General features: G+C 38.3%; 5 protein-coding genes across 8 annotated transcripts in view; 4 read left to right on the forward strand and 1 right to left on the reverse strand.

The window, feature by feature from the left end:
* The first annotated feature begins 5762 nt into the window (after positions 1–5762).
* On the forward strand, positions 5763–6917 carry LOC112173410 (glycine-rich RNA-binding protein). Its single transcript, XM_024311027.2, has 2 exons — positions 5763–5968; positions 6255–6917. The coding sequence occupies exons 1-2, from the start codon at positions 5855–5857 to the stop codon at positions 6669–6671; spliced, it is 531 nt and encodes a 176-aa protein (XP_024166795.1). The 5' UTR covers positions 5763–5854; the 3' UTR covers positions 6672–6917.
* An 11900-nt stretch (positions 6918–18817) lies between these two features.
* Positions 18818–23300, forward strand: LOC112173386 (serine carboxypeptidase-like 18). 3 transcript variants are annotated; one of them, XM_024310997.2, is made up of 14 exons: positions 18818–19078; positions 19190–19335; positions 19868–19944; positions 20050–20172; positions 20378–20480; positions 20749–20786; positions 20875–20976; positions 21310–21396; positions 21752–21901; positions 22082–22153; positions 22244–22362; positions 22664–22777; positions 22880–22937; positions 23037–23300. In XM_024310997.2, exons 1-14 carry the CDS (start codon positions 18930–18932, stop codon positions 23118–23120), a joined length of 1422 nt encoding a protein of 473 aa, XP_024166765.1. In that variant the 5' UTR covers positions 18818–18929; the 3' UTR covers positions 23121–23300. The 3 variants fall into 3 exon arrangements, with proteins under 3 accessions (XP_024166765.1, XP_024166766.1, XP_040363474.1); XM_024310998.2 differs by having other exon boundaries at positions 20749–20783; positions 20872–20976; XM_040507540.1 differs by lacking the exon at positions 21752–21901.
* Positions 23301–23918: 618 nt separating this feature from the next.
* LOC121050208 lies at positions 23919–37056 on the forward strand. The gene is made up of 3 exons (XM_040509650.1): positions 23919–24170; positions 24322–25292; positions 36909–37056. Exons 2-3 carry the CDS (start codon positions 24330–24332, stop codon positions 37011–37013), a joined length of 1068 nt encoding a protein of 355 aa, XP_040365584.1. The 5' UTR covers positions 23919–24170; positions 24322–24329; the 3' UTR covers positions 37014–37056.
* Positions 37057–67314: 30258 nt separating this feature from the next.
* On the forward strand, positions 67315–68598 carry LOC112174446 (protein RADIALIS-like 2). Its single transcript, XM_024312219.2, has 2 exons — positions 67315–67722; positions 68247–68598. The coding sequence occupies exons 1-2, from the start codon at positions 67427–67429 to the stop codon at positions 68269–68271; spliced, it is 321 nt and encodes a 106-aa protein (XP_024167987.1). The 5' UTR covers positions 67315–67426; the 3' UTR covers positions 68272–68598.
* Positions 68599–70630: 2032 nt separating this feature from the next.
* The window catches only part of LOC112173367, a 1722-nt gene continuing 263 nt past the window's right edge, over positions 70631–72089 (reverse strand). Inside the window, exons 2-3 of one of the 2 annotated variants that reach the window (XM_024310978.2) lie at positions 71102–71317; positions 70631–70991 (exon numbers count right to left, since the gene is read on the reverse strand). In XM_024310978.2, the coding sequence (XP_024166746.1) occupies positions 70896–70991; positions 71102–71305 (300 nt within the window). In that variant the 5' untranslated portion in view covers positions 71306–71317 and the 3' untranslated portion in view covers positions 70631–70895. Of the gene's footprint in view, positions 70992–71101; positions 71324–72089 lie in introns of both variants that reach the window. The other variant, XM_040509106.1, reaches the window with a different exon arrangement.

The following is a 72089-nucleotide window of genomic DNA, read 5'->3' on the forward strand; positions in this document are numbered from 1 at the left end:
AAAATGCCTCTCATTCTAAATCCAATGTTTTGAATAAAACTTGACATTTGAATATTCCTCCTAAAATTAAGATTTTTGCTTGGACTCTTTTGAGAAATAGACTGAAGACAAGAGATAAGCTCTCTCTTTATAATCCTAATATTCATTCTTGTTGTCCTCTGTGCCAAAATGACATTGAAATTTAGACCATCTTTTATGCATTGTAACTTTGCTCAGGTTGTTTGGAGATTTTCAAATAACATATCTATTCCTAATAATTGGCTTGGTTCTTTTATTTCTTGGACAGAATCTTTGTTTCATAATCTCATATTAATGCAGATACTATATCACAAGTCCTTATTTCTTGGTCAATTTGGCATACGAGAAATCAGGTAGTTTTTAAACAGTTAGTTCCCTCCCCTTCTCAAACCTTTTTTGGGGCTGTTATTCTGGGAGCTAACTATTGCAAAGCTAATCTTACAGTGTGTAATAATAAGGTTTCTAAGTACTTTCATATTAAATGGAATCCTCCAGACCATGATCAAATTAAAATAAATTTTGATGGTTCTGTGGGGCAGGGTAATGCTTCTCTTGGCTTTGTTTTTAGGAATGTTGATGGTCAACCTAATTTTGCTGCTTCTAAGAATCTGGGACCTGCTTCAGTTCTCATTGCAGAAGCTACAGCTCTCAAGGATGTATTACATGTTGCTCAACATTATAACTTTTCCAGAGTTGTAGTTGAAGGAGACTCTAAAGTGCTTATGGATTGTATTCTCAAGAAGATAACTACTCCTTGGCAGATTAAGACTTTGGTGGAAGATATTTGGAAGCTTCCTTCTTCTTTCTCTTTCATTCTATTCAAACATATTTTCAAGGAGGCTAATTTTGTGGTAGACAAATTAACAAACTTTGATCATCAGAATCGTTTTGCAGCAGTTTGGCACCACTGTCTCCCCCTTTCTGTTAGGGGTGGGTTCGGGTCAAATTGGGTCGGTTTTGCACCTAAACCGAGAACTGAACCGAACTTGGACTTTGGTTCGGTTCGGTTCTGTTTTGTGTTTTTCAGAAGTTGAAATCGAAAACCGAACCGACCGGTTCGGTTCGGTCCAGTTCGGTTTTTTTTTTTTTTTTTTTGTAAAACAAATTTTTACCACTTTTGATTCTACCTCTTCGGTATTTTAAGTCGGGAAGTTTTTTGTTTCTTTGAACCTATACATTCAATAGGCAATAATCTATACTCCATAGTCCATATCCATATTCCATAGTTCACAATTCAAACTTCAAAATAATAAATTTAGTTCAAAATTTATAAAGTCCATCAACAATATAGTCCATCAACATATGAAATGGTAAAAAAATAGAGTCCAAAGTTTATAATGTCCATCAAGTCATCAACACTAACCTCACAAATTGAAAAAGTTTAAGTTCACTAAAAGATTAAAGATCACAAAGAGAATGAACAAACATCAACATATGAAGGAAGACATGATCTCAAGCTCGGAAAGATGAAGTGTTCAACTTTGGAGGTAACATACCACTCCGACTACTCCCCACTACAGCTCCACATGGCATTTTAAGCAATTCTATATTGGCATAAGAGAATAATAAAAAGAAAGACATTAGACATTGAAATACATACAATCATATATAACATAAAAATTGCAACTTCATTAATCCAAAAAACATTAAATAAGAAAATAGAAACAATTACCTCTTTCCGCTTCTTCACATAACTCCATCTCCTCAATGGTAGGCACATGATGTAAATACACATTTTCACTCATAAGCCAATTTTGTGTACATATCAAGGCCTCCACCATTCTAGGACTTAGGGAGCTACGATATAGATCAATAATCCTCCCACTCGTGCTAAAGGAAGATTCCGAAGCTATGGTCGACACTGGAATAGGTAGAATCTCCTTCGCAAAGCAGGCCAATATGAGATATTTACAAACTCCATTCACCCTCCACCAACTCAATAAGTCAAAGTCTTCACCACCACCTTCAATAGGATCTCCAAGATATCTATCCACATCATTATTGATGATCTCGGCTTTCTTTGCTCTTCTCCTTTGCTCTTTCTCTTTCAACCTTCTTTCTAACAAGGTACAACCCTTACTTGAAGAAGATACCCCCTCACTTGATGTTTGAGTGCCAATAAGCTCACTAACACCACTTCCTCTTCCCTCTTCTTCATACACCTTGTAAAGCTCATACAAGAGATCTTTCACTTTCTTTGTATTTGCTTCCACCTTTTCATCCATGTCCTCATCAATAATCTCAAAATAATCAACAATCTTTTCAAGCTTATGACGTGGATCAAGAACAATACCAATGAACACATAGGGATTCAACTTTTCAAAACTACCCAAATACTTGTTATACTTGGCTTGCATGGGTGATATAGTCTCCAATAATATCGGGTTAGATTGTTCTTGCAAGACACCATAAATATGAAGTAAATCACCAAAAGTGTTATGAATAGTAGGAGAATTAGAACAACACACCTTTACAGTGACTTCATAAAATGGTCTTAAGAAATCAGCAAACTGCTCTCCATACTCTCAATCAACACTTGCCGGTGGCCCTTCTTTTAGCTTGTCATTCGTGTCACCTTGAAGCCATGCCCAAAAATTAGCGGCATCATCTTCTGTCATCCTATCAAAGGCTTTTTGAAGTTTCAAAGCCCGTTCCAACATCAAAAATGTGGAATTCCATATAGTAGGGACATCTAAAATCACAAGCCCTTTGCACTCTACTTTCACCCTTTCAACACATTCTTTGAAAAAATCAAGTCTTTGTGGGGAGGACCTAACATACCTCACTGCATTACGAATTGCCTCAATTGTCATCCTCATTACACCCAACCCATCATTCACAATCAAGTTTAAAATATGGGCTACACACCTAACATGCAAATGCTTCCCTCCATGCAAAAGTGCATTAGGGACCCGCCAATCACCTATCCTCCTAATCAACTCCCTCAATGCAACATCATTTGATGAAGCATTATCTACTGTAATTGTGAGAATCTTCTCTATACCCCACTCCAACAAACAATCCTCCAAAAGCTTAGCTATAGACTCTCCCTTATGATTTGGGATCACACAAAAATTAAGAATTCTCTTATGCAACACCCAATCATCATCAATAAAATGTGCAATGAGAACCATGTAATTAATGTTTTGAATAGAAGTCCATGTATCGGTTGTAAGACACAACCTATATTTACTCAATTGATCCATCAATTTTTTCTTTTCTCCCAAATAAAGCTTAAGCACATCCTTTGCTATTGTCTTACGAGAAGGAATTCTCCAAAAAGGAAGAGCTCTACCCATAAAATGCCTAAAACTTTCTCCCTCCACATGATAAAATGGTAACTCATCTAGAATGATGTACTCCACACATAACAAATTAAGCTCTTATTGAGTGCATTCTACACTACACACCTCACTAGTTGGTTTTTTAAAAGACAAAATCTTTTGCCTTTTAGCTTTCAACATCTCAATACTAGGAGGATACTTTGAACACTTTTCCACATGATTTATAAGGTTGGTGGTACCATTCTTCCTAGAATCAGCAAAAAAGCCTTTTCCGCAATACTTGCATTCACCCTTAACTCTACCCTCCTTCATTTTCCTAATATAATGACCCCAAATATCTGACCTTTCTTTCCGTTTCAAAGCCTCAAGAATGCTTTCCTCACTTTCATCATCTTCAAGCACTATTGGTTGACTTCCTTCTACTTCCGGAGTTGCAGCAGAACTTCCTTCGTGAACCGGTACGGGTGTTACAAATTCACCAATACTAGTGTTGATCTGCAAAATAGAATTTACAGCAAAACAGTTTCAGCAAAAATGCCCCAGCAAAACAGAAACAGCAAAATAGAAACAGAACAGCAGCAACACAGTTTCAGAAAAAAGAAACAGCTGCAAGATTAACCACAAAAGAATGATTGCTCAAAGTCACCTTCTCTAATATGTGCAACCAACAAACCAGCAAAATAGCAAAACAACAACAAAACAGATGCAGTAAACCACCAAGCAAGTGGAGCAACAAGTCTCTACACATCCAAATATCCAAATTCCAGAAAATCCAAAAGTAATAAAACTAAAGTTAAACAAAAATGCTACCTGAGATGATGAAGTTAATTTAATCTTCGGATCAACACCAGAAGTAGTACCAGTTGATTTAGATTGCCTCTTCATTTTCTACATATGCATATTAGACATAAAAATAAAAAATTAGCCAAAATAAAAGCTAAATAATGAAATCTCTTAAACAAAAGAACAAATCAGTAAACCTTATCAACTCATTAATTACCTTTCAATCGGAAAACACTCAAAACAGATTACCCAACTTCGAACTATTGAAGTACTGTCTGAAGCTTTGCCTCTTGATGACTTCGATTGGAGGAGACTAAGAGGTTTTGCTGAAGGAGAAAGAAGGAGAAAACCAAATTAGGGACTGAAGATGTTCCAAAAGCTTGATGAGGTCGATGTAAACTTTACCTGGATCGATGAGTGATATTACCTAGATCGAATAATATTTGGGCTGGCGGTTGATGGGCGGACCTCCGGCAAGCCACCGATGTGATGATTTTGATGATGATTCACGTCTTCACGAAGCGCCTAATGTCGAATTGCTCGAGAGGACGAGAGAGACAAAAACTCAGGAAAGGATTAGAGGGAAGGGAAATGTCGGGGCATCGAACTGGCAAAGATAAATTAGGGTTGGAGACACTAGCATAAAACGACGTCGTTTTCCTTGAATTCGGTTCTCGGTTCGGTTCGGTTCTTGGAGGACCGAAATCGAAAACCGAACCGACCAGAATCTGTTCAGTTCGATTTTTCCTTTTTCGGTTCGGTTTTTTTTTTTGCTCCGGTTCGGGTTTTCGGCTCGGTTTTTTTCGGTTATCGGTTTCGCGAGCCCACCCCTACTTTCTGTGTCTCATGCGCTCCATTTGGATCAGCTGGGTGGGGGAGAGTGCTTAGAGATTTATCTCTGTAATCTATTTTCTTGTTTTATTTATGTAATAAAAAAAAATAATTAGAATACTTGTGTTTCCCCATCAAGCTTCATTTTCTCGTTGATTCTTCATGCATCGTGTTTTCTCATTTCTCTGAAGCTTAACAAAGAAAAAAAAAAGTTTAATTTTCTACAATTTTCAGTCGATTTTCATGACTATTGATTTATCAAAAAAAAAAGAAAAAAGAACAGAAAATGAAAATGAAATTCGTAACATGATTACCATGAGTCCCATCCTACCTCTGCTTGTTTACTAGGCCACGTGGCGACCATTCATTGTTCTAAACCTATCACCGAATATCTTTAAACTTTCTAGTCGTACAATAATGTCACCATCCTTTAAAATATCGTTTCGGTGTTATCCCACTACAAACAAATCAACCTCCCCGTGAGGGCCACGCAGGGAATTCTCTGAAACCATCCGGGGCAAAACCGTCCTTCCGACGCGTAGATATTTTCGAGGTTCTAAATATCCCAAGCACAATCACGTGATCATTGGGCCCCACCTATCCCCCATCCCACTCATTTCCTTTTTCCCCTCTCTCTGCCCCCACAAACTTTAACCAGAGTTCAATCAGCACCGCACCGAAACTCGTCGCCACAACGCAAGCTTGCTGACGTGTCATCAAAACCCTAAAACAAAACGAAGGCCCATCGGATATTTTAAACCCTGGTTAGCTCACAGCGCAGAAGGGCCCAAACTAACCCTAGTTGAGCGGGGTGATGGCTCAGCCCCCTATATAAGCAGGGTTTGGGGATCCCAGTCCTTCGTGCTCTCTCAGTTTCTCACTCTCTTCCTCAAAGTTTGAGTCTTTATTCTTTCTCTAGGGTTTTCGTTTTTCTCGCTATGGCCTCTGCCGAGATCGAGTTCCGTTGCTTCGTCGGAGGGCTCGCCTGGGCCACCGACAACGAGGCCCTCGAAAGGGCCTTTGCTCCTTTTGGCGAGATCATCGAATCGAAGGTCCGTTTGTCGCAGAGAGATCGGGATGGATCGGATCTGTTCTCTCATCTCTGTGATCTGTGTTTCTATGTTACTTGATCTATGATACTACTCTCTCTGTTACTATATGTCACTATGATTCTTGTGTTTTACTATCTCAAAATCGGGTACGTTCATCTTCATCTTGCTAGATTGAAGATCGATCGGTTCCTTTTATTATTATTATTATTTTTTTTTGATCTCCTTTTGTTATTCTGATTTGTGTTTATGCTCAGATCTGATTCGATTTTGGTCTGTTTGTTTTCAGATCATCAACGACCGCGAGACCGGAAGGTCTAGGGGATTCGGATTCGTCACCTTCAGCAACGAGAAGGCCATGAGGGACGCGATCGAAGGCATGAACGGCCAGGACCTTGACGGCCGTAACATCACCGTCAACGAGGCTCAGTCCCGCGGAAGCGGTGGCGGAGGCGGCGGTGGTGGATACGGTGGCAGCCGGGGAGGCGGTGGCTACGGTTCTGGCGGCGGCGGTTACGGTGGCCGTCGTGAAGGCGGAGGCGGTGGCTACGGAAGTGGCGGTGGAGGTTATGGCGGTGGTGGCCGTCGTGAGGGTGGAGGCGGTGGATACAGCCGTGGAGGTGGAAGCTATGGAAGCGGTGGTGGAGGTGGCTACGGAGGTGGCGGCCGGGACCGTGGATCTGATGGCGGCAGCTGGAGGAGTTAGATCTGTTAGGGTTTGTTAGTTGCTCTGGGACTGGTTTAGTTGTTCTCTGCGTTATGTTTAGGGTTAGTGGGGTCTGGATCTCGTTGGTTATGGTGGTGATGGTGTGTGTGTGTTCTCTTGGTTTGGTTCGGTTCTGTTCTCTAATTTTGATCTATGAAAATGGTCACTCTATGTTACTTTTCATGTACTCAGTCCTGAGAAAAATTGGTGTTTGAGAAATGAAGTATAGACTCTTCGTTTGCAAAATTTGTGTTGTTTACTTTGTTTTGTTTGTTGCCTTTAATTATTCAATGTTAAGACTTTAAATCCAATACAATATCAAATCCAATCCAACCCTAATGTCCAACCTCATCTTTACTCCATGTCCATAAAGTCACAGCACAAAATGCTGTAGACTGTAAATTAGAGTTACAAAGGATGAATGAGGAGATCAGGATTAGTCGCTTCGGATCTCCATTCTCTAGCTCCATATTCGTTTGGCTATTTTCGGAGATCGACTAGTGTAATTCCGGAGACATTACTTCTCCGGGCTACACAATCTCCGATATGCCATAAGTCCCTCGTAAGCTACTACAATGGCAAATCTTGGATTGAATATCAATTCTTTGATGGATTTTTCATTTTTCCATTATGAACCGTGCTATTAGGTTCTGGTCGCATAAATATTAGAAAATATCTTTTGGCAATACTGGCCGAATCTCATTTGGGTTGGATCTTCCTTTGTATTTTTGGATGGGGATGGAAATCGGGAGTTGATTATAATATTTGGCTTGGTTGTTGGATCCTAATATAATACAAGATCTGTATTATTGGGCAGAGGACTTGGAGTTCTAATTGAATACAAAGATATGATATTGAAATTTGAATTCCCAAGGTTTTTATTGTATTGTACAGACATCTGCTGGGGAATCTGAGCCAAGTGCCCTAGTTGTGCTTCAATTCTGTTGTGTAGCGAACAACTAGTGGTAGTATTTTTTCACCAACTGATGTGTGTGATTTTATTTTATGTGATCATTTTGTAGTAACCAGCCTTAAAAGTACTAAGATGGTATAAGGTATTTAACATCTAGGATTAAAAAAAAAGATGGACATTCATATTTACGCTTGTTTGTGCTCTTGAATTTCACTTGGATGCCGCCCGTTAAAGAGGTCTTATGGTTTACATAACAATTTCGCTTAGAAATGCGGACAGGACATGGCAATGGGCATTACCCAAATTTGCTTACAAACGTATGCTTTCTTCACTTGTGCAATTATTGTAAAAGTATGGTTCCAGACTCGGAACATACCACATATGTTTACAACATGCTCTAACACTCTCAAGGAAAAACTGTCCTCGTTCCTGATTGGCTGGTCCAAATACAACGTCACCTCCACTAACTCAACTACAAATCAACTTTTATTCTTTTCAATCGAAAAAACTACAAGTTAACTGTCAAATCGCTAAGGTGAAACAATAATGACGAAGCCAGTTGTGACCTAGTCTCCTTGAGCGCAATGACAAGTATTCGATGTTGAGCTCTAATCCTAGTTAGGACTCGTTTGGTTCGCGGAATTGAGGACTTAGAAAATGAAAGTCATTAATTTCCTTTGTTTGGTAACTACAAACTCCGGAAATACTTTCCTGACATAGGGGAAAGTAGGGGGAAAATCATTCCACTCAGACCCCATATGATTGATTTTCCCTTCCCATTTCCCAGCATTTATTACAAAAGTTTTGGACAACAATACATTCTCTTGTATGAAAAATTGGTGTACTTTTGAATTTTTATGATGTTTTTATTTTAAAATATAAGGGTATTATTGAAACATTAATATATTTTCACTTTCCTTTCCTGCACCAACCAAACACTGAAAGGGAAATCAAATGGTCTTCCTGAATACTTTCCCTGCTTTACCAAACAGAGGAAAGGAAACCTGACAGGAACTTTAGTTTTCCTTCCCCATGGAGAAGACAAGGGAATTAATTTCCCTTCAGTGAACCAAACGAGGCCCTATGTCCTCAATACTGTGTAGCAACTTATTGTTGTAGTTTTTTTATATTTATTTTTACCTTAAAGACAAGTTCCTGGTTCCCGACGTTGTGAGTTATCAGACGATGCACAAGTGCATATGTAAAAATAACCAGAACACAAGTAGATGCAAGATCTCATTAGAACAATACACTCTGGCTCTGGTGGTGTTGGGACTGTTGGCTACATTATTGCAGTGGTCTCGGTAAAGTCACAACTTGAAGTGAGTGACTAATTTGCTAACGACCCACCATAAACGAGTAAGGGATGGGGATGTGTAGCTCTTTAAACCGAATGATGCTAAAACAAACATTAGAAATGTCAGTGAGCCGTAGACTATTAGTTAGCTAGCTTAACTAACATCGTGGAGGTCATGAGTTCAAATCTCACTGACATCAAGGTAGAGTGAGGGTGGGGAGTTACATTGTAGTCCAGAATTAGAAAAAAAGAACATTAGAATTAGCCCAATTTACATTGTGTCACTGTGATTAATCATTACCGCATTTATTGTTGGGCCATCTTTCATAACTGTAGGTCCAAAAGTTGTTGACCACCCCCACATAGTTTAATAAGTCTTTATTAGGATTTATCAGGTTTAATACTTATCATCTATGTATAAAAGTCCTTTAAGTTGAAATGAATAAAATACTGAAAAATCAATTCTCTCATATTACAGTTGTCCTCATTTTATTTAACTTGGCATTAGAGCAAAAAATCATTTGGGACTTTGACCCTCTGTTCTCTGATAATTATAACCTCATTTTGAGGTTTGATTCATTATGCCTTATCACACAGAGGATTGATCACTGACTCAAACCCAAAATTAAGGTTTGAGATCGTTTGCTATTACCTAATACAATTATCGCCACATGTCAAACTACTACTTGGAATTCATCAAACAACCAGTCGCTATCAATCAAACAAGCTGTTCGTCCCTTTCAAAAAAAACAAGCTGTTCGTAGTCCAAAAATTGATACGCTCAAAGCAAGCATATAATTTAACCCTAAAAATATCATTATTAGCATAAGCAAGTAGGGATCGATCTAATCTGGGGATTGAGGGTACACCTGTCAATGTAGGACAATTAAACAATTAAAATTAAAACAAAGTATAATATTTACAAAGATATTTACAAGTATAAACAAATTTACAAAATTAAGGGGGGTATTTAGAATTGGATTTCGAAAATAAACTAAGTAAAGAAAACAAAGAAAACTATACAAACACAAATACAAGGATGAAATGAGAGAAACAAAGATCAAAACCAAAATTATAATCAAATTCAATTCAACCCTAATATTGTTCATCTAAGTCATGAGAAGGGAGTTGATCATGTGAAATATTCAAAGCAAATAATTTCCCATATTTTACTTTTCAATGCTAATTAACCTAAGTGAAAGCACAAAGACTAATCCTATCAAACATGCATTCAAGCTCTAGAAAGCTAGACAATCATAACATGTTTAACGCATGAAACACATAGAAAGGCTATCAACTCAAGTGTGCAACTTAGTATGAAAAAGTCCACCTAATTGCAATCCTCTTCAATTAAATTCGGTTTTTGCCCAAAACCTTTACTACCTTTCAATTCAAGTTACACAAAACAAAAAGTTGATTCATGTTCTTAAATCTAGCATCATTCATATAAAAACCCTAAGTGTTTCGAACCACATAAGATTAAAATACAAAAGATATCAATTAAGCAAATTTAATCAAACAATTCTCACAAAAGCAACTAAGAATTACAATATAGGAGTCAAAATTCTCATTCAATTTTATAAATTTCAGAATTAAAAACCTTGTTCAAACATCAATGTCAACTAAAACAAAACCAACGAAATTCAAACAAAGGTTACAAAGTAGAGGTCGAATTACACCGTGGATGGAAGATGAGAATGGATGATTTTCGTTGGGATCCTTGAAGCTTGAAAGCAAGTCTTCAATGGTGGATGGTGGAGGAATAGGTCACGGCTCCTTCTTCTCCCTTCGGCCTTGCTTGAATCCCGTGGCTTGCTCTGCTGCAATTGAGGTTTGATACCTATCTCAATGGGAAAAAATGATGATACCTGCTCATATGGTGATTCCAACAAGGATAAACTTACGTTGTGGATGCATCCGATATCTAAAAGGCTAAGTTTTTTCTTAACCATGATTCATTTGGTGGTACCAAATTTAATGGTGGGAAATTTAAATGGCACCAATTACCTTGATGGGCTATGTGAACAGTACTATTTTAGCTCCAGAAGAAGAAGATGATAAATATTTGAAGTAGAAGAATGCTAATGGTGTTGTTATGTCCATCCTCTACAGGTCAATGACTGATGATGTTGTCTAGTTAATCATCGTTGAGTTCAATTTTTCCCAAATACATGAGTTGCACGCAAAGGCGTTTAGATGACACAAAGTGGACAACATATGTCTGGTGGTAGAAGATTGGTCAAAGGCGCCTAAACAATGAAGAATGCTGATGATATTTTGTAGGGATGGGCATTGTCCGGGTTGTTGCCGGAAATAAGTGGGATAGGGACAAGACCGGAGAAGTTTTCTTCGAATCGAGTTGGCGATTTTCAGATTGTGAGACCGACAGAAACAGAACTGAGATGTGATTCATGTCAGTTTCAATTTGGGACTGAGATGTGATTATTGGGAAACAAATCCAATTTCGATTGATTCAAAATAGTTCTACTAGATTTACCACCATCTATCACAACTCTAACTCATAAACATCGATTCATCACCTATGATATGTGAAATATATGCTCGGTTCATCATTACATTGTTTTTATTTGATCATAGTTTGAAGAAAGAATGAAAAAAGTTGTATAGTTGATGCTCGTAAGAGACCAGAAATGTCAACCTATTGTATATACATTTGGGGAGAGAAGCTCCTTCAATTATTATTGATAAAATGATCTTATGCTTGGCAAGATGATACTGATGACCAAGATTAGTGCAAGAGTACTAACAACTGGAGATTAAGGAGTCATTTTATATTTTACACAATCATTAAATTATATGTATGACATTTGCTCTGCTGAGCTTTGAGCTCACCCCTTTTATGAAATTGTGTAGATGGTACTCTTAAGGGTTAGAACTTAAATTATGGAATTTTTTTTTGAACTAATGATAATTTCATTGATATAGAAAACACATGCCAAGAAGGCCATTACATACCCATCCGCTATCACATAACAATGGACAGAACAAGACTTCGTGGAGGAGCCACAGTGGTACATAGGATAGACCAACTATATTTGAACTTATCGCTCACTTATTTAAAAGCGAGCCTATTACTTTTGAAAAGGTAAGACATAGTTTATAGGCAAAGTAAATAAAACTTAAATAAAACCTAGCCCAAAAAGGCTGACTCACTTCTTCTGAGACCCAAAGAGACGGCCCAAAGACCTCATCCCAGCCCCAAAAGGAGTAAGTAAGCCCAAAAGGCCCATGCAAGCTTGACACCCTTAGCAACCAAAAAGTGTCGTGCAATCTTGCTACTGGACTATGCCACCACCAAGCACTGCTGCACCGCCACCATAAGCTGCTAAGGCTACCGCATTGAGATTCAGTGCACCATCACCATAGCTTCCTGCTACGACTGCAGAATCAATGGCACCGTTGAATCTGGTCGGATCCAGATTGATGAAAGCTATCAAGTCTGGCTCCATCAAACTCATCCACCAGAGCAGGAACCCTCTTCCTAGATCTTGGATCCAATTCCGCCATGGTCGAAGCCCAAGATCAAGCCAACCTACACTAGTTGCCAAGCAATGCGCAGTGCAATCGTCATCGCAACGAGGAATGGTTTGATCTGCAGCCTGACATGATTGTTGAGACAAAGAGAAATCTGGAGGCGATGAAGGTCTACTTTGAAGCAACCCCAAGGAGGCGCCGCAATAGTGTCGAGAGAGAAGGCTCTCGACTTTCATGTTTTCAAACAGTTGTTAACTTTAACACCCCTTGTTACTTAAATTCTGGAAATTTGGATCTAGGAGCAGGAGAAATAAACTATTAGCTTGCTATTCTAGCTTATCTTTGTACAATAAAACTTATTTCATTAGCTTGCTTTCTTTTATTTTGTAAGAACAGACTTGTGTAATAAAATGTTCCATAACCAAGTCACCTATGATTCCTATTTCTATATAGTTATTATTTGCTAAAGTGTTTCTTATCATTGACAACTAAGAGCTATTCACATCCTTGCTCAAAAAAAAAAAAAAATTATGGATAGGGTGTGACATCACCAATCTATCTCAGCAACATCAGTCTATCAACCTTAAAGACTAAAAACCATCTATCGATCTAGAATAGATCGATTTATTCTCAAAGAATCATAGACGAGCACGAGCAAGAGAACAATAAAGTGAGAAAACCAAATAATTATTGTCTGGAAGAGAGACAATATAATTTGAAAGAAGTTGTCTTGGAGTTGTGGAAGAAGATGAGGAAGAAGAAAGAACTGCAGAAGAAAAGGTGGAAAGGCTTATCATAAGAATATGGACTCCTGCCCGAACTTGAGATTTTGAGGCTTGAGGCGAAAAATAAAAATGGACCTACATTGTTTATAGAAATGAAGAAAAAAATGTTTACAAAAAAAATTGAAAAGAAAAATAAATACACAACTGAAATGAGATTCGTATTTAGGCTGGGGTAATATAAAAGAAAGGACTGCAACTTGCCAACTAAACCACTATTATTGTTTAGTAAAAAAACATACATTTTATTTACTTAATAATTTTTTTAAATACCTCCAAAAAAAAAATTAGGCCCGACGAGACAATGGACCTGAGACGACCGACTCACGAGCCTCATGTCAGGTCCGGCTATAGGACTTCACCATTAACAAATGACCATATAGCCAAAAAAAAAACATTAATTGATTCAGGTTAATCAAGTATTTTGGTATTTGAAAACTAGAAATCGAGACCGTATTAAACTGGCAAGTAATTCTTTTTTAAAGAAAACCCATACTGGTTCTGGTTGATTTTTCTTTTTTTTCTGGTCGTTTTTACCGACCCCTAATATTTTTGTTTATCAGGAGGAAAATAGTTGTTGAAGGTTCACATTTTCTTATTTGGTCTTGATGCCAAGTAAGAGAATGCTAAGGATGAGTTGTTACGCCAGAGCGCTCCTCCGACCCTGACTCAAGCGTTTGCCTATATCCGCAAATATGAAATACAAATGGCTAGATAATTCTTTCCCTTCAAATATCTTCTCCAATAGTTAATACCTAATAAAATCTCGCAAAAATAAAATTTTATTAAGATACCAACAATAAAAGCATTATATTTTCCTTATCTATTACCCAAGAGTTTACAGGCCGATTTTTCAAAAATAGGTACAGTCATAGTCCCCCCAATTCTTTGAGCCTTGGCTAAAGCCGAGTGGTTAATGAAATAGTGAACAAGGTCAGCCTCATTGTTGAGTGAATTTGTGGCCAAGAGAAGAATATTATTTTTGGCCTAATGTCAAAGAATTTTTGGACTGTGATCATAGAAAAATTTCGGCTTTGTAATAATAACTTTTTATGGCTATTGAGTAATTAAATGCTTACCAACAACATAACCATTTTTTTTTTGTTACTTTCATTTCCCAGAAAGCAAAGTAAGAAAACAAAATGTAAAAATTCTAGTAGCCGTTATGGAAATTGGTAACGATACTTTATTGCAAACTTGGAAATTTCTTTGTTTTCGGCTTTTGGTTCAAGATTTTGGAGGCCATGAATGGTCGAATTTGGATGCTTATTAAAAGAAAATTATTCTTCGGCCAATAAGTAAGCCAAATTGATAAGCTTCCCTAGCATATTTGAATCACTAACTTGAACCTTTATGTTAAAATTAGCTGATAGAGACTCTTTTAAATCAGCTTTATCTCCAACAATCATGTCAAAGTGTGGAAGTTCTTCAGTAGAAAATTCTTGATAGTCGTCTAGATTTCCAAACATGTGAAAGTCATAAATTGACTCGTCATCTTCATACCTATCATAATTAGGCACAATGTTGAAATCAAATTTAGGTTCACTATCTAGAGGAAAATCAATCTCTTTGATAAAGATTGGTGAGTTAACAACTTCTTTTTCAAGAGTCGATTGCACTTCAAATTTTTATTCATAAATTATAGGCGCGTCGTTTTTAAAATTGCCTACATGTTCATGGTCAACCATATTTTCTTCACTGTCACTTCTAGAATTTTCTTCTTCCTCAAGGATTGGGGTTGAAGGTGGCCTTGTTTCCTCCACTAGAGACGTGGATAAACAAGCATTCCAATTAGCTTCGTGTTCTTGACACCTTTCAATTGATTTTATCCCATCTTGTTGATATCCCCAAATTGGACCATCATAAGCACAATCTCTTGCATGTTGGCTTATAAAGCCATTAAAATTGTATTCTTCATCGGTTATTTCTCTTAAGCTATTTTTGTCCAAATTGTGGGATTTATCATAAGATAACTACACGAGATGTAGACGATGAGTCTTCTTTTTTGCTTGGCTTTCAGGTTGTGGAGACCAGGTTGAAGCCGTTTGGTAATTCCATAAATATCGGCTATTATAACCATTATAATTATTGTATGCTCCACTGAGACCATTAAAGTCATAATTGTAATGACTATAATTGTGCTAGCCACCATAATAAATTCCACATCCATATTGAAGTTGTGTTGCTAAGTTTGTGAATTCCATGCGGCATGGCTATTAAAATTAACAAAGCTTTTGTACACTGCATAGCTGTATCTACCGTTGACACCATGTATTGAACTTGAGCCGTTTCAATTTGGCTCGAAGAAAACTAGAAATTCATTTGTGAAGACACCTAATACATTAGGGTCCCATTGGGCATGCCAAAAGATACTTGGCTCAAAATTGTCTTAGTCGAAATGGGAGGCTAAGGGACTTGCGGTCTAATCGTCCTTCTGGATTGCGTGGGCGGACCAACTCATGGTCGAATGGCTAGGCGAGGTTTTGATATGAATGCGCTTGATTTGACCTCTTTAAGGTGATTGTGGGCCGAGTAATGAACATTTTTGGCCACTGGGTTATCTTGTCTTTGTTGCAAGGACCTTCAGAGTTTTCACAGTTTATATTTCTTTTTAATTTTTGATATAAGTTTGCAAGAAATAAAAAATGTTCGTAAGTAAAAGAGCAAGAATCTAAATGCTGGGAGTTTAAATTGGATGAAACTTAAAGGGGTTGAAGACTAAAGTGTAGAAAGTAAATTGCGGAAGGTAAAGAAATGATAAATTGATAAATTATGATGAATCAAGAATGAAAAGACATTGTAGAGAATTTGATGTATTGAAATTGAGTTGCGTTGTGTTGGTTACTCTATGTCAAAGCAAATAGAGTAGCCAGTAGTGCACTTTTTGCTAGTCGGTGCCTAATTTATTTGGTAGAAACTTCTAATATCATTTTAAGATGTTCTCTAGATGCTTATTGTAATAAGAGGTTTTGGCTTAATGTCCCTTCCCCACCCCTTGTGTTCAACAGATTCATTTTTTTTTGAATCAAATCAAAACGATTTCATTAACTCATGCTAGAACGGTACATTATATACCTTTCCACTGCCTTGATACAGAGGGCAGATAAGAAACAGTGGTATACAGGATAGCACCATTCACCATGCTCACTTATTAAAGTAAGCCTATCAACTATGAAACAAGCATAGTAAATAGGCAAGTTCTAAACAAAGGACTAAACTTTCTCCTTGCCCTTCAAACTAGGGCTTGGAGGCTTGGTAAGATAGGCAAAGCAGAGTGCTTGTGCTTCTTCAACTTTCTTTGCTATGGACGGCTTCTTGTTTTTGGAGCCAAGAGGCCTTCCTCTTTTCTTCTTAGGTTCAGATTTCACCTCCTGCTTTGCTTCCTTAGGGAACAAAATACTACCTGGAGCCTCAACCATCCCAAGCGATTTGGCAGAGAACTTGGTAGTAAACTCCGGCATTTTCAGCTTCTTGGTAGGCATGTCCAAACATGTTGGAGTTGTAAACAAATCAGGTAGAAGTACCTTCAGTTTCTTCGGGGATGAGTACTGGGAGGCCGACCTATCCCTTTTGGTGAGCACTAACTTCTCAACTGACCCATTCTCCACAGGAACCAAAGCAAGAGCGTTATCCCCACTAGACGAAGACCTGGTGTCCTGAGCACGCAACAGAATTGGTTTGCGTCCAATAGATATGTCTTTAGAGCCAAAGAGAGCTCTACTTACAAGAGGCAGAACTGGGGTTTGGAGGCCCTGGAATTTGAAAGTTCCATTTGTGAATCTGCAGGTAGTAAAACCCAAGGAAGGGCTAGGGATTTCAGGCCTTTTTTCCTGACCGCCATGTTCGACCCATGGCACTACCTGACCATCAGCTGCAGGGCAGCAACCATTCTCATGGAAAATTAGGTCACACGCTTTGTATTTGCCCACAAGATTTTCAAAGAAAAAGGAAATTTCAGCTTCCACACCAATATCCAATTTCAAAGTCTTTTTCAGGAAAAAGGGTTTGTCTATGCCATGCAAAAGCCGAACCCTAACCTTCCTTGAATTATCAAAGAGTTTCTCATCCAGTTCAATATATTTCCCGACCACAGAGGCAATGTTCTTGATAGTATGACGTACCTCGTATAATGGTGGGATGTCCGTGATACGAACCCATAAATAGAGAGAATTCAGGTTCACTGTTCGGATTGGCTTGAGGGTAGCAACACCAGCCCTTTATTAAAAAAAATAAAATAAATTGAGTTAACATGTGTTTGCTAGGGACCTGTTACAATGAGCTAGATGGTCATATTAATGCAATTATAAACATAAGGTTTAAGAAAGAAATAACAATGGGGGTAGGAGTGAAACCCTTTCATCCTCTTTTTTTATTTTATTTTAAAAAAATCAATTAAATTAAATGAATTTAATGCCTAAGCCAACCACTTCCGATTCCAAAACCAGCAAGCGGAAGCGAAGAAGGAGAAAGCCAGGACCCACGATGCTGTCACCATAGAACCCACCATCCCATGCAATGATCTGCTAGGGAGGAACAAAACCACCTTCGCGGTACACAATCCTACCAGTAGACCAGGCCTAAGCCGGATGCTTCACCCATTCCAGCCTATCAGACCAGATCTGCGACCGCCTAGACCCTGGCCTCTCATGCATGCAGTCGACCACCACCAAAACCTCCGAGTTAGCACTATCGAGACCCACTGCCGTATCACCATCGAGCCTGGTAACAATACCACCAGACAGAGAACCCTCGACACCAATGACCCAGCACAAAACAGATCCATCACCAACTAGATTAGTGAGGATGAGGACGAGCATACCAAAGTCTACCATAGTCTCCATTGGATGGAGAAGATTTTGAGAAATGGGCAGCTGTGAGGGAGTGTTCACAAACCCTAGCAGAGGTTAGAGTCTGGCTATACTAATTTTTTTTGCCATTTTTATTAGCTAAATTGGCTAAAACTGAATTATAGTTAGCTAGTTTTTGAGCTCTAATTTTTGGAAAATTCTTCATTAGCCTTAATTTTCAAAATTTAATACAAATTTATCATAATTAGTCTTAATTTTCCTTTGAACTTTAATGGAATGAAATAAAAGTTTAAACTATTAATACACTACATATATCCAATTAATATAAATATTTTTAAGGTTTTCTTACCTTATTGATCGATATATGCTCATAATGGAATTATGCGCATATTTACGATTCTTTGTTAATATGCTAAATGGAAGTAACACATTTTATTTATCGTTCATCTCTCAAATCTCAAAATTTATTTAACATGATTTAAGAGCCTTTCAATTTCCGCATTAGCCAAGAAATACTACACACAAATTTTTGTATACTAATACTAATATATTTTGAAAGATGTGTTATTCTTTTTTTTTTGGGTAAATTTTTTTTATTGTATGAGAATGATTGATTATGAGTTTAATTTGTTAGCTAATAAAATCGACCGTGAGTTTTTTGACTTTGCTACTGCTTGTGGATGCGTCCGTGGACCACTCAAACAATCTAAAGCTTAGATATCTTTGTCTGTACGTAGTACCTTGGTTTATTTATCATTATCACTTCCTGTTTATTTTATTGTGGTTTAGCTTATTTTGGACTGTTGCAAGCTAATTAGTATTGCAATATGAATTATTGTCATGTCGTGTGACTCGTGTCGTGTATTCGTTACTCTCTTATCTCTCGTATTCATAATTGGGGAATGAGAAACCAATTCACAGAACGCAAAATCAAAAGGCAAAAGAGGAAAGGGAAAAGTAACGATGCGATCCAACATGATCATTTACGTTAGATTCTGGCTGTGGCATGCTTTTATTCTACTGCTGCTTACTTCCAACTTTGCTCTTGCACAGTCGATCATCAAGAACTTACCAGCCTTCCAGGGTGACCTCCCTTTCAAGCTTGAAACTGGGTAAGCAGCACTACTCATCATCTTGATCCCCAATACATATTTAGTTTCTGTTTTAGTGAAGTGAGGGGATTCATACCAATGTTCTGGCCGTGTATATATAATGATTCCAAGGTATGTGGGCGTGGGAGATTCAGAAGAGGTGCAACTGTTCTACTACTTTGTTGAGTCAGAAAGGAGTCCAGAAAATGATCCTCTGCTGATTTGGTTGACAGGAGGTCCTCGATGCTCTTCGTTTTATGGCCTCATCTACGAAATTGGTAAACTTTTTAATTCTCATGATCAGAAGGTATATAGAGTTTAAGCATGTCAGTGATCATCTATGTACTTGAGCTTGAGTTCTCTGTAACTTTAGATTGTGGGAGGGTGGTAACTTTAGTGATCCTTACTAATTTTCAGTGTGCCAGTTTCATGGAACTTCAAGATAATGGAACAGATAACATCAATAAATAATGGATGGGATTTCACCAAATCAATTTTACTGTGTATTAGTGTTCCACCATCATTTTCCATATAAAACTTTTACTTCATTGCTTACAGGAAACTCTAGTAATAAGGTCAAATAGAAAGTAGGACTTGGGAATATTTGCACATGGAAACTGAATCTCAATGACTCAATAGATAAGTCTGACTGTCTGAGAGCATATGACTATGGAATTAAAGAGAGATTAACCCTTAACTGAAAAATGGTTTTAGTTTGATGATTAGGTAAGGATGGAATTACCCTGACTTCAGGATGCTTGGTCTAATATGAAAAATGGCACTGATAACTTCTGTAATCAATCATTCCAGGTCCATTATCTTTCAAACTTACAAATTTGACTACAGATCCCTTAACACTTGTTCTGAATCCAAACTCGTGGAACAAGGTGGACTTCTATTTCTGGATCTTTACTTTCCTATTAATGACCATGTAACTGATTAGTTGATGCCTGTTCTTGTACTAGTATTAAAAGTGTTCCTTTGGTTCGTAGGTAGCAAACATCATATTCTTAGATGCTCCTGCTGGTACTGGTTACTCCTACTCCACCACTTCCCACGGGTTAATCTCTAGTGACACCTTACATTCAACCCGTATTTGTGAGTTTCTCCAGAAGGTGATTGATGATTTGCGCAAGACTATATGTTTTGTTCAAGAATAAGGAAGTAGTTACTTCAGATTCTTTTCCCAACTCTTTCAAATGATGTCAAACAATGTAGACTACATATATGGTGTTGGGAACAGAGTTGGTGTGGTGTAGTATCACTCTTTTCTCTCATACTAATCTAAATTTTCTGTTCTCCTTTAATTCATATACTCAGTGGCTTACGACTCATCAAAAGTTCCTTGCAAATCCACTCTATGTTGCTGGTGACTCTTACTCTGGCAAAATCGTTCCCATCATTGCCCAGAAGATAGCTGATGGTAAATTGCACATGAAATTCATTATAATTTCATATATTCAGTCCCGTTGAGTTACTGAGTACAAAGAAAACACACACACACACACACACACACACACACACAAACAATAGGGGACCAAAATTTATCTATTCATTTAAATTTATGTACATAAAGTTCTCAAAATTGCAACTCTAATACTGTTCTTCTGTTCAAGAGTTAAATGTCAAAGCTCATAAGCATTAAGGAGGCCTGTATGTGTACACCTTGTTGATTGTTTTTTATGTTGTAGGTATTGAAGCTGGAATCAAGCCACATTTGAATCTCAAAGTACTTCAATTGGCATCCCAACAATGCCTTAAAAGTTTCAAAGTTCAAGAAATTGTGCTGGAATTTATCTTCTGTTCATTGAATTCAGGGATACATAGTTGGCAATCCAGTTTCAAATGGACAACAGGACGTTAATTCTAGAATTGTATACGCTCATCATCTGGGACTTATATCAGATAGAATATATCAGGTATATTGCCCATAGTTGCTTTTGGGGTGTCAACTTTTCCTTGCCGCTGCTAAGAATAACTAGCCTGGTCATCTAAACCTTTGACATAAATCAATAGTTTTCTTTCCTTTTTGAAGTTTAGTTATGAAGCAAATCTTGGAAGATGCTAGTTATGCAAGTCTGTACATTGCAATGACTGGCTTTTAACCAACTACACACACACACACCCATGAAACTTGTAACACCCAATGCATTGTGAGCCCACTGCAGAGTGCCAAATGCACATGAGTTCTAGCTGTTTGTGTATGTGAACTTTTAGTTGTTATAAAATTTGACTGCTTTCTATTACTGTAGTCAGCTAACAGGAATTGCAAGGGCGAATTTGTAGATTTTGATCCAAACAATCAACTGTGCCTGAACAGCCTTCAAGTAATCGATGAGGTAAGAGGGTCAGTAGTTCTCTATGATTTCCATTATATGGGCAGTAGCAATCTACTAATTTGCTAGATCATATCATTAATATGGATGTTTACTTCTTTATCTGTTAATCGATATGCATGAATGGATTTTAATTGTTCATGTTTGTCCTATGTGATGTCTTGCCACAATAGAGGAATCAAAACATCTTTCTTGTTTGCAATGTATGATAAATTCTAAAACCTGCAGAAAGATCTTGAAATAATTAGATAGAACAAGTATAGTTATTTCTAATTTCTAGATTTAAAAACATTCATTCGAAATGGACCCTTACATGTTGTACCTTGGATTTGATAAAGTTGTTGTATTGGATATGCAGTGCATTGGGAGAATTGATAAAGAACATATCTTGGCACCATTTTGCCTTGCATCAATTAACCATAACCAAAATTCCATACTGGAAATGAACTGGGAGTCTAATGATGACAGTTTCTTGGACTTTTCATTTCCTATGGTACAAATGTGTAGGGTAAATCTCTCTCTCTCTCTCTCTCTCTCTCTCTCTCTCTATATATATATATATATATATATATATATATATATAGAAAACTATATAATAGTTGTAGAGAAGAATTTCATCAATCATAATCAGTCAGCACATGAAGAACCGTCATGCAATCATGATAAACTTGCTTTGCTGGTTTTGTAGGAAGATAAGATTCGGTATTCCGTTCTATGGCAAAATGATATAAATGTTCGCAAAGCTCTTAGTATTCGGGAGGTAAGTTTGCTATCTTTATTTTAACAGAAAATATTACATTGTGGCCATTGATTTGACCTCTGAATGGGGACACTTTACAATTACACTCAGGGAACAAAAGGTCAATGGACTAAATGCAATAAAACTACTCCCTATACATTTGACATCGCAAGTAGTATTGAGTATCATCGCAATCTCAGCCGAAAATCCCTTCGTGTTATAATCTACAGGTAAAGTTGCTTTGAATTCTCAATCTCAGTTTCAGTTCTCACATTGGTGACTGGCAGCTTTTGCTAAAACTCGAGCAGTTTCTTGAAAACTTACTTTGGATGCTATATTGGATTTGAATAAGATTTCGGATCAATTTATAATCCTGAATAAAATCACTAGCCACTATGAGTTTAGTATTCTTCATATAATTCATCGATGTTACTGGCCACAAAATGAAGTTTGCTACGAGTTAACATCACATAGACAATAGTGGGCATTCTATAATTTTTTCCTAATTACAAGCATTTTTGGCTTGTGCAGCGGTGATCATGACATGGCTGTTCCATATATAAGTACGCTAGCATGGATAGAATCCATGAACTTTACAATTGAAGAGGATTGGAGACCATGGTTCTCTAATGATCAAGTTGCAGGGTTTGTATCAATCTCAATTTTTATAAGAAACAAGACTTTTTAAGATTTAGTAATTTAAAAAGAAGGGTTAAAATCATTGTTTGACTAATTTTTATCTTGCAGATACAGTCTTTACTATTCGAATAATAAGGAGTATAATTTGACCTATGCGACAATAAAGGCATGAGAAAAACATCCGAGTTTCTTCTCTCTCTTACATTAATATAATCCAAAGTAAAAACCACACCTCAAAACTTATTCTGGGTTTGCATTTATGTAGGGAGGAGGACATACAGCTCCAGAATACAATCCCAAGGAATGTTTTGATATGATCAGTAGGTGGCTAGCGCATACGCCTTTGTAATTTTTATTCAGTACTATTTCTTTCTACATAGTGATGAAATTTTATGTTCTTTCTTTTGAGTGAAATACTATATATGTATCTGCAGGAGTTTTTAGCTCCACAGTACTGTTAATTGGTTTTAGATTGTATACGATAACTTCTTCATGGCATCAAAACAATCAATTCATCCACTTCTCAAGCCATATTGAGCATGTGAAAAATTATTTTCTTCTATTTTTGTCAAAGGTGACAAAATTTTTTGATACACATGTTTCGCTTAGTCTGGTTACAGGTTAACTGTAATGCATACATTGAGAATATCATATTATAAACCAGATATCTGTTGATTCAGAGCTGATAGGTTTTAGATTAGATGCTACACCTTCAACAATATCTTCCGTATTTTTCATTTTGAAGTTACATACGCACAATAATTTCAGCTTTAGAGTTGGATTGTGTTCAAAGACAAGGGGTGGATATGGCTCAGAACCTTTTTGGTTGAGCTCCTTTTGGTTTCAAACCGGACCAGATACTGAAATTGAAAAATTAGAGAATGATATACATGTGACAATCATGATCAGTGTTGGAACTTGTGGGACTTTAGTCCCATATGGAAGAAGTGTTAAAGGCTAATGGATGACATGTATAGAAGTGGGCTTTTCTAGTGGGTTTCCCATTGGATTATGCAAATATATATAAGTCAAAGATAGGCCTTGGTACTCTTGGGCTCGGATTGACTAAATCTGATTTTATTTTTTGCTTAACTGTTCAATTTTCTGATAAAATCTAACAGTTGCAATAGATGGAATCAAACAACTGCCGACGCAACTGTTCATCTTGGCTTTTATATAAGGACGACCTTCGGTCGTCATTATCCATCGATCGATCTTCTTCTTCCTTTCCCCAAAAAGTTATTCTGAGAAACATAAAGTAGAATTCGTCAGGGTCAAGTTCTTGTGCAAGAACTTGTACCAGATAGTTGTATCCTCTAGATAGACGTCTGAAACTACAGCACAAGTAGGGGCGAATTTCTGTCTTAGGTCACTGCATTGCAGGCCTCTATCTGATCAAGTTAGTGATTCAATTTCGAATTAAAGTTATTTGATTTCAATTGATTATTATTATTATATATTCAATTTGTGATTTAGATTATATATATATATATATATATATATACGGTTACTGTTCGTATATACTGATTGGTTCTAACAATCTAAGACAGAAATTCCAATGGATCAATCGGTATCTACTACGAAGAATCATGTGGAGAAACCTGAGAAATTCAAGGGTTCGGATTTCAAACGTTGGCAACACAAGATGTTGTTCTATTTGACAACTCTTCATGTGGCAGATGTTCTCACAACCGAGGCTCCAAAGGATCTTCCCGAAGGAGATGGAGAGAATGTTCCAACTGATGCTCAAAAGGCCGAAAATCAGAAGGCCATTGTTGCCTGGGCGAGCAATGAGTTTCTGTGCAGGAATTATATCCTCAATGCCTTAGACGATTCCTTGTATGATATTTACTCATCATTCAAAACAACAAAGGAATTATGGGAGTCGTTGGACAACAAATACAAGACTGAAGTTGCTTGTTCAAAGAAGTTTGTCATTGGCAAGTTTCTGAATTACAAGATGGTCGATACCAAGTCTGTTGTCAAGCAAGTGGAGGAACTTCAAGTCATTGTTCATGAGTTAGATGAAGAAGGTATGGGACTGAACTCGAATTTTCTTGTTGGTTCTGTTATTGAAAAGTTACCTCCTTCATGGAAAGATTTCAAAGTATATCTGAAACATCTAACTGAGGACATGAATTTTGAGCAATTGGTTCTGAAACTTCGTGTTGAAGAGGATCACCGGAAGAATGAAAGGGCTAATGCTACTTCTATGGAGCCAAACGCAAACATGATTGGAGGAAGTCCATCAAAGGCCAAGTTTCAGAAAAACAAAGGCAAGAATGTTGCTGCCAAACCAAGTCTTGCTGCTGCCAAGAAGTCACTCGCCCCACAAAAGACCAAAGTTTTCAAAAAACCACAAACTGGTGGATGTTGGGTTTGTGGCAAACCAGGGCATAGAGCAAAAGAATGTCACTTCAAGAAAGATCAAGGAGGTGGTGGTTCTGGAAATTCCAACAACCAAGCAAACCTTGCTGGAAATGAAAATCAATTCATTGGAGTGGTTTCTGCAGCAAATCTGGTAACTAATACAACTGATTGGTGGATTGATATGATAGCTAAATTTATAAGCTATTGATTTTCCTTATTCACACTTAAGATTGTCAATTATAGCAAGGGTAAACAAGGGTCTTTCCCGCAGAGGACTAAGGTTATAACTACTCAAAACAATGTCACAAAAGTGACCACTGTTCCTAGCGAACAGCAGTCGAAAATCTAATTAAAAACCTAATTTAAACTACTCAGAAAATTACGAAAATTTACAGGGATGTACTAGACACACAGGGAGTCCAGCACACAAAATTTGGTGATTTTTGGATATCGTTTACTATAAAAATAAAATACATAAAGACAGAGAACAGAAAGAAAAACGAAACTGAAACAGATTTGAGATTGGTTGATATCAAGAGAATAAAGCTAGCTAGGGAAGATGCATCCACCCCCGACAATCACACACAAGACAATTTGTTCAATCCTAATTCAATTAATCTAGATGAAGATGCTCAGGTTGGCTCGGTACGCTTCAACACAACCTATTACCCTTTCTTACTTCGTACGCTAGGCAGGAAGTGCTCTACACCTAGACTATTCCCTAACAATGCAACCTAAAGGTACGCTTATTAGATTAAACATGCAGAGATCATTAAGGTCTAAAAGAGTTTGAGACATCACTAGGCATCGCAATAAACTTAGCGCCTTGCTAAACCTAGGACTTAGTTTACTTGATAGTGAAAACTAACAATTGCTTCTCTAGAAGGTTTGAGGAGTCCAACTATTGACACAGGCATCAAACAATCAAAGCATTAGAAGCCTAACATGCATACTAAGCGTGCACTCAAAGCATACAAGCAAGAATTCATCAATGGAAAGTAGTAAACAAAAGTCTCATCTTGGATTAACAGAAAATAACATCAAAAATCAAATCATCTTGTAGTTCATGTCTAGGGGCTTCAAGCAGCCCCCTAACTAATAAAAACTATCTAAACATAGAAGAAATAAAACTAACTAAAGAAGGGGAGGAAGAAGAAAAGCCAGAGCTGCTGCAGATTGATCCCTTTTATATGCTTAGAGGTTAGGAAATCCAAAACCTAAAAGAATTTAGGGTTCACGTGCTTAGGTGGAGTTTTCCTATTGGCGTTTGAGCTTGATGACTCATTCCAACCATTCACATCATACCATTTGTCCATCATAAGTCGGAATATGAAGCAGAAACTCGTCCTCGGGCTTCTTGGTGTGATTTGGGCCTCAAAACATAAATTCCCGTCCAACCTCAGATTCACGTGCGGCCTGACCTTCTTGTACTAAATCGGCCATAACTTCCTTTAGAAAAACGATATTGATGAGCCGTAAAAAGATTTGGAAACTAGACATCCAAGGCTTTCCACCAATATAAAGATCATTCTCTGGATCGTTCTGAGCTGGTCTCAGTGCTCTGTCGAATTTAACTGATCTGCACAGGCAGATTTCCCGATTTTGCTTTTCAATCCCTCTTTTACTTCTTTTCTTCTTCTTTACTCCAAGACAGCTATAAAACAAATAAACAAAGTAAATAACTAGAAAATACACTAAACTAACAAAGAAAGTATGGAGATTAACGGTATTAATATCGCATAAATATGCTCTTATCATGATACTAGTGCTTCAATGCACGTATGCTCTGCAAGGGAGATATTCACTTCATACCAGCCAATCAAGGAAGAAGAACCTTTGTTCATGGGGAATGCCACAACTGCCAAAGTTGAAGGAAAAGGGAAGGTGATTCTGAAATTCACTTCTGGAAAAGAACTTGTACTTACTAATGTACTTCATGTACCTGAAATATGTAAGAACCTAGTGTCTGGTCCTGTTCTAAGTAACAAGGGATTCAAACTAGTGTTCGAATCTGACAAATTTGTACTCACCATGGGTGGGGTGTATGTAGGAAAGGGTTACCTTAGTGAAGGGCTCTTTAAACTTAATGTTGTACCTACTATGGCTGCAGCTATTAATAATAATAATGCAGGCACTAGTGCTGCTTCTATGTACATGGTTGAGTCCTCTTCCTTATGGCATTCTAGATTAGGCCATGTTAATTTTCGTTCTTTACAAAGAATGTTAAATTTAGGCATGCTGCCAAAGTGTTCAATGAATAAAATGACTAAGTGTGAAATCTGCATTGAATCAAAATATGCAGGTCACTCTCACAAATCTGTAGAGAAATCCAATGAAGTTCTTGGTTTAATCCATAGTGATTTGTGTGATTTTAAATCAACTCCAACTCGTGGGGGAAAGAATTATTATATATCATTCATAGATGATTGCAGTAAATATTGTTATGTATATTTGATACATAGCAAAGATGAGGCTTTAAATATGTTCAAAACATATAAAGCTGAAGTTGAAAATCAACTTGGGAAAAGAATAAAAATTCTAAGATCTGATAGAGGTGGAGAATATGAATCCAAAGACTTTGCAGAATTTTGTTCCTCTCATGGCATTGTGCATCAAACTACAGCTCCATATACTCCGCAACAAAATGGAGTAGCCGAACGAAAGAATAGAACCTTGAAGAATATGATAAATTCAATGTTAATTAGTTCGGGAGCACCACATAATCTGTGGGGAGAGGCTTTGCTTACTGCAAATATGATATTAAATAGGATTCCTCATAAACTAAGTGATCAATCTCCTTATGAACTATGGAAAGGAAGATTGCCTACTTATAAAACTATGAAAGTGTGGGGTTGTCTTGCTAAAGTTCAAGTTCCCTTTCCAAAGAGAACTAAACTTGGACAAAAAACAATAGATTGCATATATATTGGCCATGCCAATAATAGTGCTGCCTATAGATTTTTGGTTTACAAATCCGATATTGCTGATATAAGCATAAACACAATCATAGAATCTGCTGAAGCAGAATTTTTTGAAGACAATTTTCCTTACAAGGATAGAACAAATCCAAGGAAAAGAACGTATGAAGATAATACGCTGCCTCAAAGTGAGTTAAACAAAAGTACTGAAATTGGGGAAAATGATAGTTCTACTGTTCAAAAAGAAATTCTAGAACCAAGGAGAAGTAAACGTGGAAAGATTGCTAAAGAGTTTGGACCCGAATTTATGACCTTTAATCTTGAAGGAGAACCTCAAACATATAAGGCTGCCATGGAATCCTCGGAAGCACCTTATTGGAAAGAGGCTATTCAAAATGAAGTGGAATCCATTATACAAAATAATACTTGGACATTGGTTGATTTGCCTCCTGGGCATAAACCAATAGGCCATAAATGGATTTTTAAAAGAAAGATGAGACCTGATGGTACCATAGAAAAATATAAAGCTCGTATAGTAGCTAAAGGGTATCGTCAAAAAGAAGGTGTAGATTTTTTCGACACTTATTCGCCGGTGACAAGAATTACGTCCATACGAACTCTAATTGCTATAGCGGCTGTACACAATATGGACATACACCAAATGGATGTGAAAACCGCATTTCTAAATGGCGAACTAGATGAAGAAATCTACATGGAACAACCTGAAGGGTTTATTGTTAAAGGTCAAGAAAATAAAGTTTGTAAATTAGTTAAGTCTCTATACGGACTTAAACAAGCTCCCAAGCAATGGCATGAGAAATTTGATAATACACTATTATCAAATGGGTTCAAAATAAATGAATGTGACAAATGTGTCTATGTCAAAGTATGTAGAAAAGCCTGTGTCATTGTATGTTTATATGTGGACGACATGCTCATTATGGGAACGAGTAAGGATGTAATAAATCAAACAAAGAAAATGTTGCATTCCTCATTTGATATGAAAGATATGGGAATTGCGGACGTGATTCTTGGTATTCGAATTCAACGGAATTCGGATGGTTACATACTTACTCAATCTCATTATGTAGAAACAGTCCTTAGAAAATTTGGACACTATGATGATAGACCGGTGGTTACTCCATTTGATCCCTCTAGTCATCTTAAGAAAAATCAAGGTGATAGTGTGTCTCAATTGGAGTATACACAAGTTCTTGGAAGTTTAATGTACATAATGAATTGTACAAGACCAGATTTGGCATATAGTGTAAGTCGACTTAGTAGATACTCAAGCAATCCGGGAAAAGAACATTGGATTGCCTTAGTAAGAGTCTTACGATATCTAAAGCATACAATAGACTATGGGTTACATTATACCAAATATCCTCCCGTAATAGAAGGGTATTGTGATGCAAATTGAATTTCCAATAATTCGGAAAGTAAGTCCACAAGTGGATACGTATTTACACTTGGAGGTGCAGCCGTATCTTGGAAATCATCAAAACAAACTGTGAATACACGCTCAACTATGGAAGCAGAATTTGTAGCCTTAGACAAAGCCGCCGAAGAAGCGGAATGGCTCAAAAATTTCCTACAAGGTATTCCATTGTGGCCAAAGCCTGTTACGGCCATTTGCATACATTGTGATAGCATGGCTGCTCTTACAAGAGCAAAGAACCAAATCTACAATGGCAAATCGAGGCATATAAGGCGACGTCACAAAACAATTAGAGACTTGCTCAAGAATGGAATTATTTCCATTGACTATGTAAAATCAAAGGAGAATATAGCGGATCCTTTGACTAAAGGCCTTAATAGAGAGCAAGTCCTATTTATATCGAGGGGAATGGGCTTAAAGCCAATACAATGAGTCAATACTTGGCGGAAACCTAACCTAGCAACATTGGAGATCCCATGGTCTAGGTTCAATAGGCAAACTAGTTGGGGAAGACTCAAGATATTTAACACACACATATATGCTCATTCCTAAGATAAAACAAAGTGTGTTTTCCGTTGACGATTGAGGGATGAATATTAATATATATTCTTAATAATGCTAATAGCTTTTAAGTGGGATAGTACGGACTATTCTTAATTGGCATTACCTATATGAGATTGATGTGGGGTCGCATCTATGAGAACCAACATGGCTAAGTTCTCTAAAACTCTCACGAAGTAAGGAGTTGTTCAGGACCAAAATGAACACAACCGTAAGAATTTGGACTATGTCTAGATATGATATGTCTGATACTTGTTGTCTCGGTTTACTACAAAACGTGAATAGTTCAAGACTTGAGTTCACTACTTCACAAAGTAAATCCGATAAGTATTCACTATGAAAGGTTCCAGTCCAAAAGACACATTTTCCGATGCATATCCTATCAAAGTTCTCCGAAATAACGATGCGTTCCTACTTCGATCTCTTATTTTCTATTCAAATGTGGGGTATTGTTAGGGTTTGAATCGAAAATGTGGGGTATTGTTGGAACTTGTGGGACTTTAGTCCCACATGGAAGAAGTGTTAAAGGCTAATGGCCTTTATAGGGAGCTTCCCATGTAAAGAAGTAAATGGATGACATGTATAGAAGTGGGTTTGTGGGCTTTTCTAGTGGGTTTCCCATTGGATTATGCAAATATATATAAGTCAAAGATGGGCCTTGGGCCTTGGGGCTCTTGGGCTCGGTTTGACTAAATCTGATTTTATTTTTTGCTTAACTGTTCAATTTTCGGATAAAATCTAACAGTTGCAATAGATGGAATCAAACAACGTCAAACAACTGCCGACGCAACTGTTCATCTTGGCTTTTATATAAGGACGACCTTCGGTCGTCATTATCCATCGATCGATCTTCTTCTTCCTTTCCCCAAAAAGTTATTCTGAGAAACATAAAGTAGAATTCGTCAGGGTCAAGTTCTTGTGCAAGAACTTGTACCAGATAGTTGTATCCTCTAGATAGACGTCTGAAACTACAGCACAAGTAGGGGCGAATTTTTGTCTTAGGTCACTGCATTGCAGGCCTCTATCTGATCAAGTTAGTGATTCAATTTCGAATTAAAGTTATTTGATTTCAATTGATTATTATTATTATATATTCAATTTGTGATTTAGATTATATATATATATATATATATATATATATATATACGGTTACTGTTTGTATATACTGATTGGTTCTAACAATCAGAAAGTTCTGTATTCTCTTCTTCAGAAATGCTATAGTTGCTCTCCTTCGATTTCTGTTCAAATAGCTATATCCACATTCCTTATTACCATATGGATGCCAAACTTCCTCACTTCTAGACCTACGTTTGCAAATCATTGCAATCCCACCCTCGATCACTTTCAACAGCAAGTCAAAAATTACATGCATAGTGGCACAAAGAAGCTCAAATTGACGGTTGATTCGTACTTTCTTGGATACATTAATTTATCCTCTGAATATATTATTCTTAGATTGTTATACTACTGCACGAAGGTTGTCTACCACTTTAATGATATGGGAAGTGTTTAAGAATAAAGGATGCAAAGGAGATTATAGAGAGAATTAGTGTATCTTTCATTGATAATAGGAGCCCTATATATAGGGAGTGCAAGTACAGAGTCTTTGAGTACAAGGAATCCTATTGTAATTAGAACTAGAAATCTAAAACATTCTCTCATATTACAATAATATAAATTAATCATAGTTTGGTAAGGAACGCACGAATATCCTTCAACACTCCCCCTTGTGCCGTCCAAACATGATGTTATCATGACACCATGACGCTTCAAACATTGCTTCATTAAAAACCTTGCTCTAGTAATAAAAACCCTGTGGGACAAAAACAACCTTGAGGAGGAGAAAAAGAGTACAACATGCCCTTCACTCTTCGAGATTAAACATGTAGACATCATACCTCCCTTTGATGTCGAGATCTCCCCCTAATTGCTACAATCGTGGGAGTTCGGATAATTTCCTCATTTCAATACTCTTCACATGTTTCTCGAAAGTGGATTTAGGTAACGACATTGTAAATAAGTCCGCCACATTATCCTTAGATCTGATTTGATTCACTTCAGTGTTTAGAAGTGTTTGTTGTTGCTGATTGTAAAAGAACTTAGGTGATATATGCTTGGTGTTGTCACCCTTGATGAAACCTTGCTTCATTTGTTCAATACAAGATATTATCCTCATAAATGCACGTAGGTTTATCTGTGGTAGACTTTAAACCACAAGTTCTTCGAATGTGTGCAACTATGGACCGTAACCATATGCATTCACGAACTACTTCATGGAGAGCAATAATCTCTGCATGATTTGAAGAAGTAGCGACAATGATTTGTTTTGTAGACCTCCAAGATATAGCGGTGCTTCCCATGGTAAAGACATAAATAATTTGGGAACGACCTTTGTGAGGGTCAGAGAGGTATCCTGCATTAGCAAAACCCATCAAAAACATCACCATCATTGTGAAGGAGAGAGGGAGGACGCCAGCCACCCTTGGTGGAGGCGGCGGCGGTGGCGGAGACAGCCTTCAAGCCAATGGAGTCTGATTCCATTCTTTCATCTTTTCTTTTCTCTATGTAAGGATAGAACAAACCCATATCTTTAAATATTGAAAGATTGTCTTTACATCAGTCCAATGGCGTCACGTTGGTGTAGGGCTACATTTAGCCAACAAGTTCAAAACAAATGAGGTGTCTGGTCTTGTATTGTGCTAAGTACAACAATGCACCTATTGTACTCAAGTAAGCACTTCTGCTATTAACACGTCTTCATCATCATCCTGAGACGAAACGGATCCCTCTTAGGGTCAAGACTACAGACGACCATGAAAGTGCTTAAATGCTTGACTTTATCAAAATGCCTAAGCATCCATTGACACAGTATTCAAGTTCTAAATCTAGACAAAACAGTGTTCTCCCAAGGTCCTTAATCTCAAACTCGGATTTCAGGTGTACAATGATTTCCCTTCACTCATCAAGGGTTCCAATTATGTTCATCAACATAAACCGCAAAAATTGCAAATCCAAAACTTGTCATGGAAACGCGTGGGCATATATAGTTCATCATATCTCTTCCTAATCAAGTAGTCACTTAGTGAACGTTGCATCCTCATGGAAAACGCGCTCCGTGGTCTAGAGCCACTTGATTTGGCTAAATAAAATCCATCAGGCGGGACCTTCATGTATATTTTCGTATTTAGATCCCCATAAAGATAAGGAATGATCACATTCATAAATTGCACGTTAATGTTAGAACTTATGGCTCTAGTTTTCTTTAGAGAGAGAGAGAGAGAGAGAAAGAGAGAGAATGTGACACGATATGTATAGTGATTCGTCTCTCGCTAAGCGTCCACTTGAAATCTTTAACTAGTGTATTGGGCCTTACGGCCCAATAAGATTACAAGTGTTGTAATGGGATGAATGTTTAAGTGGGAGGAGGGGTCGCTTTTATAGGTAAGGGAACCCCTCTCCTTTACATTTTTTTCAATGTGGGATGCAAAACCACTATTCTAGTCTTAGAAAACATGTTGTGAAAGTAACTTGGCAAGGCTGGGAAGGTTGCTTCCCGGCGAGGTCTTGGCCACTTCCGACTACCATGGGGTAGGTTGTATGTCGGGCTCCGGTATGCATGTCGTGGTTGGGCCCCACCATGACTTATGGGCCCACGAAGAGGGTGTTATTATGCTTGGTGATGTAGTAAATCCTTCATATTATTGGAGGTATGTACAAGTCTCCGAAGTCCCCAAGTAAGAGGAGCTTATTGGTTGAGGAGTTATAAACATGATGTCATCAAGCTTAAGTGACGTCCGAGAGGTGCCTAGCCCTTACAAGTCCTCGAACTCCGTAAGCAAGAAGGGACTCGTTAACCTGCACAACAAAGACAAAAGCTCGCATATGTAGAATGCTTGTTGTATTGGGCAACGTATGTGAGTTGCATTGATATGCATTAGCATATATGAATGTACGAGGTGCATGATACATATTGATGTATACATGAGAATGGCGCCGAGTATGATCGATTATGATGTATAGACTCTAGAACGCATATGGTTACGTGAGCATACAGATTGCATATGATAAATGCGTGATGTGCACAAGAAAATGAACGAGGTCGAGTTTGACGAGGTTACGCTCGTGAGGTGTAAGTTTCATGAGTGGCATGAAGGCAAGAGTTTGTAACTCATGAACGGTGACTACGGCAACGCTTGTGTTTGTTTGGTTTTTCGCTCGTATTAATGGAACGTAAAAAGAATTCGATTTGTGGCAAATGACAAATGGTAGAAGAATTCAATGTTCCATTAATGTGTATTATGTCAAGGGGATGTGAGTGTAAATCTTGGGAATGCCGGAAGGCAAGAGCGTGAAAGCTCGGGGGTGCCGGGAAGGGGTGAGCGGGGAGCTAGGGGGTGCCGGGAAGGCGTGAGCGGGAAACTCGGGGGTATGGTGAAGGCGTGAGCGGGGAGCTCGGGGGTGTCGGGAAGGCTTGAAAGGGGAGCTCGGGGGTGCCGGGAAGGCTTGAACGGGGAGCTCAGGGGTGCAGTGAAGGTGTGAGCGGGGAGCTCGGGGTGTCATGAAAGCGTGAGGTGGGAGCTCGGGGGCACCGGGAAGGCTTGAGGGGGGAGCTTGGGGGTGTCGTGAAGGCGTGAACGGGGAGCTCGGGGGTGCTTTGAAGGAGTTAGCGTGGTGCTCGGGGGTGTCGTGATGGCGTGAGTGGGGAGCTCAGGGGTGCCTTGAAGGAGTGAGCGTGTTTCTCGGGGGTGCCGGGAAGGTATGAGTGCGAAGCTCAGGGATGCCATGAGGCGTAAATAGGTAGCTCGAAGGTGATGCCATGAGGGATGAATGTAACCATCACTAATTATGTTGGGCTGTTTGTACAAGTCCCCAAAGTCCCTAGTCAATTAGGGTTTTCTTGCGGGGTTGATACCAAAGCGTAGCTTTGTGCCTTATAAAGAGCATAATTACTGCAAGTGTGTCGTCAATCTAGAATTTGTCGGAGCAAACACTTAAGCCCTTTCGGGTGGACCCTTGCTAGGCTCTCCAAGGAGTCGCCCACTCCTGGCTATAAACCTCCGTATGGTCGAAAAATTATTTGATGAGGGAAGCTGCGTATAAGCAGTGGGCGTTAGGTAGCGAACCTAATCTTCGATACCCAAGCATCAGGGGTTAATTACTGGATCAGTGGCAACCGTGGGCTGTGTTAACAGGTCCCTTTACTCTTTCCCAGAGGAGAAAAGCTTGACTGCAATGCCAGGTAGCAGTAATTTGTCATTATGAGGCGTTGCCTTACCACTTGGCTGTTGGTCGTGGAGTCTTAGACCTGTTTAGGTCTCTTTCCCGTGGGGAGAGTACGTTTGACAAAATATGGTGCACGGAGGCTAGCCAATATATTTACATATAGAGTACATGTAAAGTGTGCTAATTGTATGAATAACAAATAAACATGGCACAATTTGTTTAATTAAGCGTCACATGTTTATTTAATTGAGTTGCAATTAAATAGAAGCATGACATATATGTATAGCATGTACTTGTAATGAAGTTGCTAATAGCATTTTGTTAACATGCTTAAGGATCATTGAGATCAATATTTAAAAGCATGGCATATCTAGCACGTGAGGCCTAGAAAGTGTTGCCAAATCTACGAAATGTTGTAGGCATGCTTTTAAAAGTAGTAAAAGCATGTAAAGGCATGGCAATGGCTCTAATTGAAAGAGTGTAAAAGATAAAATATAGTTACTTGTTTTATGCCGATTTGGAGTGAGTTGGAGTTAGAATTTGTATAAGTACCCAAATCATGTTGGAGTTTTCCAAGCATGACTCTCCATTGCTCCGGCAAAGCACCTTAATAGAAGGATGATTGTTTTGCTAAATGGAAAGGTGATCAGTCATTATGTCTCCTTGAAACGAAAATAGGTGATTAGCACATGAGTATGTAAAATCAACACTAATAGCTTATGTATGTACTTTGATAAAATTTGAAGCAAAGTAATGTTGTAGTTGAGAACAAATGACATATTTGATTGTGTGCCTCTAATGTGAATTTCAAAGTGGCCATGAAATGTTAAAGAGGCATGTTCAATAAGCCACTATGTATATACTAGACGCTGGAGCATATACATAGAGTTGTGTGCACCTAATCATTTTGCATAAGATAAACATTGGTCTAGAATGACTATAGTGGGTTTAGATGAAAATCTGTTGCAATTGTAATACCAAAAAGATCAAGGATGAGCATGTTATATGTGCACAGTTTGAATGTATTTTTCACGAGGTAACATGTGAAGCGTTAGCTCCGAAGTAATGCATTAATTGAGTTATCCCAAAGGTAATAGAGGTGTGATGGTGGCATGCTTAAATGGGTTAACTGATCCATCATTTTGCTAGTGCCTTATAAGATACAAAAGCTTAGATGTATGAAATTAGTGCTGACAGCTAGCCTCACCAAAACATGCTTGTGTGCAAATGATCTAAGTAAAGATAAAGCATGCGGCCAATAGATTAATACCAAATGTAAGATATGGTAAGAGCTAGCATGTATATCCAACACTTGGCATATGAATAAGTGAACTGAATGATGGCATATAGTATACTATTATCTTGACAAATATCGTTTGTCCACACTAAACTATGAATTATGTGCAATAAACATGCGTATGTGTCAATATATCTAACATCAAGTCTGAGCTGCACTATGGGAGAGTAGCCACTCACACAGTCATAAATCATTCAAATATGTTCGAGTGAGTGATACTGCAAGCATGCTTATCCATATTCTATTGTTAATGAACGATAATCATAGAGATATGAATCCTGGCCTTTCACCGCAGCAATTGAAAGTTTGAAAAACTTATCTTCTTCTCAGCTAGACACTTTGGAGTACTATCAAATGCTCGGAGCAGATTGCTTGATTCTTAGGAGGGACAAGCTGGGTGCTCAGAGAAGGTACAGGGGTGCCCAGAGTAGATGATGAGCAAGCTAGGTATGCGATGGAGGTGGCTGACATTCAGCGGGGGGAGAGAGATGATCGAACTGAGGTTGATGATCAGATACCCACTAGGTTGGTCTGAAATTGATTCAAAAACTAAGGATTGATGATTAAGTAATGCCCAAATTGCTCATTCAATTCGATCATAAGTTGCAACCAATGTGTGATTGTCGAGATGGGGGCTTGAGTTGCGTTTAGTTGCAACTGAACACTGAACGCATCAAGATGAAGCAAAGATGGAGCCTGGGTGTGTGTTTGGCACTGAGACTGAGTGTACAATTGGAGTTGGGGGTGCCGCTAGGTTGGCTTTAGCGGTGTTGCTGCATAGAATCGTGCTACTAGCGGTAGCAGAGCTCTGGTTGGCGGAGCTTGATTAGATCAGCAGCGCTCTGGCCAGCGGAGCTTGATTAGATCAGCAATGCTTGATTAGCGCCGCCCTAGTCAGTAGAGCTTGGTCAGCGGTGTTTTGGCCAACGGATCCTGATCAGATCAATGGTAGGCTCGTCCACTGTAGAGCTTGCTGGTCATGTCAAAGCCTATATGTGTCGGTGTCCCAAATTTCATCTCTTATGACGTCGTTGGAGTATTCAAATAGTAGTTACATATGACCCACTAAAGCGACACATAAGCTTCTCTAATACTCATTTTCATCTATAATCATTAGAGGTAATGAAAAGGAACTTATGTCCATTCTCACTATGTGTTTCCACATGGAAACCGTTGGATCTAATATCTTTAAAATAATAAAGTTTGAATTAAGATATGTCCAAGACATGAAATAAAAGAATCGACACTTTATTAATAATAGCCAACGATTACATCATATTTTCACATCAAAATCTAATCCAAAATAATGATAATCAAATTTAGACAAATAGTCGTTACTCAATCATTTCGGTAACTCCAATTTAGTAGCAACCGGGTAAGATAAGGAGAGATTTTGGTGGAGCTATGCTCACTTGTAAAACCGTTCTCTCATATCAAACATTTCCTAGACATTGCAATTAATTGGATGGGCCTTGATGTGAAAGAATTATGACTATTGTCATTTATTGATAATGTTTAAGGCAAAATGCCATTACATTTATTCTTGGAAAATAAAGACTATTAATCAAAATCTGTGACATCAACATTGTTTTCCTCACCCGATTTGAAGCTGCAATAGTGAATTGACGTCATTGTCATCTCCATCTTCTCCTTCGGCTGCGAGATAAGCCTCATGCTCTCTCATGTCTTTATAGGCTCTGTATTGTGCAGCTAACTTTTCACTCGCATTACGTTGCTTAAACTAATGCTCAATAGATCCACATTTATGGCATCCCTCATTGTAATTGCCTCCCTTTAATTGAGGTGCATTTTAAGCATGTGGACGTCCCCCAAGGATATTAACACCACCACTATGATCAGTGGCGCTGGACCATCCTCTCTCATGCTGGCTAGTGTTGCTACATGTCCGCTCATCATTTTGGCGGTTTCCTTCCTTTGTAAGGTGGTTGTATGGACTCACATGCCCATTTTGTTGTTCCTTATCTTTAGAGTTCTTTTCCTTGCGCCCTCCTTAAGGTACGCTGCTATAATTCACCTTGTGAATGCTCTTAGTTTCAATGAGCCTCAAAATATAGTTCTTCACAAGGATATTGTCATGTTTCTTAGCGATTGATATAGCAATAATTAGTTGATGAAACCTCGTGATTCTTCCAACATTGCACTTAAGCCTGTATTGCTTTGCTACCATTAATGCTGAAACAGGGAAGGTTAAAAGGGTTTTCTCAATTAGCTCTTGCTCTATGCTCTCTATTTTACAAAATCCCATCATCAATTTGATGAGTAGAGCCGCTGAATTATTTTCAAGAAATAGTCTTGAAGTCAGTGAAGCGTAAATCATTCCACTTCACCTTCAAGTTAGGGAGGAGGGTATCTTGTATATTTCCAAAGCACTCTTCAAGCACAACCCCTAAAGCCCTAGGGTCCTTGACTGACATATACTCCCATCAGAGTGACTTATCCATATGTCATCTCATCAATATGAGGGCTTGAGCATCTTTAGCAGTATAAGGCGTAAATAACAAGTTTGTATTTGGCTCTCGAATTGTGGGCCAAATCCATTTGGTAGTGAGATAATTCTCGACATCAGTTACCAAACTACGATATCCTGTACTAGAAGAATCCAGATTAGCAAAGTCGAGCTTTTGCATATTGTCATTCGTCATCCTGAAAAGGAAAGGGAGAATGAATTAGTTTAGGAGTAAAATACTTCCACGACAACTAATTCAAGATTTCTGAGCCTCTTTGTTTCGAAGAAATCGTTTTTCCAAGAAATTTGGATTAGACCGAAACAATGATGTTTGAATGGTTGTCAAATTTCGATGCTCACGAATGCTCTTAGTTCGTAGCTTAGTGCGAACCTCTATAGTTTCGTTTTTATCAAATCCCACGTCTAAGAAAAGTGGGAGGAAGAAGAAGGGATTTTGGAAGTCCCTGAAGAAAATAAATTTAAATTTAAATTTAAAAGCGGGAACTTTAATTGTAAAACTTAATTGTTATTGAAGCTTGAAAGTCTTGATACACGAGCGTGTTGATGCAGGCGTGTAGGAGTCCTTTAGGAATGTAGGCGTGTTATTGATCCTAAAGCGGGAGGGACAGTTTCAATCCTAGTAGCTTGCAGGCAAGGCTAGCCCATAGACGAGGCTGAGAGCTAAAGCGAGGTTATCATGAGGCGAGGGTAGTGACGTAGGCGGGCAGGCGGGCGCGGCAGGAGGTTGCATGGGCAAGCGAGGCTAGAACGGGCTAGGACAGGCACAGGGGCACAATGGGCTGCAGGCAGCAGCGAGGCTAGCAAGGGTGCAAGCGAGGCTATCTAAGCCAACTAACAGTGATAATTTTTCTTGGGATTTTGAAATTTTGATTTCAAGGTTAGGGCTCGTGCTGATAATGTGTTTAAGAATAAAGGATGCAAAGAAGATTGTAGAAAGAATTTGTGTATCTTTTATTGATAATAGGAGCCCTATATATAGGAAGTACAAGTAAATATAGTCTTTGAGTACAAGGAATCCTATGTTGCTGGAATCCGGTCACCGATCGCTAGAATCTGGTCACCAGTCTCCGCTCATCGGACTTCTATGAAAATCTAGCTGGAGGTCCCTAAAGAGATCGTCAGAGACCTCATATATCACCGGAGAGGTTTATTGCCACCAATAAACCTTTAGTGCCCCCTAATAGACCTTTATTCGGGGGCTATAAAAGTTTATAAAACCTCACAAGAGGTGGTCGTAGATCTCATAGGGGGTCAGAGAGGTTTATTGCCCCCCAATAAACCTTTATTTCCCCCAATAAACCTTTCGGTAGCCGGAATGAGAACCAATCTCCCTAAAATTAGACAAATAAAACTTTGATTAGGGAAAAAAAGAAGGAGATTACATCAATTCAAAACATGAATTGCCCCCCAATAAAAGATTTTTTTTTTTCCTATTTAGGGCCTTCTGCCCCCATTTTACCCAAAAAAGAAGAACAGATTCTATAAAGAAAACAAGACCAAATTAGACTATGGAATTCCCTTCAAAGCTATGCATTCATTAGTTCTTCCATACTAAGTCGTGCAATAGAAGTATAATACTTAAAGACCAACCTCTCTACTGGTATGTACTTTTGAAATAGTTTAAAATACCAAATTCTGTGTACGAAAGCTTTCATGGAAGCAAAATTTGACAAACATACAAAGTGAGAACTGAAACCAAGAGCTCGTATGAATGTAAGCATTAAATATCATTACATAAAAGCCTTCTCCATTAACAAAATCCATTGGTTTGTGTCTTGGTTAATCAGATTAAGGTCTTACTTGTAAATGCTTCTTGTGTAATAATCACCCAATAGGATATAAGGAGCAACCTGTTGGTGATTTGAATGGAATGACAACATAGTCTACATAATGATATCTTAAAAAGTCTACCTACATAGTTGGCTGCTTTCGCTACAAGCTACTCCAGTAGAAACTTGGATGGATCACCAGAGGGATTGCTCAAGAGATAGGAATGGACAAGCTTTACTGCCTCGTCATTGGTTAAAAAGTCATACAAACCATCACTTACAACTATGACAAAGTGATCTGACTTTGATATTCTATTGGAAGAGAGAGAAATGAGAGACAAGGAGATCGAGAACGATTTCTGACTCATCAACAACCACTATTCCTTTACCGGCCGCCCTGGTAGGGCTTATGATCCTGTGTAGCTAGGGGAGATGGGGAGAGAGAGAGGGAAAACCAATCATTTTATTTTAAACTGGGTAAGTGAGAATAAAAATTTGTTGTTGGGGTAAGTGGGATAATTTTGGCCAATTTTATTGCTTTGGGTCAAGGACCCTATAAAGCAATCTTATCCTTCAACATAAAGCTCCTCTAAACCCTTTAATGTGTTGAGGCATCAAGTACGTTTACCCTGAACATCATCTAACATATGAGCTAAAGGCACTTTTGCATTTTCATATAAACCTTTCCATGACCATGAGAAAGCTAAGAGACTCCAGCCTTGAACACAATAAAAAAAAATGGAGGGGAATGCCTAATGAATTGTGCGAGGCATTTTGTTAGATGCCAAAAATTTTAAAAAATTTCCTAATCTGAATTTGACATTGAATAAAGCTTGAAAATCATGTACTAAATCGAAATTGACCCATAGGTGAGTGATGTATTCCACAATTGACTTCAGAGAAGAGCATTTTGACAAAGTGTGTAACTGTGTAAGAATGTGAGGATGTGAGAATCCATGCCCCATAATATCTTGGTCTGCTCCTTTGGATTCTTCTACTCTAGAATCAGAGTACAGGTCTTGATGCAACATTGATACCAGAACTGAAAAAAATGAAGGTTGTTGCCTCAATACAAACCAAGTTCTTCCACAACATAACCCTTATCAAACATATATGATCTTGATAACAATCTTTGGTGCACTCAAAATGGATGAAATGCTGATTAGTCATGTGCTCAAATATGCTTTATGTAGCAGTAGTAATAAGTCTCATTACCAACATAACCACACAATTAGCAGCATTACAGATATCACGACCAACAGAAAGGCATGCGTGCCCTGCACATTAGAAGGACAATTTGGATTTACTTCAAGCATGCTGCCTTGCACATTATATATTTGATGTACTTACTTCAAGCAACAGTAGACAACCCATGTCTATATCTCACAGAGAACATAGAGAACAGCCTTTGTCTTACTCCACAAATGCAGGGCAATACTTAAACCATACAATTCAATAACAATTGTAAACCACTCATTTCAATTAACTTATTGTCTGATAGTTCTCCTAGAGTTTCATTGATTGTAATATAAATAGCAGATCATGTACACAAAATCATGAATGCAATATAGTATTCTTGATCACAAGTTCCCAAAATTTCTTTTGCCTTCATTTTTTCTTTTTGGTATCAGAGCTCTCTGTTTAAAGGCTCTCTATCCATCCCATCATGACCAACACTTCTAATACCAATTCTTCTAATTCCCTACTCCTTTTCTCCCTAGAAACAGCTTCTCAACTTTCTCCTAACCATGTCGCTAGTCTCATCCTCTCAAGCTTACTAAAGATAATTATCTTTTTTGGAAAGACATCCTCACTCTTGTGCTTCAAAATTATCGCATGTTTACCTTGGTCAATTGATCTGACCCTTCTCCACCTCCTCTTATTGGCACCACTGTCAACCCTGCCTATACTTCTTGGTTGCAGCGAGATCGCACTTGTCGCATTTGGATTACAGCTTCTTTGTTGTCCAAGTCGATTCTTCCATACACCTTCGGCACCACTACCACCCGCTCCTTATGGCTCACTCTAGAGCAGTGTCTTGTTGTACTAACCTGCTTCCATGTCCTCTAGCTCCACTGTCAAATCTAGACTATTTGTAAGGGCTCTCTTTCCATTGGCGAATACTTGCAGCCAATCAAAGCCATCTCTGATGCTCTTTCCACAACCAGCGAACCACTTAACAAGTCTGATCTTATTGTTCATATCCTTTATGGCTCACCTCTTGAATATGAAACATTTACCACTTCAATCCAAGTGCGAGCAGAATTAGTTACCACTGATGAACTGGACGACCACTTATTGAGTCAAGAGGTTGAGCTAGAGCTCTAGACAGCCCAACATGACTTAGTTCAACCACTCCCACCAGCCAAAGCCTTTGCTTTATCTTCCTCAAACCGGCCTAGACTCCCACCATGAGACCCAAACCATAATTTTTTCGACCAAATACCTTTACTCGACCTCGCTTTCCTAGTCCTTCTACTCAGTTTCGCACCACCTCCCCCAACTCTAACCCGCCTCTGCTTCCTAACCCATAATATCCCTATCTCCATCTCTTCAACAAAACTCCAACCCCAACCGTCCTCGCCCTCGTTGTCAAATCTATGGCTTGGCCAATCATAGAGCCTTGGATTGCTTAAACAAGTGGAACCATGCCTACCTGCAGAGTCGTGTCCCTCCAGCTCACTTGGCGGCCATAGCTGCTCTGATTCGCCGTTCTTCATATGCTATGCCGGCAGCCAACTTCACACCAACCTTCTCTGATGCACTGTTTCATCACAATGATCCCTCTTAGTCACTCTGGTACATTGATAATGGTGCAAACAACCACATAACATCTGACCTCTCCAACCTCTATCTGAGTGATCCATATAATGGTCCAGATCATGTCACTATCACTAGCGGCCAAGGTTTGTCTATCAGTCATACTGGTTCTTTTATTGTATTTGTTCCTTCTTTTCACTCCAAATTTGTTTTAAGGGTTAAATACTGTTTACTCCCTGAACTTTCAGGGAAAAAATAGTTCAGTCCCTGCCTTTTCAATTTCACATGTTTACTCCCTCATCTCTCAATTTTGGACCAATAGGTCCAATTTGTTATTCTCCGACCAAAAATGTCTATTCTACCCTCAAATTTTTTAATTAATTAATTTTTTGTTTTGAAAAGATTTTTTTCTCTTTTGTTTTGTTTTTCCTTTTTTTGATTGAGCAGATGAAGAGAGGTTTTGTGTTTCGGATTGATTTGGTCGCTTTAGAAATTTTGATGTTGAAGGAGAAGAGAGGTGGAAGAAGAAGAGGTAAACAAAAAAGGAAAAAAAAAAAGATTAAAAAAAATTAAGAAAAAGAAAAAAGATGAACTGAGGGTATAATAGACATTTTTATAGAGTTTTTTGACGGAATGGACCTATTGGTTCAAAATTGAGAGATGAGGGAGTAAACGTGTGAAATTGAAAAGGCAGGGACTGAACTGTTTTTTCCCTGAAAGTTCAGTGAGTAAATAGTATTTAACCCTTCTTTTAAACAACATTCTCCATGTTCCAAATATTTCTCACAATCTTTTATCAGCTTATCCATATGTTTCTGATAACAACTATGCACTAACTCTCACTCCTTATGATTGTACTGTCAAGGATCTTCAGTCGGTGAAGGTTCTATTTCACGGCCCTACTAGAAATCCTCTCTACCTAATTCATCTTCGAAAGTCCACTTCACCTTCTGCCCTTCTGAGTTCTGCCTCTTCATCCTTGTGGCACCAGCGCCTTGGGCATCCTTCTTCCCAAGCTCTTTGTCGTCTCACTTCCCGTCATCAGTTGGGTGTTTTGAATTCTTGGACTAGCTCTTCTAATTTATGTTCAGGTTGTCAATAATGAAAAGAACAAAGTTGCTTTTTGTCAAGTCTTATTGTACTACTTCAGGACCTTTGCAACTTGTTCACTTGGATGTTTGGGGTCTTGCCCTTGTTTCTTCTGTTAATAGATTTTAGTTCTATGTAATCTTTATTGACGATTGGTCTCGCTTCACATGGCTCTTCCCTTTGCATCATGAATATGATGTTTTTCTTGCATTTCAACAATTTTGGTTGCTTGTTGAAAATCAATTCAATGCTAAGACAAAACTTTTTGGTGTGACAATGGTGGCGAATACACCAGTGCCGCCTTCAAGCTATTTTTAGCTAACAATGGTATTGCACAACAATGTTTTTGTCCACACACCCCAGAACAAAACAATATGGCCAAAAGAAAACATCGCCATATCATTGAACTCACCACATTGTTTGTGCAGTCCTCATTGCCTTACAAGTATTAGGCTGAAGTAGTTCAAACATCATTCTATCTTATTAATCGTTTTCCATGTTCTTCCTTAAATTTCCTATCTCTATTAAATGGAATTTCATACCTTTCCAGACTACAAGTTTTTGCGGGTGTATGGCAGTACATGTTATCCTTGGCTCAAGCCTTACTCCAAGTATAAATTTGACTCTCGCAGCTGTCCTTGTGTTTTCATTGGCTATGATCTTTACCATAAGAGGTATAGGTGCCTTGACCCTAAAACTAGACGGATTTATATCTCTCGGCATGTTGCCTTTGTTGAGCATCACTTTTACTTCAAATCTGCCTCCCATCACCACTCGACCCGACACCAACTCTCTCAACCTCACTTCCTCCACTTCTCCCTTTGCCTCCTCCACTACCCATCGTTTTACCTCCTGCCTCACTACTGCTTTCCCTGTCGTCTTCCCCTTCACCTCCTCCTAATTGTTCCAACACCCAATGTTATGTCTCATATCTCAATTTACTGGTTTACTAGTCATTTAGACGGTAAACGACAACTACTTTCACTTTTTACTTTGTTTCGATACTTTTAGTAGACCAAAAAGTTGACTTTTAGTTCAGATTAGTTTTTGAGAAAATTTTCTTTACGAAAGTTGTAGAGGACATTAAACCAAGTCCGTGGACATATGGTACACTTAAATCAGAGTTCATATGTGAAAGTTATGATAAAAAATGTAAAAGTTACTGTTCATGGTACGTTTTCTATGAAAGGATTACTGTGATAAGTTTCCATTTTTGGAAACTTACCCCCGAGTTTCTCTCTCTCTCTCTCTCTCTCTCTCTCTCTCTCTCTCCGACCCATTTATTTTCTTCCGGTGATTTCTCCTCCGTCCGGCAATGAATTTTGATGCCACAGATACCGTTGGAAAGCTCTCGCTGTTTTCTTCAATTCTAGGGTAGTTTGGTGGCTTGGCTTGGACCGTGGAAGGTGCATCAAAGAGAAGAAGATGGATGCGTCGCTTTTTTTCGGGTTTTGGTCAGAACTCGAGTTTCTGATCACTTCCAGCGACAATTCTTATTGGGTCTTTAAGCTCTTGGATCATACAACCATCCCTCAAAGTCTCTTGGTCCAATTTGAAGTGTGGAGCACGAACGGAAGAATTTAAATTCTAGGGTTTCAAAATCCCCCTTATGCTTTCAAGGTAAATTCTGGTCTTTAATTACACTTAAAATTGATCAATTAATGTTTTAGTTGAGAAATTTGTTGGGGATGTTGTAAGGAACATTTTGGCATAGATGTTGATACCTGGTTCGGGGGTTAGCCCACAGAGTGTGGGGCCCATGCGCCGCCACTATTGGTGGCTCTTGGGGGCCAATTCTGGCTTCCTAAATTGGCTAGTTGCGTTCCTTGTAGCTTGTGGAGCATGTTGGTGTGTGTTTGGGAAAATCGGAGAAAGTTTAATATCGATTGGGATTTTTGAAGTTTTGAATTTTCGAGTTGTGATTCAAGGATATCCGACCGTTGAATCGTGATGTTAATATAATTAAGTTGGTGAAACTCTAGGAGGTTGGGTTGAATCCGATGTGATTTGATTTTTGACGAATTTAATTTATGTTGGGTTTTGTTTCCGAGTTGTTTTTATTGTCGAGCATTTTAAATTGTGGTTTACTAGTTGTCATTTGTTCAGGAAGACGTGCAAAGCCATCGCTCGACGATGATACCCACACTTGACGGATTTAGCTATATATATACGGTGAGTAGACATTTATTTTGAATTGAAATGCATGCGATTCTAAGGATTCGGAATTAAATATTTGTAAAATGGTTTCTTGGACATTTTGGAAAATGATATTGGATCTTATATTATAATTTTGGTTTTGGATTATAATTTGAGCACATGATTCTATTCGGAATTTAATTTCTATTTACCTCGTGATTTTCTTTTGATGATGATTTTGGAGACTTAATTGTGATTTAATTGGATGTTGACTTTCACAAAAGATTTCACTTTACCATTTGTTTGACTTTTAGCTTTCGATGATTTATCTCCAATGAATGGTATGTTGGATTCTAAAATTGGTTTGACTATGAGAACTATGCTCTTAGTGATACTATGATGATGCTAGTTATTGTCTGACTTGTTATATTTGTTTGTTTGTTGAATTGTAATTATATGTTGTTTGAGCCACTAGGAGAGAGGGGATGGATTGGTGGTCTCATACGAGTATAGCACTAACAGAGAATGTACTAGTAGCTATATAGTTGAGTCGAAAATACTAGGACAGAGGGGATGAACTAGGGGTCTTCAAATGGAGATACCAGGAGCGAGGGATGTACTAGTGGCTGTAGAAGTAAAGGTGGCTCCATGAGAGACGGGATGTACTGGAGGCCTAGATAATGATTGTCATTTTTGGAGATTTATGTAATGATGTATACATGTATGTTTGTGGACTCCTTGAGCTATTGTTGTACACTTGGGTAAATATATGTGTGAGCCTTGAATTGCTGGCTTCTCTGTCCGATAAACGTGTTTTTCATAAATGTTGATTTAAAGCTTTTTCTTTTACTATGGCGAATCGCATGCTTGGTTTTTAAAAGCATTTTTGAAGTGGGAAAGCACTAAATTATTCATTTCATTTATTTTGATTTAATTATTTTTCGTCCACTTACTAATTATTTCAAATACTTTTCCATGGGCCATTTGGTTTCAAATGCCCAATTTGCAGTGTTGCTAGTTTGGCGTATTTAGGAGTTGAGGCATAGCATCCTTCCGCTGCTACCATTTTGTGTAGGTTACTAGCTTAACCTACTTGTAATGTAATTCAGTTTGTTTTCCTAGAATGCTCTGATTACCTATTGGGACAATTGTTATATTTTGGGAGTGATGTTTATGTACTTGGGATCATGTTAAAATTCAAATATTTTAGTGAACTGTGGTAGTGATTTTTATGTGGATGTGGATTGTGTTTTGGGGAGTAGGGCGGCTTCAAGAGATTAAGGGTGAATGGTTAGAAGTGTAAATTTGTTCTTACAGGTTTTGGGTTGTCTACTTCTAGGGGAGGTTCTGCTGAATTTTTGGCAAAATCTTCTTTACAAATGGGCCCTGCAGGGCCACCTCAGTTTTCAAGGTGAAATTTCAGGATGGGTTCTGTCACCCAACCCACACCACTGCCAAAAATTCGAAGACAAACCCGCCAAAAACCTGGTCCTCTGTCTCATCCCATGCAAACACATTCTCATCCCATGCAAACACGTTCCAAAAATAACACTTACAAACTTGAAGCCCTCAATACTAAGCACTCATTCCATAGTGCACTTCTTGCCACTTCTCCTGCCACTAAACTTCCCACCACCTCTCCAAGCTCCCAAAGACCCAAAGTGGGTTGCTGCAATGGAAGATGAAATTCAGGCACTCCGGAATAACGAAACTTGGCATTTGGTGCCCTTTCATCCCACTCAAAATGTCATGGGCTGCAAATGAGTCTTTAGGATCAAATATAAGACTAGCGATTCTATTCATGGTTATAAAGCCCGTTTAGTGGTTAAGGGCTTCTAGAAACAAGTTGGCATTGACTATTCCAAAACTTTCAGCCCAGTCTCAAAGCCTACCACCATTCGTGTCATCCTTTCCTTGGTTGTCCAATATAACTGGCCCATTTCCTAGTTAGATGTATCAAATGCTTTTCTTCATGGTTAACTCACTGAAACTGTCTTTATGGCCCAACCAACATGCCTCATTGACCCACAAATGCCCACTCATGTTTGTCAACTCTGCAAGTCGCTCTATGGGTTAAAACAAGCCCAATGGGCTTGGTATGACGATATGTTCCAATCTCTCTTATCTTTGGGATTTGTCACCTCCTCTGCTGATCACTCTCTCTTTGTCGAAATTGATAGCTACATCACATATCTCCTTGTCCATGTCGATGACATAGTCATCATTGATAACTCATCTGGTTATTGCCAATGTCTCATTCAACAACTCAATTCAAAATTTGCCATTAAAGATTTAGGTCCACTGTACTACTTCTTGGGTCTGGAAGTACATCACTCACCCAATTCTCTCTTCCTTTGCCAAAAAAAATTAATATACATATGATCTCGTAGACAAGTTTCATATGCTTGATGCCAAGCCCTCCCTTTCTCCAGAAAGCCCTATAAAGCTTGACAATCATTCTAGTGATCTAATCCATCCACCTATCGCTCCATGGTTGGAGCCCTACAATATCTTACTTGGATCCAGCCAGACATTGCTCACGCCGTCAACTAAGTCTGCCAGCATATGCATTGTCCAAGAACCCAACATCTAGTGGCTGTCAAACGTATCCTTCCCTATCTTAAAGGTATGCCTGACCATGGTCTTACTTTCTCTAAGGGTCTTAATCTCCTCACTACATTTTCTGATGACGATTAGGCTGATTGCCCAATTGACTGACGTTTTACAACTAGATTTTGTGTCTTCTTGGGTAACAACTTAATATCTTGGTCAGTTAAGAAATAGTCCTCTGTTTCACGATCTTCCACGAAGGTTGAATATCGTGCTTTGGCCTTATCCGTGGTTGACGTCTCTGGTTGTGTGTTCCTCTTTTGTGATCGTGGTCTCTATTTGTCTCAAAGTCCCTTGTTCTACTGTGACAATGTCTCTGCTCTTGCTTTGGCTGCTAATCCCATTCTCCACTCTAGAGCAAAGCATGTTGACATAGACTTTCACTTCATTCGAGAACCCGTTGCTAACAAATCCATATGTCTTCAACATGTCTCCTCTGTTGCCAATGTTGCCGATATCTTTACCAAGGGCTTCCCAAGCATCGTTTTGTAGATCTCAGCTCCAAGCTGATAGCTTGATCATCGACCTTCAGCTTGCGGGGGCATAATAGCAATAATAATTCTCATTACCAACATAACCACACAATTAGCAGCATAACAGACATCACGAGCAACACAAAGGCATGAGTGCCTGCACATCAGAAGGATAATATGGATTTACTTCAAGCACGCTGCCCTGCACATCAAAAGTACAATATGATGTACTTAATTCAAGCAATAGTAGACAACCCATGTCTATATCTCACAGAGAACATAGAGAACAACCTTTCTCTTACTCCACAGATGCATAGCAATGCTCAAACCACACAATTCAATAACAATTGTAAACCACTCATTTCAATTAAGTAATTGCCTCATAGTTCTCCTAGAGTTTTATTGATTGAATATAAATAGCAGATCATGTACACAAAACCATTAAGGCAATATAGTATTCTTGATCATAATTTCCCAAAATTTCTTTTACCTTCAGTTTTTGTTTATTATGCCTTATTATCCACAATTCCACATATAAGCCACATACGTATTATCAATTCTAGTTGTTGTGTAAGTGGGAGCTCATAAATTTGACTTGTGGATAACCAGTTGTTGTGCGATAAAAAACTAAGAAGTGATAACCATAGGATCATTTGGATGAGATGATTCTCAAGTTCAGGGAGTTGGTTGACAGTATAATTGAGGTCAATTGCTTTTTTAGACTACTATCAATTACCCCGCCCTTATTACAATTTACATATGTCAAGATTTGATCTAGAAGAATCAAATAAATGCATTTCAAATGATTTCTTGCATATTATTGTTTTAAATCCACTCTAAATATATTGTTGTTGTGTTAAAGGAAAAACACATTATGTGCCTTCGTTAAAGTAACTGACGAATAGGGAATTAAGGAATTAGCAATTACAGCTTAATCAGCATTTACTGTCATTATTGTAATTGATATTTCCATTGTAATTCTCTCCCTATATAAAGGGATTATTAAATGAAAGGGCTAAATACTGTTTAATCCCTAAACTTTTACCCAAAAAACACTTCAGTCTTTAACCTTCTAATTTCACACGTTTAATCCTTGTACTCTCAGAATTTAGACCAATAGGTCTATTCCGTTACTCTCCGTCCAAAATCTGTTAATTTTGCTGATGTGTCAATTTTTTAGCACCAAAATGTCTACTATGCCTTCACTTTAAAAAAAAAAATTTCTCTTTTTTTTTCTTTTTATCTCTTCTTCTTCCTTCTTCCAGCTCCATGATCCGCAACTTCAAACTCAAATCTGGCATCTCCTCCCCAGTCTACATCTACCTCCGCACCTCATCGTCTCCTACCTAGATGGTGTTCATGAGCAGAGTCGCCTCCACTCTCAATTAAAAATTCCAATTGATACAAGAAAAATAACAATTCAAGACCCATTCATGGACTCTGAACCTAACACATTCTAAAATCTGGACTTGGGCCATCACAAAAACTTCAAATTAAACTTCCAAAATCAATGAAAAAAAATTCTAATTCCAGAATTTATCAAATAACCTAACTTCTAACCAAGATCAGAGCTTGACCATTCAAATCAAACACACATGCCAATCAGACTCACTTGAGTGCTCTTCTTCCGGAACAAAGCTACCGTCGTGGGCCTATAGATCGGTCATGGGCTTGGGGTTGGGCTTGGAATGGCTTTGAGGATGAAGAAGAGGTCCCTTTGAAGTTGAGCCAGTGCCTCACAGACGACGGATCTAGCTGCGTCGTTTCTGAGACAAAATAGTCGGGAATTCGAGTGATGGGTTCGAAAGGTATTTCTCTGGCTTCGGGATTCCAACTTCGGGAGCAGGGAGGGAGGGAAAATTTGATCGTGAGAATCAAAATCAAAGCAAAACCCATCAAAGGAGACCCATAAATTCAAGATCTTTGGCACACAAAGTGCAAAATTGAAGGAAAAGAAGGTTTTACAGAAGTCTGCTAGAAATGAAAGCTGATTCAAATGGTATCATGAAGAGGTGGCCATCGCATACATAGTTTCTTTCTTGAACAGTGCGTTACAGTCAATTCTAGTCTGACGCTATGGTCCCAGCCACCTTTGCAAGGCTAATGCTGGTCGGAGATCACCGTGTCAAGGTGGGGATTGGGAAAGGGTTTTTGGACTTTGGGCTAAATGAGAGGGGACAGCATGACTCCTCAGAGGACTGAGGAAGATTCAGTTGCTGAAGAAGGAAAGAAAAAGAGTTTCGTGAACTCACGAAGAGATAAACAGAAAGAGAGAAGAGAGAGAGAAGAAATTAAAAATAAGGGCATAATAGAGATTTTAGTGCCAAAAAATTGTTATGTCAGCAACATAACGGAGATGTTGGACAGAGAGTAACGGAATGGACCTATTGGTCCAAATTCTGAGAGTACAAGGACTAAACGTGTGAAATTAGAAGGTTAAGGACTGAAGTGTTTTTTGGGTAAAAGTTCAGGGACTAAACAGTATTTAGCCCTAAATGAAATGAGTAGACTAATTCTCATTTTACTTTTACACGTTATCAACACGAGTCTCTAGTCCTAGCTTCGACAAAAAAAAAAAAACAAAAACAAAAACCCTAGCTTCGAAAAAAAAAAACTTCTTCTTCCTTCGGATTTTTTTTTCTTTTCTTTTCTTCTTTCTATTGCCAGCCCACACATGCCCAGCGCCTACAACGGCGCTGCTCCCTGCCAGCCTCCTCTCCATCGCCCAGCATGCTGCGGCGCACACTCCTCCCCGCCTGCAAGCACCATCGTCCAACAACCCTGCCCAGCGCTAGCTCGCCCTGCGCCTTGCAGCCTCGGCACCAACACCCGACATAGCACCGAGAGATCCCACCCCCATCGGTCGCTGCCAGCCGCGTCAGTGACCCTCGATCCTATCACCGGACGCCTTCCACCATTAATGCTCCTTGCCTACTCTTTCCCACTACCTGAGAAGGCCAGATCGATATCGACCTACTAGCCACCCATCTGCAAATCGAAAAAAAAAAGAAAAAAAAAAAGAAAGGGTGTGTGACCCACGATAGTGACTCGACCCAGAAAAGAAGAAAGAGGGCCCAGACAGGACAAAAATAAAATAATAAAAGGAGGCCTGCCTGGTGACACAGCCCAGCAAGAAGAACTAAAATGAGAAGGGGAAAAAGGCCCCGACTTACTGCTGAAGAAAAAAAATCATCACTACGCATGTCTGTATCAACACGCGCGTGCGCTAGGATCGTTTTACTTTCTCGAAACCAAGTATGTTATCTTTTATTTAATTAATTTCATACTCCGGTAAATTGTAAAAATCAGCATGCTTTAAATATTTTATTGTTTATTTTGAATTTATTTACGCTTTTATAATTATGCCTACGCATGACTTTATATTATGCTATTGTTTATATTTTATTTTGAACATGCCATATATATTTTGTTATATATTATTTAATTTGAGCATGTCCTGTAATCGAATTACTATCTTCTATAATTTTTTTTAATGTGGAATTCTAAAGCATGTTCTAGCAAGTTTTACTATTGCTTACTGCCCTATATAATTGTGATTTTTTATATGCTATGTTTTATTCATTATTAAACATGCTATAGTTATTCCTTATTTAGTATGTTATATATAAATTGAATTTTGCCTAAAAATGAAATTCATGCGCATTATAAATACATAATTACCATAATAAAGCATTTTCACATAGCATCGAGAAAAGTGACCATTACGAATCTTGGTCTTGAAATCTAATTCATATTCTTGGAAAATAATTCACGTAGATGTCTTTATGACTGCGTAATTTATATATCTTATCTCTTCTTTATGGCTGATCCAACTCGACCTGAATTTGACATTTTAGACTCAGAAGGACTTGAGTACCATCATTGGGTTTCTAATGTGGAAACCGCCTTTGTGGCAAAAGACTACACTGCCACCATCACCAACCCAAAAGACGATGTACTGTCTAACAAGGTGAAAGCAAGTGCCTTAATGTTTCTAATGTAACATATTGATCCTAGCTTACGTTGGGAGTACCTTCAGTTGAAGACACCCAAATTAGAACTGTGAGATGCCCTTAAAGGATTTTTGGGAACATTCATAACACTTTGCTCCCAGAACTGACCATTCAGTGGAATGAAATCTGCTTGCTTGACTACAAAAGGATCAACGACTTCAACAAGGACATGTTGCGTCTAAAGGCACGTCTCAATTTTCGTGGAAATAAACTCATAGAAGATGATATGATCCAGAAGACTCTTTCCACTTTTCCTACTTCAGCACTTACACTAGCGAACCAGTATATGTTGGAGTATGACAACAAAAGAATCACAACCTTCAATAAGCTGATCAACCTATTGCAAGTGGTTGAGAGGCATAATGAGGTTCTTTTGAACAACAATGTCAAGCCTGTTGGGACAAAGAAAATTCCATAGGCTAATTATGGCAAAGTGAAAGGTGGAAAGAACCCCAATGGAAAGAGGGTTGGACATGCTGATCCCTACCCACGTGGCAACAATGCACCACGTGGAAAGGGACATGGGGGTCGTGGTATGAGCCGTGGAGGCCCTCCTAATGTCTGGCACAGAGATGGTGGTGCTGGCCTTGGTGGTCATGGAAACAAGGTGCAAAAGGCACCTAAGAACCCTTCAGTCAGAAAGGAAAGAGTCGGCAATGAACCATGCTATAGGTGTGGAGGTATTGGGTATTGGTACAAGAACTGCCAAACAAGCAACAGAGTAGCAGCCACTTACAAGAAGTATAGGGAGTCTAAAAAACAAGAGGTATATGGAAGAAGAAGGCCATGACCCAGACGTCAACCTTACAATTGCAGACTTCAATGACAACAAGAAACTTGCTCAGTCAATGAATGCTCTAGATTTTGACTGATCTACTTTATTTTATTTTCCAAAGACAGTTGTGAAGGCATAATGCCTCATTATTATTTTTTTATGGTTAATTACAGTTTACCCCCTGAGGTTTGGGGGTGTAATCATTTCACCCCCTCTACTTTTAATTTTGACTTTTTACCCCCTAAACTTTCCAATTTCTCATATTCTGTGCAAATTGGACGTTAAGTCTGACCCTTTAGGACTAAAATAGTCATTTCAACATAAAAAAATAAAAATAAAATAAAAAAATTATAATTTTTTTATTTCTGTTTTTTAGTTTTTTTTCCTGTTTCTTCATTTTTTTTCAAAGAGTACTTTTTTTTCGTTTTTTTTTTTTTTTGTCTTCAACCTATACACCACAAGTTATAATAGGTTTATAAAAACAAAAAAAAATACTCTAGTTGGTTGAAAGCCGCTCGTTGGTCTACGATATTTGTGATATATCTCCGATAAAGTGAAGAATTTAGGATATATCCCTAATAAAGTGAAGAAATATCTGTTAATTTACACTTTATCTGTAAATAAATATCTGTAAAAAATGATTTTACACAGATATTTCTTCACTTTATTAGGGATATATGCTAAAATTCTTCAATTTATTGGAGATATATCACAAATATGTAGACCAAAAATGATTTTACACAGATATTTCTTCACTTTATTGGGGATATACAGATATTTATTTACAGATAAAGTGTAAAATTATTTTTTACAAATATTTCTTCACTTTATTGGGGATATACAGATATTTATTTACAGATAAAGTGTAAAATTATTTTTTACAAATATTTCTTCACTTTATTGGGGATATATTCTAAAATTCTTCACTTTATCGGAGATATATCACAAATTTCGTAGACCAGCGAGCAGCTTTCAACCACATAGAGTATTTTTTTTGTTTTTATAGACCTATTATAACTTGTGGTGTATAGGTTGAAGACCAAAAAAAACTAAAAAACAGAAAGAAAAAAATAATAATAAAAAAATTATTTTATATTGAAATGACCATTTTAGCCCTCAAGGGTCAAACTTAACGTCCAATTTGGACGGAATAGGAGAAATTGGACACAGCTGATTAAAATTGGAAAGTTTCGGGGGTAAAAAGTCAAAATTAAAAGTAGAGGGGGTGAAATGATGACACCCCCCAACCTCATGGGGGGTAAACTGTAATTAACCCTTTTTTTTAATTGAACTATTGCTTGGTCTTAAAGTTTATTTAAATAAATAGTTTGATGAATTAGATTTCTGAACAAGACCTTGATTTGATTATCGTTGGATTATTAATAAATTTCAAATTTTATTCTGAAGCATTGAATTTATTCGATTTTATTTACTACACATATATACATGATTCGAAATAGCACTATAAGGATGTAAAACAATACATCTAGAAAAAAAAAATTATTAGAATGAAAAGATTATCATTCTACCTAAATAGAAATACTCTAAAGAATATGAGATATATTTTCAAATTATTTAATAATACCTCCCATTTACTTGTAGGAATGAATCGAGGAGAACTTGAATGAGTATTTGATAGTGGGACTACCCACACCATATTAAGGAATAGACAATTATTCATTGAATTAATAGCCTATATACATTCCTCTGTGACTATGATGATTGGATCATCACAAGTAATAAAAGGGCGACGAATTGCCAAATTTTTACTGGCTAACGGCACAATGTTTAAAGTTACAAAGGCTCTGTATGCACCAAGAGCTAATCGAACCTTGTTAAGTTTCAAAGAGATTCGTCCTAACGGTTATCATATAGAAACTCACTGTGAGAATGGACCCGAATACCTTTATATTACCTCTAATGAATGTGGAAGGAAATACATTTTAGAGAAACTAATGAGTCATTCTAGTGGACTGTACCTCACTACTATTTAGATCATTGAATCCTATGTTGTCACCAACAATGAAATGTGGGACACTGACTCATTCAGGCTTTAGCATGACCCCCTAGGGCACCCCGGTCGTGACATGATGATCCATATTTTAAAGAACTCACATAGACATCCCTTCTTTCAAGTGAAAAATAAAATAGGACAAAAATCCACCACACTGCAAGGTGTGGGTCCTAGTACTGCTCAAGTGCAGCCATTGCCTTGTGAAGTACCAGAAGCACTACCTCCTCCCATTATGCCTCATTGACTATTTCAAAGGCACATCACTCATTTTGCAAAGCCTACTCTTTAGCAAAAACAAGATTGAGACCTTCCTATGCTAAAGATACAAAACAAAACATTCCATTCTTACAAAGGATACAAGGAGATATCTGTGGACCTATCCATCCAGAATGCGGACCATTCAGGTACTTTATAGTTTAGGTGGATGCTTCGACACACTGGTCACATGTCGCTTTATTGTCCACAAGAAATGCTGCATTTGCAAAACTCCTAACACAGATTATACGTTTAAGGGCTCACCACCCTGATCACCCTATCAAGTCTATAAGGCTTGATAACGCTAGAGAGTTTACATTAAAAGCATTTGATGATTATGGCATGTCTATTAGGATCAATGTAGAGCATCATGTACCCCATGTGCATACACAAAATGGTCTCGCCGAAGCCACCATGAAAAGGCTACAAATAATGGCTAGGGCATTGGTTATGCGCACCAACCTACCTATACCTGCATGAGGTTATGCAATATTGCACGCAACTTTACTTATTCATTTCAGACCCACAACTAGCTAACCATTTTCTGCGTACCAGTTGGTAACTGGATATGAGCCTGACATTTCGCACTTACGCATATTTGGTTGTGCAATATATGTGCCTATTGCACCCCCACATCATACAAAAATGGGTCCTCAGAGATGATTAGGTATTTATGTTGGATACGAATCCCCAACCATTATCCTCTATTTGGGACCCTTGACAGGCGATCACTTTACCTCTAGATTTGCAGATTGTCACTTTGATGAGACAGTCTTCCTGTAGTTAGGGGGAGATAGGAAAAATGATTTTCCAACAGAACGACAGGAATTGTCATGGTTTGTCTCCACTCTGTCTCATTTTGATCCTCATACTTCACAATGTGAAAGTGAAGTGAAAAGAATAATTGATTTTCGGAATGTAGAAAATTCGATGCCTGATTCATTTACTGATATCGCAAAAGTGACAAGATCACATATACCAGCTACAAATGTACTGCAAGGTTAGAAGTCCCTAACAAGGGGCATTGTGCAGCAGATAGAGGCGCTGCAACCACACTTAGTGGAGGTGTGGTTGAGGCTGTGGCTCCCCAAAGGAAGAGGGGGAGGACACTTGGTTTGAGTGACACTCACCCAAGGAAGAAGAGGGCAAGTAAGGCACAAACCAATCCATTAATCATCAATGTAGAGAATTCCTCTCATGAGATTGTCTATAATTATAGTTAGGGCTAAATACTGTTTACCACCCTGTGGTATGGACCTCGCATCAATTCAGTCCCTTGACTTTCAATTTCATCAAAAACACCCCTGCGGTATTATTTTCTCGTCCAAGAAGTCCTTCTGACTCAATTCCGTCAATTTCAGCCGTTTATTGCTGACCTGACATTTCCAACTCATCAATAGTGGGGTCCACACGCATGTGAAATTCCCAAACTGACCCTGGGCAACAGAATATGGAAAATCCAAAATTAATTCCAGTTTTGAGGTTGAGGAGATTCGAACAACTCCCAAAGCATATGCAAATGAATGGCCCAACCACCAAACCACTTGCATAGTTTTGGTATATTGCAAACAAAAATAGTATATATCTACATAATAGTGTTTTTTTTTAAAAAAAATATGAACACTTTGTCATCTCCACCCACCTCTCTTCTCCACTGTAACCAATCCTAAAAGCCATGTTTGAGGAATCTGTATCCTCCCTACCCTCAATTTGGGCCTCCATGAACAGCTGGTTAACCCCAACTGTCCTCTTCCTCCTCCTCCAGCTCATGATTGGCATCATCTTCATTGCTTCCAGCCTCGGCTCCCAGAAGCCCCACGACCAAGACAACCACCACCAACAAGGCTTGGCGAGATCTCCCTTTGTTTTGCAGCGGTTCAATCCATCAACTTCTACTCCTACGGATCTCCATAACCGGCCACGAATTACGAAAAATCCCCTAAATCCGAGACCCATTTTTCTTTCCCGCACGCCCAGGAGGTCGAACAGCCCAAGCTCCCCAGATCTCCTTCCATGCTGGAGCGGCTCCAGTCCTTCAAGTTCCAGTTCCACTTCCCCAAAGAATCCAGCCCGCTACAGCCCCAAGACATCGCAGTCCCGGACCCGGAACCGGAACCCCATTTCAGTACTTACAAGCACTCTCATGAAGATGATGAAGAGTCGGAAGAGGAGGCCGGAGAGTTGGATGAGGACCAATTTGAAGCCGAAGAAGAAGGTGAAGAGAAAGACCAGACCCAGCGCCAAGTCGGCATTTGCTCATTTCGCGGCGGACGATTATATCACAAAGTGTTCATATTTTTTTTAAAAAAAAAACACTATTATGTAGATATATACTATTTTTGTTTGCAATATACCAAAACTATGCAAGTGGTCTGGTGGTTGGGCCATTCATTTGCATATGCTTTGGGAGGGGTTCGAATCTCCTCAACTTCAAAACTGGAATTAATTTTGGATTTTCCATATTCTGTTGCCCAGGGTCAGTTTGGGAATTTCACATGCGTGTGGACCCCACTATTGATGAGTTGGAAATGCCAGGTCAGCAATTAACGGCTGAAATTGACCGAATTGAGTCAGAAGGACTTCTTGGACGAGAAAATAATACCGCAGGGCTGTTTTTGATGAAATTGAAAGTCGAGGGACTGAATTGATGTGAAGTCCATACCACAGGGTGGTAAACAGTATTTAGCCCTTATAGTTATGTCTATGAATCAATACTGGAGGATGCTCCGATGATTGAAATGATTCCACAGAACAAAGAAATCTCAATAGATTATGAGAGTCTGTATGAGTTGATGGAAAGATCTTCCATACACATTGATGATGTATTTGCATACACTGTTGCTCAAGAAATCATAGAGCAAGATCATATCGAATCGCACTTTGTTGCAAAATGTCAACAAAGAGTAGATTGGCCTAAATGAAAAAAAGCAATTTAGGCAAAACTAGATTCTCTGGCAAAGAGACAGGTATTTGGTCCGGTAGTACTAACCCCACCAAGTGCAAAGCTTGTAGGACATAAATGAGTATTTGTTAGAAAGCGTAATGAGAAGAATGAAGTCCTAAGGTACAAGACTCACCTTGTGGCGCAAGGTTTCTCACAACGCTCTGGAATTGACTACAAGGAGACATACTCTCCCGTAATGGATGTTATAAAGTTCCGCTATTCTCCGAAGGACTGAAAATACAGCTCGTGGATGTGGTTACTGCATACCTCTATGGGGATCTTGATTCAGAGAGAGAGAGAGAGAGAGATATATATATATATATATATATATGAAAGTGTCTGATGGCGTTACATTACCCAAATCAAGTGACTCTAAACCACGGAGTGCGTTTGCAATTAGGTTGAAACACTCACTTTACAGATTGAAACAATCCTGGCGGATGTGGTATACCCGTCTAAGTGACTACTTGATTGGGAAGGGATATAAGAATGATGAATTATGCCCATGCGTATTCATAAAGAAAATAAGTTTCAGATTTGCAATTGTAGCTATATAAGTCAATAATAGGTACTCTTGATGAAATAAGAGAAACCGCGAGCTACCTGAAATCCGAATTTGAGATGAAGGATCTTGGGAAACTTGATTCTATCTAGGCCTTGAACTAGAACACTTAGTTTGTGGAATACTGATCCACTAGTCTGCGTATGTCCAAAAGATGCTCAGGCGATTTAACATGGACAAAGCACATCCTGCTAGCACTCCCATGATCGGTCTAAGTTTGGATGCAAAGAAAGATCCATTTCGTCCAAAGGAAGATGACGAAGAGGTGTTGGGAGCTGAAATTCCCTATCTAAGTGCAATAGACGCATTATTGTACTTAGCCCAACGCACTCGACCAGACATTGCATTATAAGTGAACTTGTTAGCTAGATTTAGCTCAGCACCAACTTAGCGTCACTGGAATGGTATTAAGAACATTTTCCGATATGTAAAAGGAACCATTGACTTTGGATTTTTTTTCCCTATAGAGAAACAAGAAGGGCCGCAGATGGAACTGCAATCCCCAAAGGAAATGTTGATGGCGAAAGCGCCACTCACTACACTGAAACCCCAAATAATATTTTGGTTGCAATTAATTGGTTTTGCTGATATTGGGTACCTCTCTGACCCACACAAAGGTCGTTCCCAAACTGGTTATGTATTTACCGTTGGCAACACTGCGATATCTTGGAGATCAACCAAGCAAACCCTTATGGATACCTCCTCGAACCACTCTGAGATCATTGCTTTACATGAGGCGGTTCATGATTGTATATGGTTAAGAGCTATTATTACACATATTCAGGGACTAGTGGTTTGAATTCTACCACTGAAGAGTCTACTTGCATTTATGAAGATAATCCAGCTTGCATCAAACAAATGAAGTTAGGTTATATCAAGGGTGATAATACAAAACACATATCGCCAAAGTTTTTCTTTAATCAGCAACAACAGGCTCTCTTCAAGATTCAAGTGAATCAAGTAAGGTCTAAAGAGAATGTAGCACATTTGTTTACCAAATCATTGCCTAAGGCCATATTTGAGAGACATGTGAAAAACATATGAATGTGAAGACTTTCCAAGCTCCCTTGACTAATGTAAAGATCAGGGGGAGGAGTAGACATCAGGGGGAGTCTAACACACTCATGTCACCATCAAATGTAATAGGTGTGTTATGCTATTTTCCTTCGACCAAGGTTTTTTTTTTCTTTCCCACAGGGTTTTTATTTTTACTAGGCCTGGGCTTAGGTTGGGCCGGTTCGGGCTTTTTCAAAACTGGAAACTGACAGAAACCGATTCCAAACGGACCAGTTCGATCTTCGGGCTTTTCGGGCCCAAAATCAAGTTTCCCAGGTCTGAGCAAAATACACACAAAATTCAGTAAGAGGCGAGATTTGAACCCTCAACCTCTTACACGAAAGCGTTACTCCCAACCATTGGAGCACAAGACGCTCTCATCATTTTATATGCAAAAGTTTATATTTATTTTGTCCTAGGCAACTTTTCTTGGTGGTGGAGACCACAACTTTTCTTTTCTTCCTTTCTTTTCTTCTCCTTGGTAGCTGCAGCAACTTTTCTTTTCTTTAATAGTTTAATGCTTGAGAAGTGAGGCACCAACGTGGAGACAAAGATGAGGTGTGGTACTAGCAGCAGCAACTTTTAAAAAAAAAGTTGATAGGTGTGGTATTAAACAGACACGCGGTGGCTTTGCCTAGATACCAGAGAAAGTGAATCCCAAATATAAACTATCATGTCTCCCCCATTTGAAATGCAAAATCTGACCCCTCCTCTTCTTCTTCTTGCAGATCGGGTTTCGATGTGGGCAAAACAACGAGCCCTCTCCTTTTCAGCTTCAATACTCCTCGTCGTGGTTGTGAGCTAGGGAGCTGCCTTAGGCCGATTTCGAACGAGGTGATGATTTGTCGTCGACGGGTTGTTGAAGGTACAGGTCCAGTCGACGATTCGGGCTAGCTTCTTTGAGCGGGAGAAAGAGGATTCTAGAAATCCGAGTTCGGCGATGGTCTGAAGGTCGGGTCCAATCTATGGAGGTTTAGGAGGAGGAGGAGGAACTGGCTTGGGAGGTTTAATATATCACCCAATCATATACAGACAAGTAGCAACAGAAACAAAATACGGGTCGACAATTGTCCCGGTCAAAGAAGCTAGCCCAATCATATACAGACAACTGGCTTGGGAGAAAATATATTTGGGTCGGATCCTAAACCGAACCAAGAATTTCTAAATCAAAACCGAACCGAATTGGGCTTTTTTGCTTGGTTCGGGTCGGGTCTTCGATTATTTGGGTCCAGACGCCCAGCCCTAGTTTTTACTTGGAAAAGTTTTTAGTGAGGCAACAATTCATTCACTATTTCGTCTTTGACTTGACACAAGGGGGAGTGTTTTTTTATTATTATTATTATTATTTTTTTTTTTAAGGAAAAACACATTATGTTTCTTCTTCAAAGTAACTGATGAAGAGGGAATTAAGGAATTAGCGATTATAGCTCAATCAGCATTTACTGTCATTATTGTAATTGATATTTCTATTGTAATTCTCTCCCTATATAAAGAGACTATCAAATGAAATGAGTAGACCACTTCCCATTTTACTTTTACATGTTGCTCATTTTCAATGGTTTTAAATTGTTAAAGAAATTTAGACTTGTCAATTACAAATCCTTATTGTGAAATTATTACTCCATCTAAATAGAGGTTGAAACTAATGGGGGTAAGAAGATTAGCGCCCTTTAGTTACTCCTTGGATCACTCAGATGGTATTTCTTCTAATGAGTAGGTAGTTTTGAGTCTAATGCTATAACTTGAAGAATAAAAGATGTAATGAATCCACGTATATGGGTTTGACATATGCTAGTATTGAGAGCCAAACCCTAAACCCTATACTTTCTACCAACACACACTCAAACATATCACATATGTAATTCTTCTAAGATCATTTCGGTCTCACAATAAGAACTTTCCATGCATGTATATCCTCCACGTAGTACATTTTCATAAAAATCCTTCCCATAAATTCATTTCGAGCTAGATTTCACATATCCCCTTTTAATCTAGATTCCATCCAAATTGTGATTTTTATGCTTTTGTGTCCAGCCTATTAGGACCAGTCTGGTGTGGCTGGGTGGACTGTTTTCCCTCACCATTAACTTGAAGATTCCTAATTCCATCCTTCTGTAACATCATCAATGTAAAGTAAAGGCCTTAATGTGAACAATATTTTAGAAAAACACTTTCTTCATCAATCAATCTATATATAGAAAATTACTCATAAGCAGAAAATTATACTATAATCTTGGACCAATAGAGTCCAAGGTTAAGCAAATTCTCCAACTTGTAAGGAAGGACCACTACTAAAAGATAGGACGAATCTAAGGTTATACTTTCCATTAGAGATAGACTGAATGATAAGGATTCCATATATTGCTAGGAGAGTGTATCTCTAGGCATCTTTGTTAAGTATAGATTCCTAGAAAGTTGCTCAAAGTGATTTTCAACTAATGATAAGTGATAGCCCCATTACCGGCCACAAGGTATCCCATGACCATGATTGATACAACTTGACAATGGAGGCACCACATTTGCTTTCGATGTTTCGAAGACGGCTACAGTTTAAATATTAAAAGAAAAATTCTAGCTGTTGGCTAAATGAAAATGGGAAATATAGAAAATGTGTGGAGATCAATCTGGTTTCGTAGATCAGTGTGGCTGGTAAGGGATCTAGGATAAGAAATCTATTGTTAAGGATATTTCATCAGTTGGCAACAAGTTGACACAAAACTGTGTGGAGAGCAATCTGGTTTCGTAGATCAACTTTTGATGATAGAATCTGTATTCAAATGTAGGTAACTGGTAGGTAACTGTAAGCTCAATTCACATTGTTGGCTAATTTCCTGATCTTAAAGTATTTTGGGTCTCATGGAGTCATGGTTGTGCACTTGTGGCCTTGTGCAATACACTGTGAAAACTATAGTTGTAGGAGGTTTCAAGTTTGAACCCTCCAATCCCCATTCCTCCCTTCTTTGCTGGTTTGAAAGGTGCAAGGGCTGCACCCAAATATCTCTCTATTTCTCAATTTATGTGTCTCTTCACGTGCAAGATGGGGGCTGCATGTGAGGAAGGGTATTATCTCGATATATATACTTTGTTAAGACATTCTCTTATAGCTTAAGTTTTTTATTCTAGTAGTTGTCTAACAGTAATGGCTAAGATAAAATATTCATTTGCAAACAGATAGTACAATTTAAATGTTACAATTGTCCAATAGTCCTTGGAAATGTGCCATGAAAATTCCTGTGAATCAATATATACACCAATAGCACTAACCATTCTATCACTAGAGCATCACCAAAAGTTGCAGGACCCTGCATTTCTCGGGCACAGAAGTCCACTTTTGCAGCCATTCTAATTCTTTTCACCCAATCGATATCAAACCTAGTTTTGTGGAACCTTAGTGGTTTTGAATTGACTAAACTGAGGTCAACTTGCAGGATTTTAGCAACTTTTGACACAGCTTGGGGCCAAGTTGCAGTACTAAAGCCATGGCATCCCATCACCGCCCTCTAAAATCTGATGCCTCAGACTTAGCCTTTTATTCCAATCTGATATCTGCTCTTGACCAAAAACATTTTGTCACTCTCTTGATTGGGATATCCCTTAACTGTGTGTTATGCAAGTTAAACAAAGTCACTGATCCTGCAAAGCTAAAAGAAAAGTCACAGAACATTTATAGCTTGTGTGAATAAAAGACATGAAACTAGAATAGTTATGATGTTCTGATGTATTGTTTTCTTCATAATCCAGTGCGTTAATGTTGCAGTCCACAAAATAAAAGAAGTAGGTACTCGATACAGGATATTGCAAAGAAATAAAGTTATGGCAACTCGCTTCTTATCAGAAAAATGTCATGCAACTGTCTCCTAATTGCTACCAAACACTGAAATAAAGAAACCTTTGACAATTTAAGTAGCATTATGTGGTTTACTATTGCAGCTTTCGTAAATGTATGTGTAGTGATATGGAAAAGTGAGAAGTTCTAAAAACCACAGCTGGGAAACAGAACAATGGCCTATGAATGATTCTATTACATTATTGCAAGTCGGTTGCCCATGAGTCCATGACTACGATGATATCAGTTGGGACATGGCTGTAGCTGTTCATCATGAATGATATAGAAGCAAAAAAACAGAATTAGAACCGAACTCAAAGTACTCTTTGTTCACCCCAGGGGAGGTTAAACTCGAAACTTTTGCTTTAATTACTCTACCGATAGCTAGATATAGCAGCTAAGAACAATGATTTCTGGATTGAAATGAACTACAATATGAAAAAGTAGAAAAACAAGTGGCAGGCTGTAATGAACTAATGTTTTTGTGACTCCAGTCCAATGCGCCATACTCAAGCAACAGCTAAAGACAAGGCAAAATGATCATGTATGGATATTCTTGTTCTATATGGCAGTACTGAAATTTGTATTTCTCTACAAATGCTTTTCAACTGTTTGGCACATGAATGGGACCAAAATAATGAGACTCATAAAATAATTGAGTTCATTTATTATTTCCTAGATCTCAAATTTCCAGAAACATGGGTTTTCTGCATTGTTATCTTATGTTGCAAACTTAATCAAGAAAAACGTGGTTTCCTACAATAAACTAAGGGTTTACGTTCAACTGAAACAATCATTGAACTCAGTTTTGACTAGGTAGGCTCTAATAGAACTCTGATTATACCAGATGATGGGATATTTCAGATTGTGATAACAAAGAAATATCTCAAACTACAAACCATGCATCATTACAAGGACCCAGCAAAGTACCTAAGCCAGCTAGAGAGTTTGGAAGGTTGTTTAGGACAGAGTACACTAAAACAAGATCATCACTTATTCTCAGTACACAGAGGCCTTTTGCCATGCCAGGAAACTCTTTCAAAAAAACCAGAAGATAATGAGAATGAGAAATGGGGTTTATGATGTACACGTGAAAGTTTTGTACGGTCAATCTGATTGACTGTGGTTCTGATTCATATGGACCCCACCTGAGAGACCATGCAAGTTAGAGAGTAAAACAGAAGGGTAATCTGAATGAAATCTCAGCAGATGAAGAAGCTCACCCAGATAGTATTTCTACATTGTTTATTTTTTCTCTTTTGGAATGCTTATCTCTTAATGCATTTAGCCTCTAACTTACCAAACTACCCATTCATGCAGAAGCAGGAAAGGTTCCTAACTTACCATATCAGAAGATAAGATCTTCTAGGTTTCTGATCTTGAATTGACTAGTTTAAGTGGTTTTAGAACTTCTAATGCATTTCATTAACCCAAATTGTATACAGTAAGAATGACTTGAATCGGACTTCGTTGCTAGTTAAGTCATTTTGCAACATAAATAGACAAGATAGATTAGAAATTAAATATGTATTGCCAAGACAAGGAGATGACTGAAAATCCGACTACATGTTTAGAACTCGTGATGTATCCCGTACATCACTAAACCTCCATCTTAACTTAATTAGGGAAACTATCCTCCTGATATAATATATATATATATATATATATATATATATATATATATATATATATATATAAAGAGAAGGGCAGCGAAGAAAAGGACTTTACTTAACTTTATGGATTTTCTGCATGTCTATAAAAAATTCTTGGAGATACTGATTCTCCCTACACGTCTGTTTAGTCATCATCTTGTCCTTGTTTCACTTAATTTTGTGGTAGCTAAGTAGACAAATCATTCAAATTCCACATCAGTTTTGCAAGATCTCTTCGCCAACTGGCAATACCCCACCCCAACCCTCTCAACCTTGCCTATAAAAGAGCAGGCATTTCCACCACTTTGCACACATCACACAACTCTTGACTTAAGTCTTGATCTCTATTGACTCGTCCAGATAATTACCCTCCTCACTCTCTCCTTTGCCCTTCACCCCTTTAGAAAACCATTTCAACACTTCTCAATGGCTTCTAGCTCAATGTCTTCGCGTAACTCGGGTTCATCTTGGACTGCCAAGCAGAACAAGGCGTTCGAGAAGGCTCTAGCCCTTTACGACAAGGACACCCCCGACCGCTGGTACAATGTTGCCAGGGCCGTGGGGAATAAGACTCCTGAGGAAGTTAAGAGGCACTATGACCTTCTTGTGGCAGATGTGAAGCATATCGAGTCAGGCCAAGTTCCTTTCCCGGATTACAGGACTTCTGGTGGGAGTGGGAGTGGGAGTGGCCATGGCAACATCGGTCATGATGAGGAAAAGAGGTAGTCTTTACTAATACTATCTGTCAAAGTCCTCCTCCAGCACCTTAATTACGCAATGACATATATAAATGTTTGTTTCTGATTCTTTGACTGTGCTTAAATTCTTAGACTACCATTCAACATCAGCAAACTTTTTCTTTGCATCTTATTCTATGCTATAATAGGACCATTGACTTCTGCTAACCCACTTCTTACTCTTAGCTTTAGATCTAATGATCAATATCTTAGAAGCTGTTAACTTACCAGGAAATTGGGTATCCAAAACTACAAGTAATTTCGAAACTTCAGACCAAGTGGGTTCATTTTCATTAACCTATTTTAACCTCTGCCAGCAACACCAAACTAGTTTCAAGCCTTCAACCACATGAACCAATATAGGTGCTTTTGAACATGCTTTTACTTAGTTGTTGCATGTAATCATACATTTAAGATTTAATCTGATACACTAAACTCGAACCTGTTAGAGTTAATTTTTAGCCAAAGCTAAAGCTAATCCCACTGAGCTGTGTCTGCTAAAATTACAGGATGAGGAGCATGAAGCTGAACTGAAGCAGCACATGCAAGAAGAAGTCCGATCTCCATATATGTACCCACTAGTTAATGAATAAAGATTCATCGCTAGCTCGATCTTCTGATCCGTTTTAATTCGATGATGACGCTGTAATGGTATAGTACTAAGTACAGTTCTAGTAGTTGATCGAAGATATCACAAACCGTACCCGTGATTCTTCTATGTTGTTAATCAGACTTCCCAGTTTCTTATTTTGTTGCTTTAAATGTATGTAATCTACGTACTCTGAATTTCTAGGTGTAAGATTCAGCTTAAGCTAGCTGCTAATGGAATCTTATAAGTATGTGTCAAGTACCTGTTCTAAACTTGTTGAATTGCTTCATCGTATTCATATGGAATTATGCATACAACATAAGCTTCACACTCAAACTCAAACCATAACCAAGACGAGAAGCCACAGAAACTGAATTAATATATAACAAGAAATTGAATTATTTGAATTCCTAATCGCCTTGAGGCTTAAACTTGAAGAGAGAGAGAGAGAGAGAGAGAGAGCTTCATAAGGTGAAGAAAAGGCGGGAAAGTGTGTTTGAAGAAGGAGTTGATGATAAAAATGTTTCCCGCGATGAGGTTTTGCCACATGGCCAAACACCCAACAGAAAAGAGGTCAGTGCCTGACCGGTACGGTTGAACCCAAACAGCAACACCTGTGACTTGCAATTATATATTGGGAAGAACTTTCCAATACATATAATCTAATTTCCAAATTCTGGTGACCACATAGATTTTTAGGATTGAAACTTTGAGGCAATTCTGGATGATTGACGCTTTGATTGGTGTTTAGAAGTACACAATTTTGGTCCTTGCGTTTAACAATAAATGAGTGATTTTGGTTGTTTCGTTATTTCCTTCAAGATGACTTCTATAATAGGTCATTTTGAGTTATAGCAGTTGTGAATTTTTAAATCTTGATTCATTGTGTTGTTAAGAGTGTATATCACTGTCGCTGCTTCTATTCCTCTATTCCTTCTCTCGGGATTCTGTCTCATTGATAATTCTCCAAAGAATGTATTATTGAAGCCACCCTAAGCACAACCTCATCCTTTGATGCCCCTAGATCCTCACCATTTTTAAGAAAGAAAAGTTTATACATACTTACCGGTTTAAAAAAGGCTAGTGTTGGTAGATGATCCAGCGCTAGACATACCTACCGGTTTAAGAAAGACTAATGTTGGTAGATGATCCAACACTAGACCAAATACAAATTTTGCGTATATCTTGCCATAAATGGATCCAAGAACAATTGGATGGTTTACAAGGAAATCAAAATTTGTTTGAAATTTAAATTATGTTGAAGGGTCCGGGTTTGTTCACCAACCCCTCCCAGTATACGAGAGAAAGCATGTGCCTCTTGCTTGGGCACTAGTTCGAGAAAAACAATAGGTCAACCAAGTAGCTAAGCTAAGCTTATCAGCAAGAAAATAACCTGAAGATCTAAAATGGACCACAATTTATGGTCCCATACCCACTATTGGTGATTGTAGCGTAATTATCATGTGATCTTCAACCACTGCAAGTGGCCTAGTAGTTCTTGCCTAGTTGGGTGTGCTCTCCAACCTAGGTTCGAATCCTAAAGCTGTCAAAGTGGTCAGACACTGTGCTGCAATGCACAGTTAAAGCATTTCACATACACCGAAAGAGTTTATCATGGACCTATGAAGCTTTTGGGTTCCCCTTGACAAGTCAAAAAAAAATTATGTGATCTTCAATTTTCATTTGGGTAGACATGGTAGGCCAATGGTTCAGTTTTTCACATACGCCGAAGGGGTTTATCTTAGACCTAATAAGCCTTTAAATTCCCCTTGACAAAGTCAAAAAAAAATTATGTGATCTTCAATTTTCATTTAGGCAGACATGATATGTTTTTCCTTCCAGTTATGGGCTTATGGCTGAAGGTGTTTTGAAGAAGGCGGTGGTAAAGAGGCGGCGGTGGCTATGGAACCTTGCCATCTGTTCGGAAGCAATGAATGGTGAATGGGCGGGCACCTCAACGGCTATGCCATTAATCATAGGTGCTTTATGAGCTGTATTGCCTTGTAATGTCGTTTTTAAATGGTTTGTATGTGGGTAAATCACACAATACTCCCTGATTTGAACCTCTAAAATCCAAGAAAGGGTAAGCAGCTGCCTCTCAAACCCCACCAAGGTAGACAACAGAAAAGAAGTTCGGTCAAACACAGCTCCTGGATAGGGGTAAGGAGGGCAGTCGCACGATGAAATGTTCCTTGATGGCATAGTAAAATACTACTATATCTATAAATTCAATCGCCATAACTTCTTTCTTTCTAAAAGCAATCATAAATTCATAAGAAACAATAATTCCTGTCTAATCTCACAGTAGGTGGAAACAGATTTACCATTTCGATCAAATCCAACAGAGACTAGAGAGTAGAGACATACTAAAATGACCTTGAAAGCACACATGTTGTTTGGATAACCAGAGCAGTCCTACCATAATCAACTAGGAAATAGACTCCATAATAGTTGTCATTTATCCCACAAGCTTAAGTTTTCAAGTTAGTTGAAATATAAACATCACCCAAATTCAGAGCAAAGTTATTAGTACTCGAGGTATCAGAACCATCCAAAATAGGAGAAGAAATTAGTCTGCTACTGTTGTTCGAAGGGGAAGAGAACTCTCAACTCCCTTGGCGTCAGCAGCATTCTTCTCAGCAACAACCTTTGACATTTTAAACATCTGAAACAAAAGGCAAAATTATCAGCACAGACGCAACCAATTATAGAATGAACATGTTTATTGTGTAGGCAGTATTTAGCATCAGCATCAAAGTTGAAGCAAGAATAAACCTTGTCAATGGTCTTCTTGAAGCAAGACACGTGTTCGTCCATAGAAGCGTGGATAAACTCATCAATATGATCCTTCACGTCTTCCAAGAAAGTGGCTTGTTCATTCTTCTTCTTTCGGCAAGATGTGGGGGTTGCAGCAGCAGCAGGTGGAGTAGCCGTTGTTCCAGCAGGCTGTTTTTCAAGTTCTCTTTTCTGCGATTCCATCTTCACCAACACCTAAAACAAGATATTCATTACAAAAGATGATACCAATGGCCTAATAATTTTAAAAAAATATATATATATGCTCATTTTAAACATCACAGGCATTGGCAAAAACAAGCCATTGCAATTAAGATGTAAAACCAATCAGCAAATACTTTGACAAAAATAAAAACGATATGCAAGAATCATATAGAGAAGAAAATTAAAAATAGAGAATAACTACAAAGGAAGGAAGTTTCCGACTGTCACCTGTGACCTGTCAAAACCACAGTTAGCAAGACTCCCAAGTAAATATGATAGTAAGAACCAAAAGAATCATGAGAAATGGCATTTACTCTATTTGCCAATTCGGTAACCGGCTTGTTAAGATAATATCTTTCAGGTTCATCGACACAAGAAAAGCAAGTTTGAGTGAAAACATTGAGGTATACAACCCCTGAGCTACCACATTATCACAAGCTGCTTTCTACTTGAGATCCTAAATGCCATCTATACGCTTATTAGTGCAACAAAGCAAAATTAGGAAGATCAAAAACTAGAGTTTCATTCAACATAACATAACACCACAAAATTAAAACTGCCCGAGATTTTACAGAAATTTACAAGCAAACAAGTTTTGTATGAAACTGCACACCAGGTGTTCGAAATAATGCCGCAGACAAAAAAAACCACTACCAATCGAGCCAACACACCAAATCTCACGCAATCATGCACGAAAATGTTACTCAATTACATATTTCTAACAATTTTTGCTAAAACAAATGCATAATCAGCTTGGTACGAA

The sequence above is a fragment of the Rosa chinensis genome, chromosome 6 (genome assembly GCF_002994745.2).
Source record: "Rosa chinensis cultivar Old Blush chromosome 6, RchiOBHm-V2, whole genome shotgun sequence".
NCBI lineage: Eukaryota > Viridiplantae > Streptophyta > Magnoliopsida > Rosales > Rosaceae > Rosa > Rosa chinensis.

What these genes read in the sequence shown, in the direction of transcription:
- LOC112173386 (XM_024310997.2), top strand. Translation starts at nt 18,930, where the DNA reads ATGCGATCCAACATGATCATTTACGTTAGATTCTGGCTGTGGCATGCT. An exon ending in ATCCAAACTCGTGGAACAAG is followed by an intron (nt 19,945 to 20,049) that starts GTGGACTTCTAT and finishes TTTGGTTCGTAG; the next exon opens with GTAGCAAACATCATATTCTT. An exon ending in CTTCGTGTTATAATCTACAG is followed by an intron (nt 22,363 to 22,663) that starts GTAAAGTTGCTT and finishes TGGCTTGTGCAG; the next exon opens with CGGTGATCATGACATGGCTG.
- LOC121050208 (XM_040509650.1), top strand. Translation starts at nt 24,330, where the DNA reads ATGGATCAATCGGTATCTACTACGAAGAATCATGTGGAGAAACCTGAG. An exon ending in TGGTTTCTGCAGCAAATCTG is followed by an intron (nt 25,293 to 36,908) that starts GTAACTAATACA and finishes TCTTCTTCTCAG; the next exon opens with CTAGACACTTTGGAGTACTA.
- LOC112173410 (XM_024311027.2), top strand. Translation starts at nt 5,855, where the DNA reads ATGGCCTCTGCCGAGATCGAGTTCCGTTGCTTCGTCGGAGGGCTCGCC. An exon ending in GCGAGATCATCGAATCGAAG is followed by an intron (nt 5,969 to 6,254) that starts GTCCGTTTGTCG and finishes GTTTGTTTTCAG; the next exon opens with ATCATCAACGACCGCGAGAC.
- LOC112174446 (XM_024312219.2), top strand. Translation starts at nt 67,427, where the DNA reads ATGGCTTCTAGCTCAATGTCTTCGCGTAACTCGGGTTCATCTTGGACT. An exon ending in GGTCATGATGAGGAAAAGAG is followed by an intron (nt 67,723 to 68,246) that starts GTAGTCTTTACT and finishes CTAAAATTACAG; the next exon opens with GATGAGGAGCATGAAGCTGA.